Source organism: Macaca mulatta, chromosome 5, assembly GCF_049350105.2.
Source record: "Macaca mulatta isolate MMU2019108-1 chromosome 5, T2T-MMU8v2.0, whole genome shotgun sequence".
In the NCBI taxonomy this organism is placed as follows: domain Eukaryota; kingdom Metazoa; phylum Chordata; class Mammalia; order Primates; family Cercopithecidae; genus Macaca; species Macaca mulatta.
In genome coordinates, this window is record NC_133410.1 from 187,195,760 (window position 1) to 187,267,848 (window position 72,089).

A 72,089-nucleotide genomic window follows, 5' to 3' on the forward strand; every position below is an offset into this window, starting at 1 on the left:
AGTAAATTAACAAATTAAAGAAAGCATTCCAAATATTTTATCTTAACTATTTAGAAATATACTATATTATTGTAAAATATAATCACCCTATTTTGGTAACAAACACTACAATTTTTTTTTTAATCTTGACTGTATTTTTGTATCTATTAACCAAATTTTATTCGTCCCCTCCTTCGCCTACCTTTCTCAGCCTCTGGTTACCACCATTCTATTGACTACTTCCATCATATCAATGTTTTAAGTTTCCACATATAAGTAAGAACATGCAATATTTGACTTTCTGTGACTGGCTTATTTCATGCAGCATAATGTCCTCCAGTTCCAACTATGATGCTGCAAATGACAGGATTTCATTCTTTTTCGTGGCTAAATAATATTCCACTCTGTTTTTACAGCACATTTTCTTTACCCATTCATCCATTGATAGACACTTAGGTTGATTCCATATCTTGAATACTGTGACTAAGGCTGCTAAAGACATGCGAGTGCGGGTATCTGTTCGGTATGCTGATTTCCTTTCTTTTGAATATCCAGCAGTGAGATTGCTGGATCATATGGTCATTCTACTTTTAGTTTTTGAGGAACCTCCATACTGTTTTATAGTTGCTGTACTAATTTGCACTTCTAACAACAATGTATGACTATTACCCTTTCTCCTCATCCTTGCTAGCATCTATTATTTTCAGTGTTTTGATAACAACCATTTTAACTGGGGTGAGATGATTTCTCACTGTGGTTTTGATTTGCATTTCTCTGATTATCAGTGATATTGAGCATTTTCATTTACCTGTTGATCATGTGTATGTCTTCCTCTTTTGAGAACTTTTACCCATTTTTAATTGGATTTTCTGTTGTTATTTGAGTTTCTTATGTAATCTGGTCATGAATTCCTGGTCAGATGAGTAGTTTACAAACATTTTGTTCTATTCTGTAGGTCATTTCTTCACTTTGCTGATTGTTTCTTTTGTGTACAGAAGCTTTTTAGCTTGACATAATCCCACTTGTCAATTTTTTACTTTTGCTGCTAGTGCTTTTGAAGTCTTGCTCAAGAACTCTTTGCCTAGAACAATGTCCTTTTCCCCAATGTTTTCTTCCAATAGTTTCATAGTTTCAGGCCTTACACTAAAGTCCATAATCCATTTTGATTTGATTTTTATATGCAGTGAGGAATAAGAGCCTCGTTTCATTCTTCTGCGTGTGGATATCCAGTGTTCCCAGCACCCAGTGTTAGACTGTCCTTTCCCCAGTCTGTATTCTTGTTGTCTTTATCAAAAGTAAGCTGGCCATAAATCCACAGATTCATTTCTGGTTTTTCTATTCTGTTCTGTTAGTCTATGTTTCTGCTTTTATGCTAGTACTATGCTGATTTTGTAAACTGATATTCTAAAACATTTCTTAGCTCATGGAAGCTGTAACTTCCCCCATCACTTTTTGGTTCAGAGGAAAAGCCACACCACCACCTGTGCCTCCACGCCTGGCTAATTTTTGTATTTTCAGTAGAGACAGGGTTTCACCATGTTGGCCAGGCTGGTCTCGAACTCCTGGATTCAAGCAATCTGCTCACCTTGGCCTCTCAAAGTGCTGGGACCCAAACTGCTGAGCCACCATGCCCTGCCACCCTCTCATGTATTTCTAATGATAACTTGAGAAAACAGTATGTTGAGTTTTTAAAAGTAATCAAATAATGTTAAAGTATAATAATTAAGGGGAACAGGAGCAATAAAATAGTTGCCTTTTTATTTGGAATTAAGTGCCTTCATAATTATTTTAAATTGAAGTTCTTCATCTACCATTTGCTGCAAAAAGGGAAGTATTTGAGTTTAAGCTTACAGATCACATGTGCTCTAATTAGTGTTTATCGTAATAAATCAAACACTAAGACCCTCTGAATTTGGTAATTGAGAAGAATTTCCATGCAGAGAGAAATAGGTAGACTTTAGATCTTTCTTATTCCCTCAGATTTACTTTCCTTCAAAGAATCAGTTATAAATCCAGCACCTTTATATGACATCTATAGCACAACAAGGATCAGACTGGAACATTTTTAAAAATTGTCCCCTTAATGTTAGTTTTCTCCTCTCCCATAAGAGTCATAACCTTCTAGTAAATTTAGGAGAGTAATTTCATTTCAGCTTCACTCCCAAGTTGCTCACTGAGCTGTATATTTCTTCCCTGTCTACTATGTTCCCCCACAAACTTTGGGAGTGTGGGAAAGAGATGAGTGCAAAGAAGATCTCAACTTATTCTATGGCTTCAGCCTTGCATTCATCAAACCATCACCTCAGGAAGTTGGAAAGGTAGCTTATCCCTTTTTTTTTTTTTTTTCTTTGAGATGGGTCTCACTATGTTACCCAGGCTGGTCTTGAACTCAGCCTCAAGCAATCTCCCTGCCTTGGCCTCCCAAAGTGCTGGGACTGCCACCACATCCTGCCAAGGACAGCTTCTTTTTTTGTTGTTTTTTTTTAGATAGCCCAGTGCTTAGATAGATTACAAATCCTTATCCAAAATCTGTGATCCAAAATTCGTTAAAAACCAAGTTTTTTTCTTTTTTTTTTTTTTTTTTGGTACATTGATGAATGATAGAAGTAGATGGGGAAGCTATTTATAGTCTTTATTTATACATGTTTGCATGCATATTCATACACTTCAGTACATAAATATTTATAGAGTTGATTGTGGAGTGCTCCCCTAAACCAAATTGGATATGTTAAACACTATATGGTGTATCAATATATGATGTTCCAAAAATCTGATACATCCTGAATTGCAAAATGAATCTGATCTCAAGGTTTTCTAATCCCAAGGCATCAAGGACACACACACAACTCTTTCTCCCCCAGAAATATCGTACACTGACTACTATTTTTAACATTTTTATTTATATTTTGATAACACTTTTGCTGATCCATTGATTTTTCACACTCTACTGAGAAATGTAAGTAACCAAGTCTGATTTACTCATTTGAGAATAGCATTTGGGGACAACAGTAGGCTATCACATAGTGGCCTTGATATTTAAAGTCCTACAGGAAAAGACAATGCCAGATAGTGAGGAGCAAAAGATGAGGAAGCCTTGTCACTGTGAAATCTACAGAACAATACTAGTTACATAGGGGATCTGAAATTGAGGTTTCTTTTCAGGCTCGCTAGCAACATAAATTGCCACTGTGGTTCTTTACTATATAATGAGTTCAGCTAATAACCATTGGTTCAGATATGTATCTGCATTTCATCCAAAGGCTAACATTAATTTTCAGTGATAGTTCATTGTAAAGTAAAAGAGAGAAGAGTTACATTTTTCTAACCTTCCCATAATTTGTAATTACCACCGAGTGTTTTGAAATTGCTGCTTAAGAACTCATTTAAAAGTCAGGCTCCCACCCAGTTTTATAACTGAGTGGGATGATTGCTGGGCTGGGTTTCTTAACTCTTCCAGTTAGTAAAACACAATGTTTTATTAAAGGTTGTATGGTAAAAAGTAAATCACTACCACCTGTCAACTGAGTGACCTTGGACATGTTATCAAATCACTCTGGTATTTCCATCTCTTATATGTAAAATTAGGATAAACATACCTTTCTTATGAAATGTAAGAAATTAATATAAATATAATTTACATGCAAAATATATTGCACAGAATAGGAGCTTACTCAAACCAGGTAATATTATGATTCTTAATCATTATTTATATTTACTTGTAGCTCATATTTTTTGGTCAAATTAAAATAAAGAAAAAATTAGAGAGGTTCATAAAAACATATTTCATGAAAAAGTTATGTTTAAGTTAATCTTTTTTGTGTCCTAAAGGTTTATTGTCCAGTTTCAATTTTAATGAATATTGTTTAAAACTGAAATTTTTCTTTAGCCTCATTCATCTAGTATTGTAAGATAACAAATTTGGGTTGTTTAAGCTGCTAAATGTGTGTGTATGGTGATTTCTAACAGCATACATAAGCACAAAATACAAAATCTTGACCTGATTTCTAAGCCCCTCAAAATTTTAATATTCTCTTTTAGAGAGAAGAGAATAATTTTCTTTGGCAAGATGTCTTATTATTTTGCATAAGTGTTTATTTACTTAATCAATTCACATGACCCAAATAAATGTTTGCACTTCAAATAGTTAATACATGTTATATCTACTGGTATATTGAACTCAAAAGAAAGGTCTCAATGATATAGAAGTATTAAGTGAATTGCACAGTGTTTAGGCTACCAAATTTTAGTGTCCATACTCTTCTGTAAAATATTTGAAATTTAGATTTTTTAAGCCCTAATAAAAGAAGATCAGATGCTGATGGGAATTGGAGATGAGGTGAGTTTGTCTGGATGGCCTTAGTTCTAGTATAAGATTCGGTAAATTTTTTTAAAAGTGGTAGCAAATATATTTCTCAGAAATAATAAAATTGATTAATTGACTTATGTCTTTTTCAGGTTTATCCTTTCAAAGAATAAATGTATGGTATAATATTAAAATTAGTACAAGAATCTGTGTAATGAAGACTGAATGACCAGGTATCACCTTGGGGAGATATTTTTGTGATGACACAAAATAAGTCATTGAAACAACTGAATAAGAAATTCTCATTTAATTAATACAATTAATTGATATAGATTAAAATATGTGAGTAACTGCTGCTAGAAATGAAATAAAACTGTTGATTATTAAACAATGATGTCAATTATTTATACTTGATTTGTTGCAACTAACAACAACTAAATGTTTATTAATAAAAATGTGTTTTCATGTGGGAATTTATCATATCTTTTTGAGCAAATGCCTGTGAGTGAATTTTAGGCAGGAAATTTATTATTTGTTCCTCATAAAGGCAACTATTAAATGTGCTTCTGTTTTTTTTTTTTTTTTTTTTTTTTTTTTAAATCACTCCGTAGCTCAGACTGGAGTACAGTGGCAAGATCACGGCTTACTGCAGCCTCAACCTCCCAGGCTCAAGCTATCCTTGCACTTCAGCCTCCCAAGTAGTTGGGACTAGACGCACCAATTTTTTGCAGAAATGGGGTTTTGCCATGTTCCCCAGACTTGTCTTTTACTTCTGGACTCAGCCCACCCACCTATGCCTCCCAAAGTGTTGAGATTACAGGCATGAGCCACTGTGTCCAGCCTGTGTTTCCAAAATAAGTTTGTAACTGGCAATTTTGAGAGAACTGTCCACACAAGACCAAGACCACCCTCACTTCTGACATCAGCTTCAAGTTTGGTGACTTCCCAAATCCACTATTGGGTTGAAAAATTTATGAGAACGACTCACAAAACCCCTGAAAGCTGCTGTACCCAGGCTTATGGTTAGGCAACCAGATTAATACCAGTCAAGTGAGGAAGCACACAGGAACAGTCCAGGAAAAGCCCCAAACATAGACCTCCCACCCTCCTTCCCTATTAGAGTCACGGACAACATTCCTTTCCTGGCAGTAATGTGACAACACACATGAGGATAGTGACAACCTTGGAAGCTGACCCAAATCTTGCTGACCAAAGTCTTCATTGAGGCTCAAACACATTGGCACGGTGAACTACCCACAAGACTGGTCTCAGTTTCCTTCCCCTCCAAGGTCCAGCTGATACTGCTTGACAGGATCACATCCTAAATCATATCATTGGTGTGACTTAATAACCCCACCCTAAATCACAGTGTTAGCCTCTTGCTGGTCCAAAGTCCTCAGGCAAACAAAAGTACTCTTATCAGACATGACGTTTCAAGGGCTTAGACATTACCTCCCAGAAGTTGAGGACAAAAAACATCTCATGTGGTCAATATTAAATTATTTGTTACGAATATATACATTAAATTTAAATATCACACTTATATTTGACAGTGTACACATGATAAATTATTAGGTACTAAGAAAACCACTACTCCGGTTAAAAAACAGAACATTGCCAGCACTCTAGACACCCCATTGTCACCCTCTGCAGAGCACCCTTGCTCTTCTCCCCAAAGAAACCGTGGCCTGTATGATTAAAGAAAACACTAAAGCTACATTTGCATATTTGTTTCTTCTGGAAATCCAATCATGTTCCATTAATTATCAACTCAAAAATGTTGAAAAAAGCTACAATTGGTGAAAATAATAGAAATTTTTAAAAGTCAAAATGTATTCTGAAGTTAGCTAAAATGACTCCAAATCATTGTATATTTTAAATAAGGTAGGAGATGTACTTTCTATTTTACATATCAAAATGCTTTCTGATATCATTTTAGATATCTAATTTTCAGAAATCTAATTACTTTAAGATAGTAAGCATTGTTTTTACTAATAAATATGAAATGAAAACACAAGGTCTCACAAAAGAAAATAGTATTTGTAATAATCATCTAAATAATTATTTTTTACACTGAAAATCCAAAGTCTGAGAAGTGTTTCTTCCTTACATCAAGCTTCCAATAACACATTTCTGTAATAAAAATAACACATTTATACTAATTAAGAGTTATTTTTCTTATAAAATATTTCTAAATATGATTTTTTTAGGGTTATCCTTTTCCAGAAATAATTATGTATAAAAATATTTAAATGTTCAGAATCAAATGAAATAAAATAGAGAATTTTAATTGGAAAAATGAAGGAATAAGATCCTTTGTAAGACATCTAGCCAGGAATGAGACATATCAAGGTATACTAACAAGATTAATTATTCAGCAAATATGTTCAACCAAGCCAGCTTTCCAGGAAGAGTTAATCTAATTCCGGGTTCAGCAAAAAAGTGTATGTGGAGAACTCTGAAGGTTCTGAAATGCTACCTTACTTTAAAACTAACAAGTCGACTGTCACAGTTTTGTAGGTGCTGGCAGAAGGAATGAGACTCCGAGGTCAAAGATAAAGAACTTTATTACTTACAGCACAGCAGACAGCAGGAGCTTCGTGTTCACATTGCATTTTCATTGCCCTCAAAGTCCCTTGGAGACAATACAGGGGCAGCCCCACAGATGCTCTACGGGCATTGATTTTGTGTCATTGCTGAGGAAACTTGAATTTAGGAACTTTTTTTTTTTTTTTTTTTTTTTTAAAGAAGGTTGCTAGTCCACCTGTCCTGCCATTGCCCTGGCTATTTCCTACACAATCATCTTCGGAAAGATAATCTGGATCAAAAGAAGTGAAGAAATGTCATGGTAAATTGTCACTCAAAGGTATGGAGCATGGTGATTTTTCAGTTTGAAAACCACAAAATTAGCATGATTCACTATCTTACTTAAAGATAGTAAATTATTTACAAGCCAAGAAAAAAGTTAAGACATTTTGATAATTTCTAAAAACATTATTATAAATAAATGTCTATATTGAAAATATAGACAAAAACTATTCAATTGATAGAAGGTATTGATATAAATTATTTTTGTTAACCAAATATATTTTCACATTATTATGGCTACTGAAAAATAACACATAAGTTTAAATAACTTTGTTATGACATCATTGAATACCTATACTTTTCCTATAACCTATGTCTTTAGTGATACTTCTGGTGATATTTTGCACTTAAGATATATATGCAATTTGCTTTAAAAAAAAAAAAAGCCTTACCAGCTAGCCAGAGTTAATGCATGTATGTATACATACATTCACACACACACACATACACGTATAATCTACAGATTGGGGAAGTGATAAACACATTTTACTTAAGTGCATTTTTTTTTTTAGTTACTGAATAAGGGTAAAACTAGAGAAAACATTTTTTTCATGAAGTATTTTTTAAATAATTTAAATGGTAATATGTTTAAAGTAGAGGCATCTCATTAAATGGTAAGATATTGCTGTGTTATAAATACATAATTTACATTCTAATTAAAACAATCTTCAGTTTTGTCTAAGGGCACTGAGTCACATGTCACTGCCATATTGTTATTATGCTAAATTAGGGGCTGGCAAATTACAACCCACAGCCTGAATCTGGCACCTATTTTTGTGAACTACAAAATGAAGAACATTTTTTATAGTTCTAAGGCTGAAAATAAAAACACTATTTGATGGCATGCCAAAACTATAGGAAATTCAAAAGTCAATGTCCACGTTTTATAGGGACACAGCCGTGGTTTTGTGTTTGTCTCTTTGGGTTTGGGAGATGGGCTTCATTGTTTTTCGTAGTGTCTATAGCTGCTGCGCACTATAGTCAATGGTCATCTTGAATAGCTGTAACAGAAACGTGGCCCTCACAGCCTAAAGAGTTCACAACTTGAATCTTTACAAAAGAAGTTTGCCTATCGTAGCCTTAAAAAATGTTTTAACTACGGACTAAGGGGGGGAAAAAACAACATAAAAATCTGTTCTTGTGTAGTTATATAAAGTGTTACATGGGCTCTGGAGTAAAGATTCTTTAGGAGCAATTTCTCACAGAACTAATCACAGGTAAATTCATGACCAAAGGGAGATGCAAACAATTCTATTCATTAATTCAAAATAATAAATGAAAAGTAACCCGATGGAAATATAGCAACTATGCAAATTTTTCTAAATAAGACATTAAGAAAATTTTAAATAATAATAATAGAATCAGGTTTAGTGCTAGAAATATTAGGCTTCATGGTTTATTGAGACGATAAATGCAAACTCTTGAGTAGAAGGACTAGACTTCAGTCTGAACTTCTCTCAGTAACATATAGCACATATGAAAAGGACAGTGGAAGTGAGAAACACAAAATCTTTAAAAAATGTTTTAAAATCAATACAGCTCATTCCTTCATAAACTACTATATATTGAATTGCCTCTAGAAATTGAATATAAAATATAGCAAGAGGTCCTTTTATAATTTTATATCAAGTGATTCAAGAAATTTTTACATTGCTAGAAAACAGAAACATTTTACAAATTATTCTGTTAGTAAATAAGTTTGGTATAGCAGTAAACATCCTTATCTTCAAGAGAAAAATGGATTATTGAGAGTTTTATCAGTTATGAAATTATAGGTTGAAATAATGTAGAAAAATGAATATCTGGTGTGAGATTTACATGTAGGGAAAATGTGGTTTAATGTGCAACAAGGAGACATTTTTCTTTTTTGAGCTGGCAAATGTATTGGAAATCAACTAGTTCAGCTAACATCACTTTAGAGATAAGAAACTGAAGATTATAAATATCAGTGGCAAGACTGGAATGCAGTCCTTTTGACTTTTATTTTTGCTGCACAAGCTGCCGTGAAATTTCACAACCATTTCGTATTGCTTCTATTTGGTGGAATCCCTTAATTCGTAATACAACAATTTAAATACAGTTATTTCTTATTCAGTATTTTTCCAGCTACTTCAGTTTAAACTTTATTAATGAAAGTTTATCCACTTAGGTAGATAAATATTAAGATAAAATAAATATGTGACCTAATTATTGTATTATCTCTCTCTTTACAAGTAAATAAATGTTTATCCATAGTATTTCCTCTGATTGAATTCTATGGTATCATTTCTCATGTTTAAATTACTCAAGCTTGTGATTGCTATTTTTTAATACATTACATTATATATGGCATAAAATATTCAAAGAAGAACCTAAACTACAAAATTAAAAGGTAGGTAACAGAACATGACTGATTGATGTAGCACAGAGTAAAGTATATTTTCACATATTTATATTTATTTTAAAAATAAAATTTTCAATTAATGAATAGGCTCAGTTTTTTAGTAGACATGGAAAGTCAAAAGGCAAAACCAAATTCTTAACCTCTTGTTCATAATATTAACTTAAAATGAGAAAATAAAAAGACTGAATACTATTTAGTTGAAGACATTAATGTAATGTTATCAGTCATACTGAAAATTACTAAGGGTGAGAAATAACAGAATGATGCCTTGGCCATTGAAGGCTATCTGTTTATCTTATCCTGGGTGAAATTGCATGCATGATTTCATTTGCTATCAAGTTTCAAAACTTTAAATAGCTTTTCAGTGTCAAAATTTCAAAATACTGTGTGTATGATGAGTCATTTGATGCAATATATTTACAAATATATTCTGCAAGGAAGTCATGTTAATCATTCAAAGTTGTTCAGAACTGAATGGGAAAACATAAGGACCAATTTGTTTATATGATGTTCTCATATTCTATATTCTTGATATTTTGAAATATTAGGACTTTAGATTCTATGAAGTCATTAGATTTCCTCAATTGCCTAATTGTTGAGTGTTCTCATCACTGTAGGGTGTGTGTGTGTGTGTGTGTGTGTGTGTGTGTGTGTGTGTGTTGTGTCTGTGTATAAGTGCATGTGTTAAGTCAACTACTAAGTTAAAGCTACTTACACTATCAGCATTCCATTCCTCTTGGTTTAAATTTATTTCACACCAAAAAATAAGAAATGCTATGAAAATTCAGAGTGATAAAATAACTAATCTACCACATACTGCAGTTATGCATTGGCTTTCAAATTTCCTCTTAGACATGACAGTTTTTAACTCAAGGGAGATATAAAATATTGTAATACCATGTAGCAAGGTAAAACATATTCTGTACTTAGCCAAAGCATGCCTTTAATTCAATTAGGAGTATACGTATTCAAAAATAAAATTTGCACATATAATGAAAGGGGCAAGATTGTTGTGGTCTAGGTGAAAACGGACCAATGAAATATGTTTATGAAAATGATAGTCAACTTTTTAAAGAAGGGATTAGTCAGGACTCTTGTCTATCCAAGGTATAGTGTCTGTTTTGTGTTCAAAACCCGTAATTATTTCAAAACTCGGCATTGGAGGAAACCAGGTAATTAGTCTAGTACAGCTGGTGTAAAACACTGCTGGCAGAAACATTGATATCATTAAAAATTTGGCAAACTATTTTATAAGCAATACTCCTGGGAAAATGAAACAAATTAAGCACCTAGGCATTTTTTTTTTTTTAGAAACTAGGAAAGTGTATATAAAGTACCTCTGATTTTGCTGCTATATTTAAAAGGCCTTAGCAATATAAAAACGAATCCAACATTACTTGTTTTGTTCATTTATTAATAAAAATGATCTTACATTTAGTTTGTTCAGAATTGCACTGTTTTATTTATTCAGAATATTTTTTTGAACTTTTTTCCTGAGTTTTTGTTAGTTTTGTTTATATTTTTTACAATCTACCTGCTTATTTTCAAATTTCAATTTTATTTCTTTAAAAATAACTTACTATAAAATATGTCTACTAAAAATGATGTAAAATACATATATAGTTTAAAGAATAACAATTAAATAAATACTTTTGTACATACTAACTTAAAAAAATAGAATGTTAATGAAGATTTAAGGTCCTCTGTGTGCCTTGATTACAACTCCTTCTCTCCACCCTAGAATAACAGTGATCTTGATTTTTGTGATTTATTTTTGGCTTTACTTTCTAGTTTTAGTCTACATATAGATGGCTACAAATACATATTATTTTGTTTTGCCTGTTTTTAATACCAATAGTGCTATTCAATTTTACAATTTTCAGCAAGTCAAAATTTTATCTACATCATATTTTTCTGCCATTTGTAGAATATTGTCTGTAAAATTCCATCTACTTGATATTCCATGTGTGCTGAAAATTGGAGCTGTAGATAATACATTTTTCAGTACTGTAGAGTGTTTAGTTGCAACAATATCCCCATAATCTATTTATTTATTCCTCATATTATTTGTGATTCATTCATTTCTTGATAAAGGGATAATATTTTTGATGGTCCACAAGAAGATATTTGGATTTATTTAATTTTTCTCATTTTTGTTTCTTTCGGCTTATGCTGTTATAATTGTTACAACTTCTTCAAATGAAAGCCTAGCTAATTAATTTTAGATGTTTCTATGTTTAAAATACTTATAAAAATAAATATATACGGCCGGGCGCGGTGGCTCAAGCCTGTAATCCCAGCACTTTGGGAGGCCGAGACAGGCGGATCACAAGGTCAGGAGATCGAGACCATCCTGGCTAACACGGTGAAACCCCGTCTCTACTAAAAAATACAAAAAACTAGCCGGGTGAGGTGGCGGGCGCCTGTAGTCCCAGCTACTCGGGAGGCTGAGGCAGGAGAATGGCGTAAACCCGGGAGGCGGAGCTTGCAGTGAGCTGAGATCCAGCCACTGCACTCCAGCCTGGGCGACAGAGCGAGACTCCGTCTCAAAAAAAATAAATAAATAAAATAAATAAATAAATAAATAAATAAATATATACATACATATATACAAATGCACACACAAACAAATATACATACATGTGTCTGTGTGTGTGTGTTCAATTGCATTTTATCTCCAATTCCCAAATTTCACATTTAGTATTTGTTGTGGTTATTTTTCCAAATATTTTCGAAGTCTCACTATGCTTTATTGAATGATACATAACATATATTTAGTAAGGTTTTAATTTCTCAAATATATTGTTTTTGGGGAGAGTGGGTTGTTTGTTTTTACTGATTTACAACTTATTTTAATATGGTCAGCTGGTGAAAAGGTCATAGCAGACCTTGCACTTTTGTTAAGGCTTAATCAAAGACTTAGCAGTTTGTGGCTATTTTTTAAACTTCTTAATTTATTTTTATTATAGTAAAGTACACATAACATAAAATTTACCATTTTAACAATTCTTAAGAGCACAGTTTGGTGGCGTCAAGTACATTTACATAGATGTGCAACTATTACCATGGTTAATCATTTTATGTTCCTTATCCTCACAACTGTTACCACATTGTAAAATGTATCCCCGAGAGCATCCTGGCTGATTCTGTTCAAATTGTTTAATTTTTGTTATTGTTGTTGTTTTGAGACAGAGTCTCACTGTATCACCCAGGCTGCAGTGCAGTGCTGCAAGCTTGGATTACTGTCACCTCCGCTTCCAGGGTTCAAGTGATTTTCATACCTCAGCCCCGCAAAAATAGCTGTGACTACAGGTGTGTGCCACTACACCTGGTTGATATTTGTGTTTTTTGTACAGATGGGGTTTCTCCATGTTGCCCGGGTTGGTCTGGAGCTCCTGAGTTCAAATGATCCACCTGCCTCAGCCTCCCAAAGTGCTAGAATTACAGGTATGAGTCACCACACCCAGCCCAAATTGTTTAATTCTTATCGATTGTTATATTTAGTTGATCTGTCACTTACTAAAAGAAATGTATTGGCTGGGCGCGGTGGCTCACGCCTGTAATCCCAACACTTTGGGAGGCCGAGGAAGGCAGATCATGAGGTTAGGAGATGGAGAACATCCTGGCTAACACGGTGAAACCCCGTCTCTACTAAAAATACAAAAAAAAAAAAAAAAATTAGCCGGACGTGGTGGCGGGTGCCTGTAGTCCCGGCTACTCGGGAGGCTGAGGCAGGAGAATGGCATCAACCCGGGAGGCAGAGCTTGCAGTGAGCCGAGTTGGCGCCACTGCAGTCCAGCCTGGGTGACAGAGTGAGACTCCATCTCAAAAAAAAAAAAAAAAAGAAATGTATTAAATTTTGCAAAACTTGTTAATCTCTCCATATACTCCTGTTAATTTTTGCTTTATAAAAATCACGACTATATTTATCACAGAAACTGTCCCTGATATTTGTCTGAGGCAGAAGTAGAGGGCTGTATCCTATACCTAAATATTAAAATGTATAAATGTAACTAATAAGCTCTTATACAAAGTATTTTCTATCCTTCTCCCTTGACAGATTATTACATTTTTAATGACCTGGAAAGGCAGAGAAACTTTTAAAGTTCTTGGATTTCATGAAGTTCCTGAAGTTTCTTTCTGGGAAGAGGGCCTATGAGGAGGGTCAGATCAGACCCTGAAATCTGGTCTCTGTCCCCTTTTCTTTCTTTTCACCACCAGCTCCATGTCATTCTGTCTGTTCACTTAGGTAAACAGCACAGCTTTGGCTGCGTTCCACCCCTGCTTCCATTATGGTGAGTCCTCCAGAAGATTGAATTAATCAAGAGGCCACTCGGCCTTGGAATATGACCTAGGGAAGACATACCAGTAGGTGGTTGTGAGTGTGGACATGAACTGCATTTGAGCGCAACCTCTTGGCCCACTGGACTCTTTTCACCTAATAGGGAAATGGTCACTGTAGGGAAGGAGACACAAGTCCTCCAATGTGCATGCCGGAGGCTTGCTTCCCTTCTTCAGTCAGTCTAAGCTATTACCGATTTGGGGTATTTTACAAGTTCAGAAATGCATACCATCTTGATAAGTCAAACATCTGGATTTTATAGTGAAAACTTTATTCCATGTAATAGTTTTGCCTTTATTTATATTGTCTGTCATAGTAAAAGCTATATAAAGATTTATTTAAAATTAAACATTACTCAATATATCTTTTCTCATCCTTCTGTATTCTTATGCTTTAGATGTTTCTTATGCAAATAAGATTGTAGTAGGTATTAGATGTTTTTTGTAATGTAGCTAGAAAATTTTCCCATTTACATTTATTCTGAATATGGATATTTGTAGATTTAAATCTGACAATGTATTATGGAATCATATTTGTCACTAAGCCCTGATTTAAAAAACTTTCTTCTTTCCTATTTGACTTCTCTTGGATTAATGGATTTTTAAATTGTTTTCATTTATCCCTTCTTGTATGCACATTATATAGTTTATATGTATTACTTTTGTGTTCACAGTTTTGGAACACATTAAATAAAGTCTAACGTTATTCAAACTCTTTACCTGCTTGCGGGGGATGGTGGTGTGGTTGACGGGTCAATGGAGGTCTGTTCCTAAGAGGATTATGGCTGCCTCTGCTGTGTCATGCAGGTTGCCAGGGAAGTGGGGGAAAGTCAGCTGTTACAGGCCTCACCCAGCTCCCACGCAACGCAAAAGGCCGGTCTCACTTCCACAGTGACCCCAACAGCACTCAGTTTGTCTCCAAGCAGTAGGTGAGCCGGGCTGAGAACTTGCTCCAGGCTACCAGTCTACTGGCTGAGAAAGAAAGCAGGGCTTCCAGGTTTTGTATCTCCCTGCCTGCCTGCGTCTGCACTCCAGATTCACTCCCTCCCCCGAGTTCTGTCCAAGAAATTTTGCTTTCGGTTGGAATTGGTACAAAGTTCAGCTAAAGGTTTCTTTCTCCCTGTGGTCTTTTCCCAGTTCCTCTGGCAGCCCTGCCCTAGGACCCCTGTAAGACAAAGTCAGAAATGTCTTCCCTAGGGATCCAGAGGGGCTCTTCCCACTGGCTCCTCTACTACTGTATTGAGCTCGGCTCTCTAAATTATCTCAGCTTCAGGTAAGGTCAAATCCTTCTCCTGTGATCTGAACCTTCAGGTTCCGCATTGAAGGTGTGTGTTCAGGGGCAGACGATCCCCCTTTCCCACTTTCACACTTTGGGCACTCGCAGTATTTGGGCTGTCTCTTGGGTCCTGCACGAGCAATCCACTTCCTTCAGAAGGTCTGTGGATTCTCTAGGCTTTCCTGGTAAGCTCCTGCAGCAGTTCTTCAAGCAAAAGTTCTTGACCAACTAATTTTTGAACTCTAATGTGAGCTTGGATCTTTTATAAATGATGAGAATCAGCACTGAACAAACAAAACAACAACACCTGTTATTTTTATATTTACATCCCGCTCTGTCGCCCAGGCTGGAGTGCAGTGGTGCGATCTCGGCTCACTGCAAGCTCTGCCTCCCGGGTTCACGCCATTCTCCTGCCTCAGCCTCCCGAGTAGCTGGTACTACAGGCGCCCGCCACCACGCCCGGTTTTTTATTTTATATATAAAAATAAATATATTTTTATATTTATCCCAAGTAAATAAGTAAATGATATCTTAGGTTATAAGTGTGAAGTAGAAAAGTGTAACGGAAAAAGAGAATAAGGAGTGAGTAGTGGACTACTATTGTACATGTGATGCTCATGGCAGGTTGCACCAGGAAGCTGACATTGAAACAGAGTGCTGAAAGAAGGGAGCCAGCCATAGGGAGAGATGGCGGGAACATTCTGAGAAAAAGCAGGAAGAAAATCTCTCTCGCTATTAGTTTGGTCCAAAAGTAATTGAAATTCTCGCCATTAAAAGTAATATAATTACATTCCTTTAGAAGAAAGAATGGGGGAAACCCAGGGCTTAGGGATAGGGGAGACAGGTCTGTACCAGCTCCAAAGACGTGACCTTAGAACTCTGCCATGAAGAGTCTGCAGCTTTAGCCATCCAGTATGATTGTATACTCTGAGGACAGGTAGCCTGAAGTAGAGGTATGCCCCACCGCAGAAGCTCAGAAACAAATGGCAGAGTTTTAACATGAAACTGTGTATTTCGTTAATAGGCCAGGTACTGTTAGTCCAGTGTCTTCACTATCCTGTTGGTATCTCGTATAACAACTGATGATACAGAATTTTGGTAGCTCTATAAGACTATGTAAGTGGTGGGGGGAGTCAGGCTGCAGTGGCGGACGTAGTGGCTGCTATGCATAATACAGCACGAGGGCAAAGAGCAGTTGAGCACATCAGCTTGAGTTCCTCTGCAGATGCAGACAATGATGAGCCTACACTTGTGGGCAATGGGCAAGGGATTGGCGTCGTCACTGTTCACAAGATCACAAGAGCACCAAGAGAATGAAGCCTCTGTGCTCTGCCTCCAGTCAGTTAAATCTGAGTAGAAGAGGAGGCAGATTTTTTTTTTTTTTTAAAGAAAGATAAGTGTGTGGAATGATCAAATTATAGAAGAAATGGAGTGGACTGCTAAAAGTACCCACCTTTTGCATAGATGTACATAACGATTGATTGCATCACTCAAATGATTACTTCAGGTGAGAATTCTGAAAGTCAAGATCTCAAAATCTGGCATTAAATCATAAATGTAATAATGGCCAAATTTTAGAAGGAAGCGGTAAACAGTCAAAGCATTCAGATCTCTTTGTGAAATAATACATGACCAACACCAAAATGGAAAACTAGACATACTATGTTCGAAGTAATCAGCCCATCTTTTTCTCATTCTAACAGCCAGTATTAGGATGATGGTCACTGAACAGATTTTAAGCGTTAGACACTGGAGGAAATGTTCAACCTGGATGATCACAAGAAGGTCACTTTAATTTTAATTTTTTTAGTGACAGTAGTAATATAATATTTCATTGATCTTGCTTCTAAATTTCTGGACAAAGATGAAGGCATAAAAAATACCAATATCATATTCCAGGGAAATTTGTGTTTCCCTGGAATATGATGTTATGGATTAGTATATGACACTTGCTTTTTCATAGGCTTTCCAGAGTACACAAGGCACAGGAAAAATAAAATGGGTGATGAAACAAGCCTTTGATTTACATGTTAAACTTGCTGCAAGGTACAGGTTATCTCTTAACAACCTAAACTCTCAATTACCCGAGGGGACCAGATTTCAGTTGGCCATCCCAATTTTGGAACTAATAATAGTGAATAGTGTTACACAGCACATTCCATTATAACACCAACGACCATTACTTCATTCTTAATGTGAATCTACTTGTATTGACAACTTTAAAATAAAAATTATCCTTTTAGCAACACAGTCTTTTTTAAACGAATTTTGAATTTAATATTTATTAAGTTTATAATTGTTTCTTCCCGATTTTCTTGGTAGATCATGTCTTCTCTCTTCTGACTCTCCTGATTTTGTTTTGTTTTTCTTGGATGTAGGAGGGATTAATTTGACTCTGTTTCTGTCATATTTGATATTATTTGATTTAACCCATCTCTCTTGACTCATTCAATGCTCAACATATTTCCTTCATTTCTTACACTGTCATTGTACTTTTTTTGGTTACACCAATAATAAAATTCAATTCAGTAGTAAGCAAGTTTTACAGAATGTGGGTGATGATTACCCTGTAGAATATACTAAAGCTCTCTTTATTAACATGCATAAGTTCTGTTTTATGTGAAATTTCATATATTATTATAGGAAAGTGCATTTTGGCATGAATAATGAAAGGATTCATTTATTGCGTTTACTGATTTTTCATGTATTTTATTTTAATCAGTTTGTATAAAAGAACTTTGCAGCCAGGTGTGGTGGCTCATGCCTGTAATCCCAGCATTTTGGAAGGCCGAGGTGGGTGGATCACCTGAGATAAGGAATTGGAGAGCAGCCTGGTCTACATGGTGAAACCTCATCTCTACTAAAAATAGAGAAATTAGCCGGGCATGGTGGCCCCCACCTGTAATCCCAGCTACTTGGGAGGCTGAGGCAGGGGAATCACTTGAAACCGGGAAGTGGAGGTTGCAGTGAACGACAATTGCGTCACTGCACTCCAGCCTGGGCCTCAGAGCAAAACTCCATCTCAAAGAAAATAATAAATAAATAAATAATAAATAAATAAATAAAAGAATTTTGCATTATTAAAGTAACAGCACTACAATTTTTCTAGCCTATTTCTTGAAACGAAAAAAGTCTCAAGTTATAATAGTAAAGCTTACCCCTACAAATATTCGTAACAGATTAATTTTAGTATTATGATAAATTATGAGAAATTATACTTTCTCCATTATTTAAGATAGCAAAGTTCCACTTTTTACAGTTAGCAATATTATGCAGCAACACGCATAAAGCATAATTTTTCCTTTTTTTTTTTTGAGACAGAGTCTCGCTCTGTCGCCCAGGTTGGAGTTCAGAGGCGCGATCTCGGCTCACTGCAAGCTCCGCCTCCCGGGTTCCCGCCATTCTCCTGCCTCAGCCTCCCGAATAGCTGGGACTACAGGCGCCGCCACCACGCCCGGCTAGTTTTTTGTGTTTTTAGTAGAGACGGGTTTTCACCGTGTTAGCCAGGATGGTCTCGATCCCCTGACGTCGTGATCCGCCCGTCTCGGCCTCCCAAAGTGCTGGGATTACAGGCATGAGCCAATGCGCCCAGCCTAAAGCATAATTTTTATATATGTACATTTATAGATACACACATATACATATATATACACACACACATAAACTCATATTTTAAACAATATAGGAAAACATTACTGAATGTTCTGTATTTGTACTGAACATAATTAGAAGATGAAAATCAATACCCCTTTGGCATGCACTTTCATCAAGAACTCTATTAATAAAAATCTATCTTGAAAATTAGCAGACAGTGAAAATAGTTTCTTTAGTCCTAAAAATCTTCATCATAATTACTTTAAAAGTATTTTAATTTAAAAAATCATTTGATTAAAAACTACTAACATGATAACATGATTATCTCAGAATTATACATTTATAAATTAACAAAAAGGAAATGTATGTTCATCAGAAATATGAATAATATGGTTCTTCATGGTAGAACTAAATATGTGTATCTCTATATACGCTGGCAATATAATATAGACTATATTTAATATAATAGACTAGAAAAAATGTGAAGGCAATTAATTTCCTGTTTTGTGATATAATAACTCAAGAAGACACGTATTTAGGTTAAAATAGGGACATTTTTAATTCAGGCAGAAATGAAATACCGCTTTGATTGTGAAATGCTGAACATACAATTTTAAGACGGTGTACAGTATAAACATAGTTGTATTAAAGCAAATAAGAAAGTGAAATGAAGTATTGTTGGCAGAAGGTTTATTCTGGGATAACACACTTCTCACATAGCACACTTTCTTACTCACACACTGTGAAAATCAGTGTGTTAGAAATCTTATATCCAAAAAGGAAAATACTTGGAAGAGTCTGGGAAAGGATTCTGCCTAAATGTATACAGGATGGAATTCTCAAAGTTAATATATGTTCAAGTCAGAGAGAAAAAAACTCAAAGCATAGAATAAGAAGCATATTTGCACCAGAAAACACAGCTGTGTTTATAGTCTGTACACATCTCCGCATTGTTCTTGTTTCATGTTTAATAAAGTATGTTTATTGTTGCAAACATTCTAGTCTTTTCTAACAGGAAACAACCTTATACAGAGTGTCGAATAGAGTGGAGGTAACTGAGATAGAACTGCTGCAAAGAAGAACTTTCTGAACAACAACTCCTTCCCATTGGGATTTCTATTTCCAAATGGTGAAACTTCTGAGCTCTGATTAAAGGAGATAGAAGAAGGTATGCCTTTGGCCAGTGCTCGTCACTTTAGATCTGCATCTGTATCAGGACCACCATATTTGTTTAGTAAGTTACAACTCTGGGCCTCATCTCAGGTCTACTGAAACAGACTCTAACAATGGAATCCAAAAAAATGAACTATTTTAATAAGATCACCAAATGATTATCCCACATACTCTTAAAAATATAAAAGAATAGAAAAATTTTAAAGACAAAAAAAGGCAAAAAATAATTACAAAAGGAATTTTTAAAAACTGAGATTCAATTATTGGAGTCCAACTTTAATTTATACTTTATATAAATTTATAATTTATAAAAAATATAAAATGTCCTACAATCCATCTTGAAAAGCAATTACATTCTTTTTATAAGAAATAATTAAGCAAAATGTGCCACAAGAAGAAGAAGTGCAAGCGTGTACTAGGACAATGATTGTCACAAAATTAAATGTTAGATTTATTTGTGGACATTTTAAAAATGTGTAAGCCCTATCCTCCTCCCAGAGACACTAACCTACTAGGCCTTGGCCTAGGGTATGACCTAGGCTTCCAAACATTTTTTTTGTTCTCTTTTTTCTTTCATACTTTTTTTTTTTTTTTTTTTTTTTTTAGATTTCCAGTTGATTCTTATGAGTCTTTAGGATTCAGGGCAACTGTAGTACACAAGGCAAACACCAGTCAAAAGAAATCTGGTAAACTTGCAAGTTCAAATGAAGCCAAATGAAGTTACAACAGTCTTGAAACCTTATTCACTAAATAACTTAGTATAACTTAGCATAAAAATAGAACTGTTAGAGATTTGATGTTGGAGGTTCAACTGTTAGAGATTAGATGGGCAGAAATAAAATTTGGATGGACTCATAGCATTTTTGATTATTATAGATCCAATAGGTAAAAGGAAATAAAATATATTTTATTTTAAAAATATAATTAATAAGAATAAGAAAGTTTGGCCCAGTTAACTATCCAAATATTAACTGCACAGGATTATGGCTTTAAGCAAGTGGTAAAGCCGAAATGAATCAATAGTTCTATAAGTACAGTATATTCTAGCAAATGAACAGGTAATTGTAAAACTGCCACATGTGATTATGAGAGGACTTTCTTAGTGAAATTCACTAATTTACAATTTAATAGCACAAAATGTATAAAGATATTTTTTGCTTATTTTTATCTTAACGTTTTGTTAAGATATTTTATAAATGATATCATGGCAACTATGGCATATTTTTTAAAAAAAATTTTTTTAATGCTTTATTAGATTCTCGGGAATTTCCTAACTGTAGATTACAATATGTCATATAGACACAAGAAAGAGATAGAAACAGATCTTGGTGCATGCCGTGGAACTGGCATGCTCAGAGAAAAGTAACTGCAATGGATTGAATGTTTCTGTACCACACAAACTTGTAATGTTGAAATTTTAACACACAAAATGATAGTATTAAGAGAGGGAGATTTTGAGGGTGACTAGGTCAGAGGCTTTATGAGTGGCATCACTGCTCTTAGAAGAGAGATCTCAAAGGGCTCATTTTTCCTTTACACCATGTAAGGACACAGTCAGTGGGCACCATCTACGAAACAGAAAGAAAGTGGCCCTTCACCAGACATAGAATATGCCAGTGCCTGGATTTTGGACATCCCATACTCCATAACTGTGAGAAATAAATTTATGTTGTTTTTATGCTGCTAGTTCATGATATTTTGTATAGCAGCCCAAATGGACCAAGGCAGAACATTGTTACCAGGAGTGGTATGTTGCTATAACAAACACCTAAAAATATGGAAGTGGCTTTGGAACTGAGTAGTGAGTAGAGGCTGGAAGAGTTTTGAGTTTTATTCTAGGACAAATATCATCATGAAAGACCAGTTAAGAGTGCTTCTGGTGAAGGTTTAGAAGACGAGGAGAGCTATAGAGAGATCCTCAGTCTTCTTAGACAATACCTAAGTGCACTGAACAGAATGTTGATGGTAATATGGATGGCAAGAGCTATTATGATGATCCAGAAATAAGGAACATGTTATTTGACAAAGGAGGAAAGGCCATCCTTATTACAAAACAGCAAAGAAACTGGTTGAACTGTATTTGTGTTCCAGTGTTTTGTGAAAGATAGAACTTGTGAGAAATAAAATTGATTATCTGGCCGAGGAAATTTCTAAACAAAGTATCAAAAGTTCAGCTTGACTTCTCTTGACTCCCTATAGTAAAATGCATAAAGAGAGATGTGATTTAAAGATGGATTTTTAATCAAAAGAAAACCAGAAATTAAAGATTTGGAAAAGTCACAGTTCAGCTATATTGTAAAGAATAAGAAAGTGTGTTTGGGAGAGAACACCAAGTATATGGCCAAAAAATTGACAATTTAATAAAGAGATTAGTTAGCCATATAAGCAGAAAGTGAGCCCTATTGTCCAAGACAAAGAAAGAATGACCCCAAAGCAAATTCAGAAATCAGCAGTGCTGCTACCCCCATCACAAGCCAAAAGTGCAAAAGCCCCAGTGAGCACAAGACCACCATAGACAGTCCCCACTAGGAAAATGCCCAGCAAAGTCACGGGAGTAGGTTGCCCTGTGACCTCAGACCAACAGTGCCAGCTGCACAGGAGCCCAGCTCAGGAGAGATGAAGGTACCTAACCCAAGCACAGAGCTATCATACAGGTAAGGCCACCATGGAGAATCACTGTGGAGGCAGAGCCTAAGTGTAAAGCCACTGAAGAGACAGAGCCACCCAAAGCCATGGGAGCCAAGCTGCTGCCCCAGGATTCTGGAACATGGGATCATCACCCTAGTGTGTCAGGAAGGTAGCACCTCCACTTCTATGTGTCCAGGATGTGGAACCATAGCCCAGTGGGCCTCGTGGGCAGAACACTGAGCCAAAGAAGTTGATTATTATGCCTTTAGATTTAATTTTGTTTGCTCTGTTGTGTTTTGGACTTATTAGAACCAATTGTGTTGATTTTGTTCTGGTTCTGTCTTTGGAATGGAAACGTATACTTTATTCCACCATGAGTTGGGTGGGATAGAGTATACTTGTATGCCCATCCCACCATGGAGCTTTGGAAGCACAGAATATGCTTAATTTTACTGGCTCATAGCTGGAGAGAAATTTGCCTCACGATGAATTGTACATATCTTGAGTCTCATCCATCTGTAGATGAGAATTTGAACTTAGACTTTTGAGTTGGTGCTGGGGCAAGTTAAGACTTTTGGAACTATTGGGATGAAATGAATGTATTTTACATGTGAGAAGGACATGTATTTGGGAGACCAGAGTCAGAATGCAATGGATACCCCAAAATGTATATGTTAGAATCTTAACCATCAAGGTGATAGTATTAGGAGATGGGGGCCTTTGGGAGGTGATTAGGTTATGAGGGTGGAACCTTTATGAATGGGATTTGTGCTCTTATAAAAGAAGCACCAGAGAGCTTATTCACCCCTTCCAAGATATGAGGACACTCCAAAAGGTACCATCTAGGAACTAGAAAGTGAGTCTTCACCCAACACCAAATCTGCTGGTTATCTTGACATTGGACTTTCCAGATTATCAGTACTGTGAGAAATAAATTTACCTTGTTTATTGGGCTTATCATGTTATGGTATTTTGTTACAGCAGTTCAAACAAACTAAGATTCAACATTATTCAAAAACTTGCTGATGTAATTGGGTAACTCTTTGGAAAAATGTTTAAATGTTTTTGTCCCTTACTGCCTATCAGAATAAATCGTGAGTGCAATTAGTAGTATTTTGATGTAATACAGGAAATACGTGTCCAACAGTATTTTTGAACACATGTTGTACCAGTGATCTGTAAATATGTATTGATTAATCTATATTCCTTTGTTTATTGGATATTCCATATTTGTTATTCAGTTTAAAATATGCTTGGACTTTTTAGATATTATTAAGGGCACAAGATTATTATTTTATTTGAAATATATCCATAGGTATGGTTTTTATTATGTGAATAAAACCACTTTTACTAAGAGAGAGAAAAGAAAAAGAGTCAAAAGCTCAAAAGGAAAGAGACTAAAAAGAAGAGTAGAAGAGACAGCAGTGTCAAGGTATCCTGACATCCTAGTTCATAGGTCCAGTTATTTTTGCAATAGAGGTATATTTCTGTCTTCGAATATTACGAGATAGCAGTGTCAAGTTAATAAATTCTCCTGCTCTGCCTAAATTTGTTGGAATTGAGCTTTTTATTGTAACCAAATATGTGCTACATGATATAAATCCTAACATGGCATTTTAATGCCATGAGGTGCATAAGATGCCTGAACAAGTACTACATTTCCTAAAGCATAATAAGTGAATTCATTCTCTGTATGTTTTCATCAGTTTAAAAATGGTCATTTAAATGTCTTTGCTTAAATATGAGACTTTTATATAATTAAAATTATATTTAACATTTCAAAGACTTGTTTTATTTCTTAAAAAACTACTTCAGATAGAAAATTCATGCCTATGATAGGAATTATAAATGATATCATGCACCTTGTACTTCAAATTGCAGACAGATATTTAAGACAAAACTACTTTTCTGGTAACAATTTTCTTGTTTGCTAGGAGCAAATGGACAACGCTTCAAGTATAAAACAAAATCTATTAATATACCCAGTGATTTCCAGATGAACTTAGATGATTTTCAGTATCTTTAATTAGATAGTAAACAAATAGAAGTCAATAATTATAATTTCACTTCTTAAAACTTCTTTTTCAACAACTACATGATACATAAAGGTATCAGTATTTACTAGTAAGTATTGAGTATTAAAAATCTGACTATGCATTGAAAATACTATATTAAAATCAGTAACCACTGTTGAATTATTTTGGCTGGGGAAAATTTTAGCTAAATTTCTCATGTGTAAGCATTTAAGATAAAACAATATAACTTTGTCCTTGCATTCAAGAATCAGTTGATAATTAAACACTATAAACATTGAGAAACATTTCCTAAAAATAATGGACTAATCTATAATGTTTACTGTGATGTTTTTGGACAAACAAAGACACTAAATAGAATTATTACCTTATATAAGCAAAGAAGTAGTATATATTCTATAAAAATTTGATGTTTAAAAATGAAGTATTAATAATTGATAACATTTTTTATTAAATCAATTTTAACTGATAAATTTTGTAAGATTACATTTGTCACTATCGATTAGCAAAACATTAAAAAAACTTGCTATTGCATGCAAGTTGTTTCATTTTATTTGTACTATATAAAGGAGTAAATGGTACAAAAAAAAAGTTAACCAAAACTGTGATATTTTCAGTGTAATACTCTTAAAAATTTTAGGATAGTAATAGATACTTCTTAGTGAACTTTGGATTCTTCACCATGAACGGCAGAGGTTAAGTCATGATTCCTGACAAGCAGGTTCCAATCATCTTTCAACTGGAGGAGCACCAACTGTGTGTTTATATAGTGTGACTCCCCGTATTATTTCACTGTAGGATTCTCCTTCCTGACCACCACAACTCACCTACACACATAGTTGAAAAACACACTCTTTTAGGCTTGAGGTTAGGTAATTTGAGTAACAAAAGATAGCAGATGCTCTGAAACCAGATTGTCTTATTTAAACTTAAGCTCAACCCATTAGCTACTTCTTAGTAATATGTTTCTTAGAATATTAGTCATCTTGTAACTGAACCCAGGTTTGGCTGCTCAATGCTTGAAATCCAAATAGGAGAGAGAAGGGCTGGTGGGAGGAAAAGCAGGTTAATTCTGAGAGCCAAGCAAATGGAGGTGATGGTGGACTACAGTTGCAAAAAATTTAAATTTAAAATTTTATCATAGAGTTTTTAAAGGGAAACTTGGTATGGAAAACATGAAGGAGTAGTGCAGAGTCCAAGATCTGTGACTCTTTGTTCCAGTGTCTATCTTATGTAATCAGCCATCCACAGGTTTGGTTGGTGTTTTCTTGACTTCTCAGGATAGTGCTGAACTAATTGTTTGCCATTCTCTCAAACAAATGGGCAAGGACTGGACAATCAGAGCTCCATGCCTAGTTTGTTGAAGACTGGCCTCTGGAATGTCTTAAGCAAAACCATAATTGGATAGGCATATATTGCCAGAGGGGAGTGTCTAGAGAGAGAAGGAATGAAAGCGTTAGAGGGAAAGGAGGGGGAAAAATACAGTGTGTGATTAAAATAGATTTTTAAAATCAAGGTCTCTAGTTACAATCAAATAATGTGAATACTTATTCTGCAACCAAGTGACTCTTTTTTATTTATCCATAATAAGTAGGTATGTCTTTTGAAGGACCTTATAATAAAATAACGATTTTCATTAATAAAGGTTTTCTATATTACAAATATAGAAGTGAGGTTGATAATTCCAAGGTCATTTCTGATAATTGTATACATTTAAGTATTTTTTATCATCTAAATCTTCAACTCATGTATCCTTTGGGACATGGATGCAGCTGGAACCCATCATTCTGAGCAAACTATCACAAGGACAGAAAACCAAACACCACATGTTTTCACTCATAGATGGGAATTGAACAATGAGAACACATGGACACAGTGTGGGGAACATCACACACCGGGGCCCGCCAGGGGTTGGGGGAGGGGGGAGGGATAGCATTAGGAGATATACCTAATTTAAATGACTAGTTAACGGGTGAAGCACACCAACATGGCACATGTGTACATATGTAACCAACCTGCACGTTGTGCACATGTACCCTAGAACTTAAAGTAAGATAAAAAAAAGTTTACATTTTTCATGATATAATATGGGAATCCCTTGAATTATGACATTTCAATTGGAAAATGAAATTTGTCAAATTTACATCTGTTATATTTGTTTCTTTTCATATCTACTAATTTAAAAAGCCCAATGTTCTATTAGGTATTTCAGGAGATGGCATACCTACAGATATTTGTCAATTACCATGATATTTATTTCTTGTTATTAATGCATTGTCCTCTGAAATATTATGGAACTGTGTGCAATTATTTTTTTGGTCTTCTTTCCTATATTCATTCTTTCTCTATTGCCTGGAAATGGTTGCTCTCATCCATTTCTTTTTATATTTGTGCTTACCAATCATCTATTAAGATTCAGATCAAATGTAAACTTCTGTAAGTATTTTCCTGACTTTCACTCTTTTTCCCTTGTTACCCCCATGGCTTCATTATTGCCATAATTGGTTAATCATGTTGTATTGTATTAACTACCTATGTTCCTCTGTTTCTCATGAGACTGCAAGTTCTTTGAGGGCAGAAGCTGTGCTATTTATTATTTTTTCCTGGTATCACAGTGATTAGTACATAGTAGGTCCTTAATAAATATTTGTGGAATGAATGAGTGAACAAAGGAACACAAGAAAGTCTCTGCGATTAACTGCTTTGCACCTGGCCAGTGTGACTAATGCTTTCATGAGCTAACTGTTTACATTTCGTTCATAATTTGTAAACACACAGTGTGGGGGAAAGATACAGGCAGACTGAAAATAGTTACAGAAATTGAAACAAAATATAAAACACGTTAAGGGAGGAATGAAAAGTAAAGGGAAATGGCAGGATTTTTTAAAAAGAAAATGTGGCAGGAGTGTATACAGTTTGAAATTATGAGGTCTGATATCTATTTTTTCCTGAGCCTACTTCCTTTCTTTTTCAAATCTGCTGCTGGTAGACTTTCAAATTAAAAAGTGGTACTATCACAAATTTTACAAAAATGTTACCTTGAGTGCAGCAAGTTTTGTGCATGCTGTAGACATGTATGCTAAGACACAGTGAAGATAAACCTGAAAGTTAATGGAAAAATCAATTAAATTTGATTTTTATAAAAGAGTTTTAGAAGTGATTAATAATTACTGTTAAATGAAGAATTAATTCAATTTTTGTCATTTCCTTTAAAAATTGGCCAGGATTTAGCTCATGAATTACTTGTTCTTTAAAAAGAAAATTATAGGTCATGATCAGAAAGTGTAATACACACACATATTTATATATCCACATGTAAGATGTATTATACTTATATTTTATACACACAATAACACAAGTAAGCAGATAATAATTATTTCAAACCATTTTATAAAACACCGACTTTATGATATATATATTTTTCATTATTCAATGTCAAAATAGAAAATTTGCCCTCTTTACCTTGACAACTTGTTACATCTGTCATCTTTCTTTAGGGTTTATATGTATCCTCTTTATTAATCATGTCTCATTTCTATTTAATGACCAAATTCAGTGGTCAAAGTAATTAAATCTACCTTAGGAACAACTTACCATTTCTATGTGGTTCTAAAGTCTTTTGCTAAAGTAGCAGAAAACTTCCTTCTAAAATGGCATAACAGTGAAAAAAGATATCATATTGAATAGAAAAATCAGGGAGAATAATATCCTAAAGGTAAGGATCTTACATGGCAAGTGCCCTTTCTCAGCCTCAACCATTTATTCTGAAAATGGCCTATCAAAAAAGCTTAGAGGAGCAGTTTAATTACTGTTCCTTTGACATAAGTAATACATTTTCAGTAGCAGATCCATGCATTTATTTAAGGCCAGATGGTGTACAACAAAACTGTTCTCTAAGGTTTTTCTGTCTACCATTTTTCCCCACTTGGCCTCTACAGCCACGTTTTAATAACAATGTCTTTTTTGGGAAATATTTTAAAATATAAGCCTTAAATCATGGTCCTCTATAGAAATAATGCAACCCAGCAAGACAATTAAGAGAAGAGCACGACTTACTTTTAAACACTGAATAAGTTTAAATGTTTTAGTATATCTGTATATTATGCTTATAGATATATATTTATACTTTATTAGTACTTTCTACACTGAATCTATGCCAATATGGATACTTACTTCCGCCAGCTTATACCTCTGTATCTTCATGTCCAGACCTTCATTTATGTCGTGAATGAAGAAATCAATAATCGCCTGCCGTTAGTGGATGGCACAAGGGCAAAGTCCTTTTTGTTTCGTTCATAGTGGTTAGTGCCATCCCTGAAACATAATAGAGGAGTCTCATAATAATATTTAAATAAATAGACTATACCTTTTAAATTCTGTATCCTGATAAGAATCAAAACACATTTCTTTTTTAATTGTCAATTTTGGTTTTAAATAAATATTAGGTACAGAAATCTCTCTCTTCATATATATATATATATATATATATATATATCCATATTTCCTGAATTTAGTAGTCCTTATCCCACTATAAGAAGCAAGTTATATAATGGTTTTGCAGAATTAAAATCACTTTAAGAGTTGTCAATGCATTATTAATGTTAATATAATTAATGTATAATATTAATATATTGTTTTGAAGTTTATTCTATAAACATACAGACCATATATATGTATATGATACACATACACAAACATATACCCTTTTTGAGAAATGAAAGAAATTTTGCAAACTTTCCCATCTAATTTGCAAATGTTTTGGTGAATCTGGCCTATGTAGCTTTATCTTTAAAATTAATTTTTATTCTTAATATGTTCTTATATACAGCTATAAGCAAAATATTTTAATGACCTCATTCTAGGTAACATGTGTCACTTAAAAGTGTTAACTATCAATCTTTTTCATCCAGTTTATAAGGGTTGTCTAAATAGTAAAATTTCAGGGTCAACTGAAACTAAGAACTCAAACTTAAACTGAAGACTCCAATAATTAAGAATGGTTCAGAGAATATTATGTTCAAATAAACAAACAAAAATACCCCCATTTTTATTAATCTGCATAATCCCTCTTTGGTTTAATAGGATTTAAACTAGCTCTATATATATGAGCCTCTCTGAATTTTGAAAGGCTTAAAGCTTTCTTCCAAGCAAGCAAAGTGGATTAAAACCAACCTTTGTGTTTTACAATTTGCATTTAACTGACCTATACTGTAAGTCTAACTAAAGCACTTAAGTGTTTTCTTCTCCTAGAGCTGGCATCTCTCTAGGATAAGATCATGAGATTCTATGTCCTTTGATGTATTTCAGCTTTTGCAAGCACAATAACATGAACGAATTCCTTGCCAGATATCCTCTTCTCTCCCAACCCACACATGCCCCCAAAGCATTCTCAGCTTTCATACAGAGCTCTCTATTTTTGTGGCAAATGTTCTCATTTAAGGAGGAAAATAGATTTTCTGAGAAAATCCTCAAGGGGGAACAAAAGATCTTCTTAAGGAGCTGTCAATGGGATGTCAATGAGGTGTTAAAATAGGTCAAGGCCATGCTGAATTTTTCCTTCTTTTTCAATAATTTCTCTAAATTTCCAGTAGTCAATGTTAACAAAATGAAAAACCACCTTTTCTTTCATATGGTCGGCTTTGATGAATCTCATTGGCATTCTCAAGACTACTGACCTATAGGTCTTTTGAAACAGAACCAAGATTTCTATGTATAGTTCTTTGATTTCTAAAAACAAAACACAATATCATGCATTAATTATATTATGTAACTGCTGTAATTTTTATCACTAATGTAAAAATCTCAAATATATAGGTACATATAAATATAAAAACAAAGGAATGCATAGCATATACTTTCATGTCTGTTTTGGAAGGCTATCACCTTAGGTGAACTAAGTTGCATAGTTAAATGTGGATGACCAAGAGGCAGCCAAATTTAAATGTCTTTCAAAGAAAAAGGAGGTAAAAAAGAAAGGAAGGAAGGCAAGCAGGCAAGCTGAATGTATTATCAATAATGAAGAGAGTGCTGTATGGCACACTTGTAAGGCACTGTTTGTCTGAGCAAAGTGGGCAGTTGATATTTGTAAGTATGAAATTCAAAGATTTCAAATATATTAACTGGAGTGCTGCTTTATGGATTGGCTGACTTTCAGAAGCATGAGGATGACTCTCCAAAGCCTGGCTACTGATGCCAAATTGTCACAGATCATTTACAACCGTTTTAAATAAGTACAATTATTTTAAATAATTCTTGTACGTGTTACTTACTACAGCTGAAGAAAAATCAGTCCTTTCCTGGTACGTCAGAAACTTTTCATTCTCAGTCAACCCTCTTTGTCTCTCCCAGCCAAAGCTCCAGGAAATATCATCAGGTATTGTCTAGAGCTCTGTTGTGGATTAGACCAGAAGACAAACGCATCATTTCTGAAATTCTGATATTCAGTTTGTGTATTAATTAGCATAGTTTTATACTGCTTTTTTTCTTTGAATCATATACAGAACCATTTAGTGATGATAGTTGTACAAAAGGCCTTATGTAACATATCAAATGGATATGAGCTAAGTAAGAATAATTTAAACTATTACAAGGTTTTTCAGTCTTGCTGAAGAAATCAAGTGACAATGATTCCCTAAGTCCGTATTTTCTTTCATCTACATAGGTTTTTTTTGTTGTTGTTGTTGTTGTTGTTTTTAATGAGATAAACTTTAGACAAGTTACCTTCCCATTAGTACAGATCTGGATTTTCCATATTAATAGTGGTATTCATTCAGGTACTTAAGTCCAGAAATAATACAGACTTCCTACTGGTTGGCCAAAAACATAAAAAATAAGAAAAAAACCAGAAGTTATTATTTCATCCATAACTAATTGAAGTAAGAAATTAAGTGGTTCCCCAGGACATAAGCTATACTATTTATTATGTTAGATATTTATTATGTTAGGTCAAGTAAGGAATACAGTTTTTTATTACCACCTTGTGTCGTTCACTGCTATGGATAAGATGGCCATCCTCAGGAGTCTGCTGTAAAAATTATTATACTACCAGAAAAGGATATTATTTTTCCCATCTCTGCAAGAAGACAGTTCTCTGAGAAAGTTAGGAAGTCATAGACTTGTAATGGTATAGCTTTTTATGCCACAGAAAATAATCCTTCCACCTGGATTGGCATTAAAAATGAAGTGATTCTCACATTAAAAAAAAAGGAACTAAGAAATGCACAAAAGATGTTACTATTTTTAGTAGATTTCTAGGTATATTGTCTCTGGGAGTTTTCATGAAAAACAGTCACTATTACAACCTAAGAATACTTATTTATCCTATTCCATTGCAAATGTAACTTTCTTTGTGTTCAAAAGGGTACCATTATAGATAAGGTTGCTTATCTATAAGGATATCTGATAGAGTATATTTCTCCAGCAATGTCCAAAATCAGTATTTCTTTGATGTCTTTTCCAGAATACCAGACCACCTGATATAGGTTATACAGGGGATGATTTGATGGTTGAAAGGAAGGACTCCATGATAGGACTGATGTGAATTAGTGCTTTAAAATATTTAGCTAACCAACTTGCAGAAGACTGAAAACAAGTACAGAGGGATTTATTTTTATTTGCATGGGACAGTCAGTGACCTTGACAGGGGGTAATCTACGACTTCTCGTGAAGAAAGAATGAAAGGATATGAAAGTGAATTATAGTATGCTGGGTCATCAGAGATTAAGGATGTATGACAGTTTAGATAAATTTAGCTTTAACACTCCATTTGTTCTTCTCACTTTTCCCAAGATTTGTAGATGGTTTGGACACTGTGTATCTGAGTAAGAGACATAACTTTACATCATAACTATCATAGTAAAATGTATGTTGAAATGTACTAGCTAGGGAAAAATGTAATATGACAGTTTTAGCCACTGTGAGTACAGGAGCTTGTTAACAGGAGAATACTTTTAACTAGAAATTAAACGTGTTGTTGGTGAATTATTGTACCCACAGAGGGAGGCTATTATTTGGTAATGTTTAAAGAGTCGCTCTGGGTGTGGTTCCAATTTATGTTTATTATTTACAGTATTTCTAGGATTGTGTTCATTGTAGGTGAAGTTTGAATTGGCATGTCTACTGCCCTTCTTGAAAATGTTTCTATCTGGTTTTGTTTGATACTTTTACCATTTCATCACCACTGAATTCTCATAGAAAATTTCGGCAAAAAGTGTAGAGATTTTCTTGTTTTCCTAGGCAAGTGTCCTGGCTTCTCGAGGCCTATTCTTATGTATCATACAAATCATTATTTCTGAAATTTCTTTCCAGAATCATTGGGCAAACTGTCCGTCAATAATGCTATTACTAAGCCTCTCTACAGGTAACATCTTTCTGATATTAGAAAGATTTTTCCTTATAAGCATTTTATCACAGTGGACTCCTTGTTATGTAAAGACATCATTCGTAAAATTTTGTCATTTACCAAGGAAAGCACCAGCATTAAGATTATAATGAAATTACACTTAGGAAGCAGAATTTTGTCAGGAAGACATTGCAGTTTTGATATGAATGCTCACATGACAAATAGGATAAAGGTCACTGTAATTGGCCAAAAGTTTGTAATTGTGAAGCATGTCTTGACTTCCATTACAAAATAGTATCTGAAGTGGCCATGTGATCAATGAACTCTATGACCCTAAAACACGAGCTATACAAGGTAATATTCCTTAATAATTTGACAAAACAAAGATGACCTCAATGTTTGTTGAGGTACCCAAGGCAAAGTATGATTAATTGACTTTTCACAAAATGGGTATTACTCTAAAGTATCTACAACCATCAGTCTTGGGGGTTGCATTCAACTGGAGATTCATTGGCCTTCCTTTTCTGTGTGTTCCATTTGAAGCTTATCTTTATGCAATTAAATGACTTCAAGTTATCAAGATAACATAAAATATCTGAGATAATAATATCTACAATTAGATAAATAGAAAGCAAGGGAAGTAAAACACACTTGGCATGAGAATGTATCAAATAGTCCATCTCCAAAACAAAACATTGAGTTAACCCATGGAAAATAAATAAGCACAGAAAATTGTTGAGATCAATTCACCTAGCAGTGAATAAAGAAGATGGTTGTAGTTTGAGCACAAGGGTTTAAGTTAGTGTGCCTGTTTCTCTGAGTATCCCATGGAATGACTGTAATAAAAAGAAAAAATCTAGGCTGAGTGCGATGGCACACACCCATCATCCCAGCAGTCTGGGAGGCTAAGACGGGCGGATCACAAGGTCAGGAGATTGAGACTGGCCTGGCCAACATGGTGAAACCCCGTCTCTACTAAAAATTACAAAAATTAGCTGAGTGTGGTTGTGAGTGCCTGTAATCCCAGCTACTCAGGAGGCTGAGGCAGGAGAACTGCTTGAACCTAAAAGGCAGAGGTTGCAGTGAGCTGAGATTGTGCCACTGCTCTCCAGCCTGGGCAACAAAGCAAGACTCTGTCTCAGAAAAAAAAAAAATCTATATTACTGAAAGCTAAATTTGTTGAAGAATAACATCACAACTCAAAATTTGAGACAAAATGCTGAAATTTTTTTATTGCTATGCAAAGGAAAGAAGACCTTGTAAGGCACACGGCCTGAGCAAAGCATAGAGAAGATCTCAAATAGAGATTTGAGAAATGTGTTCCTTATCTGTGCTTCCTCACCCAATAGCTCACAGGATAATGACCTCAGAAATCTATTTGTTATTCTGCATATGCCCCTTTTCCTTGCCTCTCACTCTCAGAGAATGACTTTCATAAATACTTCATTGAAAAAATAGAAACAATCCAACAGGAATTTTCTTATTTTTCTACCATAATAAATACAACATGCACTCATCTGCTCAATATTTCCTGTTTCTTTTTCTGTTCCAATTATTATGTTTAAAAGTTAAAACTTGACTTTTGACAAAAGTTATAAAGTTACTTTTTCATAGAATCTTTTCTATTTTATTTTATTTTATTTTATTTTATTTTATTTTATTTTTTGAGACAGAGTCTTACTCTGTCACCCAGGCTGGAGTGTAGTGGTATTATCTCGGCTCACTGCAACCTCTACCTTCCAGGTTCAAGAGATTCTCCCGCCTCAGCCTCTTGAGCAGCTGTGATTACAGCTACCCACCACCATGACTAGCTAATTTTTGTATTTTTAGTAGACACAGGGTTTCTCCATGTTGGCCGGGCTGGTCTCGAACTCCTGACCGCAGGTGATCTGCCTGATTTGGCCTCCCAGCGTGCTGGAATTACAGGCATGAGCCACCACACCTGATGGGTCTTATCTTTTCTAAGTCGCTGAAGGTTTGTACTGCTGTAGGTGCCATCTCTCCCATTCTTAATCATCAAATTGTTTCTCTCTAGATGCTCTTCCATCAACAGACGAACATGTTCTGGCATTTTGCACACGTGTGCAGAACTACTCATTACCACTCCAAATCTCTGATTTCATTTGTAGGAAAAAATTTGGAAAGAGTTTATATTTGTTATATTTGTTTTCTTCTCCCTATAATGATTGGTACTCATTATAGATTTTGTCTATTGATTTTATTCCTGTATTTTGTCATACACAAGTTCTCTTTTCAAGTTTACCAGTGAACTCCATGTTGTATAACACAATAGATACATACAATCTTATTATATTTCTTCAGGTGTTTGAAACAGATGAACACCCAATGAAATAAGCATTTTATTTTTCATTTTCTATATTCTACCACCAACCTAATAAAAGCCTCCAATAATTAGTCTTATCTGCTAATATGTTTCCAGTGCTTACAATAGAATGTGGATTAAAATAGTTGTGTAACAAATAATATTTTGTGATTAAGTGAGTTTAAAAAAGACAAGAATATCCACTCAAAGTCATTAAAATAGCAGCATTTATTAAGATAGCTAGTTGTTCACATTACTGGCATAGAAACACAGTAGCTTTCCTATATGCAGAAGTTAATTCTTAAAATAAAAATAGGACAACTTGTCCACTTATAGCATTCAAAAAATTATATAAAAATAATATTAACAAAATATATACATTGAATATACTATAGAAATGACACTTTAAACTCAACAGAGACGTAAAAGAAGTAAAAAAATAAAAAGGAAGGTACCAACATGCTGTTATCTATGCAAAGACATACTCTTCAAATAGATTTATCTTATTTAAATTAAATTACATATTTAAAGCTATCTCAGTATAAATCATGACAATATTATTTTTTAGAACTAGAAATAAACCATCAAAGTTTCACCACACACACATTAAACAGGCAAGAAATTACAGCAAAAGCAAAATAACTATGTCTAACTATTATTTTAATACATTCTAAAGATAAAGTGATATAAATCATCACCATTTTGTTTAGGAAGGATGGGTCAATAGAGCACAGAAGGAAGTTTTTAGATAGGCTAAAATATATGGATGAATTTGTTGCATAATGTTATTCAGATTTCATGTTATGAAAGAAAATGAAATTATTTAATAAATAAAGTAAGGACAGCCAAATCTTATTGAGATTTGCAAAGATATAATAAATCACAGCCTTAATTAAAACATCCAAATATTTTCTAAGTGACTCAAAGGTATTAATTTTAATGTTATACTACAATGATACTCTAAAAAATTTATGATACTAAAAATAATGCAAGATAGTACAAAGATTCCTTAAAATGTTACTTTTCAAGATGTTTGTGCCAAGACAGTCCTTCAAGTCATGCAATAAACATTGAAAGAACCATGATAATGCTATGAAATACTTTTTGAAATATTAATAATACATTCATACCCATAAAACTATTATAAATAATTTTTTTAAAAAAATTAGAACATGTAGAGGAGAACACACTTTAAAAACACCTATGAGGAAACAGTCTTCAGAAATAAAAGTACACATGATCAATAATGTTAATTTTCTTCATATTGAAATAAATGTGTCAAAAAGCAATTATTTACCTAATAAGTTTTTAAAAGCATGTCATATATTGACACATATTTTTGCTAAAGTAATTGATAAAAGAAAATCTCATTGAATCTTTTGAGAAATATATTTAGCAAAAATGTTTGTAGAGAAAGTCAAACTGTATAAAATTTAAATTGATAATTAAACTTCTGTTTTAAATGTGGCAGAGTTGCCCTTTCTTTGAAATTATTTTAAAATAAAGGCAATCAGAAAAGAAATAGAAACACAAATTTATTTACCCATGGAACTAGAGGACATAATTCTAACAGGAGTGAATGTCAAAGAGATATGTCGGATCATCTGAATACAATACACTGTGGCTGTAAGCATCAGAAAGCCTGAAAAAGTACAGCTTTCTTACATAAGCAGCATAGCCAGAGGCGTAAGGCTAATTGTGTGTTTCATCTTGTTTTTGCCTTTGCAACAGGAGAGTAGTGCATAACTTCAAAAGTTCCCACTACTCCTCTGTTTCCAAAGAGAAAGAGAAATGAACATGGTTTTAAGAGTCAGGCATGAAAGATATAATTGCAGGAAAAGGTCTGTATGTGATGTTTAAAGCGAAGAAATACTTTGCATTGTAAACAAAACAAAAGCTGCCAATCTAAGTTTATTAAATTCAAGTAAAGGCTTAGTAAAGACTGCATTCACACACAATTTTTTCTCTTGGGAAGTGCATGTATTCGCTTGGATTAGCCTCTCCAAAACATTATACAGTTTGGTAAAAAACTCAAACCAGTCAAGTACGTATAATTATTATTATTAACAATAATAATAATGGCAGTTTCAGTCCTGGAATTTAGATGACTGGAAAGAGCATCATTTGCTCCCTTATAATAAAATTGCTGGACAAACTACAAATAAATGACATTTTCTGAAACATTCAGAGAATGGAGAATATAGAGCAATCATCTTCAAAAATAGAGAGTGACATGCCTGAACAGAGAGAAACGGTAGCAAACATTTTCTTACCTTGGATAGACACCACCGAACACCATATACTGCAATGAAAGATTCAGTTAGAAATGGTTAACAGATTTGTAAAGGTGGAGATTTGGCTGACAAAAAAGGGTAAAACTTCTGAGATCCGTAAGAGGGACTACATCCTCTCCCAGGCTTTTCCTCCAGGAACCGTATAAATTGCTCACAGGGAAGGTTGGAAAACATCTTGAGGTTCCTTCAAGTGATGCTGGAGGAGAATTGTCACCACGATCAAAATTCTATACCAATTCAACATTCCTAAGGAACAAAAGACTTTACACGTGAAAGTTATCAAAACCTGGAGCCTGAGGAACATGGTGGAAAATCACTGAAGCTGGAGAAAAGAAATGTCGACCACCACCAACAATGCCAGGCAGGGCGTCTTCTCCATCTCATCTAAGCAACAAAAGGCCTTAACCTACTTGGGGAAAGGAGTCACAACAGTAGCATAGAGAGAGGAACAGTAAATAAACAAACACATAAAAATAGACATACATTTCTATATCTGGGGAGAGGTTAACCTGAGCCTTACATATGGAGAAGGGGCAAGAAGCCTCCTGAAAGCTACAGCGTTGAGACCGTGGCAAATCGGAATCTAAGATGACGCTGATTCGGCACATCCACCTACATCCTGTTCACCCAACCCCATCACCACACTACCAAGTCCGGTAAAAATGACAGCTGAATGTTTATTTGCTGAGAGATATATTATATAACTCTGGGGGAGCAAAGGAAGGCCTAAGAACAAGTAGGGAGAGAAACACAGTTATTATCTAAAAAATTTGAACCACCTGATGCAAAAAGGGTAGACCAAAAGCAATAGAACCCAAAACGAGGGCACTTTCTATTTTAACACAAGACTACACGCTGAATGCCCAGCAGAAGGCAATGAAAAGAAATCAGTAATCTAATGTCTAAGACTGCTTGAATTGGATTTTCAGTTATTTACTTCTGAATGTGTGCTTACTGATATCCTGAAACCACACCAACTTTAGTGTGAAGATCAAGATGTTGCCCACCAATACCCAGACACCTGGATCCTGCTTTTCCTTCATTTCAAAGTTCTGCTACTTTGTGCTAAATTAGATTCATGTGTTCACAAAGAATCTCTTCAAATTACTTTCCAGAGTTGTTTCATTGTCTAATGAGATAAAATATAAATACATTTGTCTCTCCCAAATCTAGTTTCAGCTGTTCATGTATATGAGAGATGGTCATGTAACTAAAATATTTCCATAGTTTCTAACAGTACATTAGGTTTTTTTTTCTTTTTTATATGTTTTCATCATTTGAATAAGTACTTGGAACATAAGAAGGACTAAAATGAGTCCCTTAGTTATAGTTAAGAACCAGAAATTGGAACGGGGTGCACTTACTTGTGCCTGTAATTCCAGCTACTCAGGAGGCTGGCATGGGAGGATGGCTTGAGCGCAGGAGTTTGAGGCTTCAGTGAGCTATGATCTTGCCAGAAGTCCAGAATAATATTCTGCTAAAAATTTACAGTGCTCGTTAAAAAAAGATCTGTTTCTTATTTCTTCTCTCTGCATGGTTAAGTGAAAACCATACCTGAACAGGCTTTCAGGTAAGATACAAACTGTAGCTATCCTAAGTCAGTGATCCTTTATTGATGCTTTCTTTTACACTTGATTATACTTCAGTTTCTTTTTTTATATTTGGTATAGTTATTCAGTCTAGTTATCCTAGACTTTTAATGATTCTCATTTCAGATGTTTCCTTTGAGTATTAAAAATTATGTAATAGTCTTTTTTCCCCTATTCTTGATCTTCTCTTCCAGTGGTGTTAGCAGAGTTCACTCAAGGTCTGTTTTAACATGAAAAGATGAATTTCATCCCAAACCCTGCTGATTGCTGCCATCTTAGCTGGGCTAATACTTGGGTTTCTGGAATTGACTTCTGTAGCTATAAAACATTAAGTAAGGCTTCAGATCTCATTCTCTTTCCTGCCTTTGATATCAATTCTCACCTACAAGATTGAATTCTTTTCTCTTTACTTTGGAAAGTATACCTATTTCTGAAGGTAGTTTTTTTCCTGCAGTTTAATCCCATCTATATGATATTTTGATGGTTTTCTTGAGAATTTATTCATATGGATAAAATGTAACTTTCTAGTTTTTCTGATACGCTGTTTTTCCTAGTTTTAATATTTTATTGATCTAAGGAGACCTAGAAAATTGAGCAATGTTCATTTATTATTATTCATCCAAATTATCAATTCCTTTGTATTTTAAGAAAACTACTTTATAGTAATTATTTGTCTCTTTTCCTTTATTATGTACATACCAAGACTTGCTAATATTTGTTAATTCACATATTAGCTGCAAAGGATTTCTTAATGGATTTCTGGCTAAGTTGAAGGAGGTTCTAGGATTACTAAAATTGCATGAAAATTATTACATGGTAAGAGTGTGTAAGAAATGGCTTATTTCATTCAACATAGATAATAGTCACATACAATCAAATGTATAAATTTTGATTTTTAGTGTTCAGTATTTGGTTTTCATTTTTAAATTTACAATATTGACAATTACAGGCACCCACTCAATTCTAGCTAAAAAAATCTTTCTGTCACCATCGAAAGTTCCCTTGCATTTCTTTTCAGTCGATACTGATCTCACCCCCAATGGAAACTGCTTTCTGATTTCTATCACTATAGATTAGTTTCATATTTTTATAAAATGTATATAAATTTAATCATACAAAAGAGACATTTGATATCTTTTTTAACATAATATTTTAAAGATTCATCAGTGTCATCACATGGGCAAATGAATTACTTCTTTTTTTTTTTTTTTTTTTGAGGTGGAGTCTCGTTCTGTCGCCCAGGCTGGAATGAGTGGCGGGATCTCAGCTCACTGCAAGCTCCGCCTCCTGGGTTCACGCCATTCTCCTGCCTCAGCCTCCCGAGTAGCTGGGACTACAGGCGCCGCCACCACGCCCGGCCAATTTTTTGTATTTTTTAGTAGAGACGGGGTTTCACCGTGTTAGCCAGGATGGTCCCCATCTCCTGACCTCGTGATCCGCCCGCCTCGGCCTCCCAAAGTGCTGGGATTACAGGCTTGAGCCACTGCTCCCGGCGAATTATTTCTGTATAATCAACGTAAATTCCATGAAATAGTGTACGGGAACACTGCATTATTCCTTTGAGTCTTATTTTTAAGGATTTACAACATTACGTTGACACATTCTCCAGTTAATGGACATTGGGTTTTTTCATTACTGATTATGTTCAATAAAGCTACCATTAATATTTTTCACACTCTTGTTGGCATATATTTTCATTTCTCTTGAGTAAACACACAGATGGGTCATGGAGTCACAGGACAGATTTTTTAAGTTTTTAAGAAATTACAAAAGAGTTCTTCAATTTGGTCGTATGGTTTTGTTTTCTGATCAACAATGTATTTTCGGTTGCTCCACTTCCTAACTTACATTTGGTATTTTCTGTATTTTGATGCTATTCATTATAATGAATGAAGAATAAGATCTCATTATCTTAATTTGCTCTTCCTGATGAATGATAACATTATGTATTTCATTTGTAAAGCATTTATTAAGATTTCCATATTTCAGGTCATTTCAATTTATTTCAGCGAGTGCATGGGCACTCTTGACATTTTGTGCCAAATAATTATTTTGGTGGAGGGGGGAATTTCCTAGGCATTGTGGAGTGTTTAGAGAATTCTTCATCTCTACTCAGTAGATGCCAGTATCACCCCAGTTGTGAACCGAAAATGTCTGCAGCCAATGCTAAATGTCCTATGTGGGAAAAAGTCACCCTTGATTGAGAAGCAAGGCCATTATTTTCTTCAGGGCTGCAAATTTTAATAATAATTAAATTGTCATACATTGCATTATTTCTGGGATGTCTAGCATAGGTATGAATATTAATCAGCAATAAAAAGAACTCATAACAATCCTCCAACTAGGATAACAGCCCTTATACTGTATAGACTGAGTGATAATGTAGATCTTAAAATATAAGATATTCTGTTGGCAATATCCCAGTGCTCCATTGTGAGTAAAGTACTTCCTACAGCTTTACTCTTCTATAGACCCACCAACAATAATACAAATGTACTAAAAAACTAATACTATAGCAAAGGTCCTTTTGATTACTATAATAGTGTGCACTAAGCAAACTGTAATATATTAAAGATGTCCATGTATTCTTTTGTTAAAAAAAAGGAGCTAACCAATATGTTCTCATCTTAGTGAGTTTGGCCTGCTATAACAAATTACCACGGACTGAGGGGCTTAAAGACCCAACATTTATGTCTCACTGTTCTGGTGGCTGAAAGTCCGAGGCCTCATTGCCAGTATGATCAGGTTCTAGTGGGGGCCTTCTTCCTGGTTTGCAAATAGCCAGTTTCACCTTGTAACCTCACATGGCAGAAAGAGAGTGAGCGAGCTCTCTGTGGTGTGGTCCCTTTAGTGAGGGCACTAATTCCTTTTATGAGGGCGGAGCCTAATTACCTCCTAAGACACCACCTCCTAATACCTTCAGATTGAAAGTTAAGATTTCAACATATGAATCTGGGGATGGACACTAACATTCAGTCCACAAAAGTTCCTGAAGATTTTCTATGCTAATAAAATAGAATAGTCATATATGAATAGAAAATATGCCACTAATTTATAATTAATACTTGAGTAATTATTATTTTAAAAATTAACTTTGAAAATGTGAAACATAATAGAATAAATCACAAAATTCAGTCTATCCTGATAGGGTTATTTAAAATCAACTAACCTTTTGATATTAATATCTTAAATTCCTGAATTAATTCCTAAAAAGTTTTATTTGAGGATAGTGGCTAATAGGAACTTCATTAAATAAATTTTTCAAGCAAATTTTATTTCAGTAGATAATATTTTTAAACTCCCTTGTAAAATATGTTAGAAATCAATACAAATTATCAATACAAAATTTCTCTTAAATATATAGATATACATATTAGATGTGTATTCTTTTCCATCCTAATGGCTGCACCATAGTAAAAACTCACATCACTTTATCAGTAAAGCTATCAATAGCAAATATATTTTTGGTTCACATGAACCCTAAATTTGACATCTAAATGTTGGTACTGATATAAAAATTTAACAATAAAGTTAGAGGTTATAAATCATGTAATTTCTGGCATATCAAATATTAAATACATCTATTCTCTATATTTTTGGCAAACATTGGTTTTTTTCTTTGATTCATTCAACTTTGGGAAGCTGTCCATCATATAATTTAATTACCAGCCAGTTCTTATTGTCAAACAAATCAGCCAAAATTGTATTCTGTCACAAAAAGCCCAACTTTATTAACTGATCTAAATAAGTATGCCCATAAATACAATCTCATTCTGAATTATAATCCAAAGATGATGAGAAAGATAAATAGATAAATAAAGCAATAATCTTCAGTATTCCTTAAAGAAACTTTGGTCTGCTGCCCTGAGGTATGCTTTCTGGACATTTATTACTTTCAATCACCAGTGGTATTTTATCCTGGGTCAATGCTCCATATTAATATTTGGGAATGGTAACTGGCATGTATCTATTTTATAAAGTGGGCCAAATGCTTTAAAAAAAATAAAAGATGAAAAGAAGGAACAAATCACAGACTTGGTTTTTAGAGAAATCACTATTAAGAAAGAGTAAACCAGGTAGTTCAGGATCTGGAGAATTATTTTCTTAAAATCTTGTATTCCCTCTTACTAACTGTAAGCACATCCGGTTTTTAGAATACTACACTAGATCACTGCAATAGTGATGATGACTGCAATGGTAACTGTATATATCAACCTGGGTGGGCTACAGTGCCCAGATGTGAGCTCAAACATTATTCTGGATGTTTCTCTGAGGATGTTTTTTGATGAGATTAACATTTAAATCTGTTGCCCTTAAGTAAGGCACATTACCCTCTATTTTGTGAGTGGGCCTCATCCAATAAGCTGAAGGTCTGATTAGAACAAAAAATTGACTTTCCATTCCCTCAGTAAGGTAAGAGGGAATTCCTCCTACCTTACTGCCATCAAATCTGAATTTAAAAATTGATTCTCCTAACTTATTTAGTCTCAGAAACACCCTGCAAATTTTCAACTTTCCAGCCTCCATAATCTTGTGAGACAATTCCTTAATATACATACGTGTATATATGTGTGTATATGTATGTATATATGTATATACATACACATACAAACATATCTTATTTGTTCTGTTTCCCTGGAGAACCCTGATATGTAAGGACCATGGCCTTTTCTTTTCCCTTTAAAATAAATTTTCTACAAGAACTGGAGTTACAATTTTAACTGTAAAACTAAAATTTATCACTTCCCAGGTTAAATCCTATTATATAATAATCCTTTATGCTAATTTTTAACAGATTCTCCCTTAATTACAACATCTTATAGTTATCTTACACTATTCATTGTCTGAATTATCACTCTTCTGCAATGCAACGTATGATATATTATCACTTATCTTTGATGATCTGCATTGACACTATTAGATTGTAAATTGCTTGCAATCACTATGAAAATATTTACTTACTTTAGTGGAAGAAGCAATATTTTAAACTAAAATTCACTTGTCCCCAATATCATAAATTTTACTAAAAACTATTTTGTGCAAGCTCCACCCATTTTTCTTCTATATATTATGGATTGAAGTGTAACTAACTCTCATGCAACTATATATTTCATTTTCTTCAGTGTAAAAAGGGGAAATTTATATTATTTCAGATACTGTTTTATGTATATTACAATAAGTGTAAAATTCTATATTATCACCTACTCCATTTATTGAAAAATGATATAAAACATTTGAGGTACTCAACTGTTGTTACATCGAGTGTTCTCTCTATGTTAATTAGATGCTGTTGTTTTATGTGGTTGGTTCACATATTGGTTGGTTATTTGGTTGGTTCACACATTCTGTATATGGTCATTGTTCTTTCTAGTAGTTTTATCAACTGCTACAAAGGAGATGTTGAATTCTCCAACTCTAATTGAGTCCATCATTTTTGCTTCATGCATTTGGAGACTTTGATGTCTGGCGCATACAAACTTAGAATTTTTAGTTCTAGTCCTCCTGGTGGAAAGGATCCTTTTATCATTATGCAATATCCCTGTTTGTTTTTAGTCAAGTTTTTACTCTGAAGTCTATTTATCTGAAATTAATAATAATTTAGCCACTACTAGGGTTTTTTGTATTAATGTTTCTATAATAAATATCTTTTTCCATCTTTTTACTTTCACTCTACCTATGTCACCAAATTTGAAGTGATTTTCTTCTAAAAAGTATATGATGAGTCTACATGTTTAAAATCCAATCCACCAATCTCTGCCTTTTGGTTAGTGCATTTAGACAATTTATATTTCTATTTATTGGTATTGTTGATATGTTAGAACTGAAGTCTGATCATTTGTTTATTTATTTTTTGTTTTCTCTAGCTCTTGTTCCTCTATTTTTTCTTTTATTGCCTCCTGTGAGTACTTTGAACACTTTTGGAATTCCATCTTGACTTATTTCTACTGGGCTTGAGTGAATATTATTGTGTGATGTACTTTGTGGTTTTTCCGAGCATGACAATATACATATATGACAATATTTTTGCTAGTATCAATGTTTTTGACTTAAAGGGAAGTGTGAAAACCTTAATTTCATATAATATGTCCTTTTGATTTTCCAGCTTTTAAGTATCATTGTCTTGACTGCAAGATAGTATTATAATTTTTGTTTCAATCTTCAACTCTAATTTATAAAATCCATAAGAAAAAGGTAATTCATTGTATGTACTGATATTTCTGCTTTTTTCCATGGTTCTTTTTTCAACCTGACACTCCAGGTTTCCCTATTTTTATAATTTCCTTTCAGTTTGAACTACTTTCTTTAACCTGTCTGTAGTACAGGTCTTTTGGCTATAAATTGTTTTGGCTTTCCTTTGAAGTGTGTATCTGCTTTCTCTTCATTCCTGAAGAACAGTTTCACCAGATATAACATTTTTAGTTGATAATTCTTTTTTCAGCACTTGAAAAATGTGTCACTTCCTTCGGGCCTCCATACATTCAGATGAGAAGTCTTCTATCATTTGAATTGGTGTTTACCTATAATTAGTGCATTGTTTCTCTCTAGCAGCTTTCACGATTTTCCTCAAGTCTTTAGTTTTTAAAAATTTAGTTATGATATGTCTTGGTGTGAATTTCTTTAGGTTTATCCTCGTTTGTGTTGACTCAGCTTACCACTAAATTTTAGAAATTTTTGGCCATTTGGCTAGGAACAGTCATTTAGCTCCATGTTTATTTACCTATCTTTCTAAAACCTGATTAAAAATAATTAAATCTTTAGTTACTGTCCCACAGTTACCTGAGGCACTATTTCCTCCTCCTCTTCTTCTTCTTTTCTTCCTCCTCTTCTTCTTCTTTTCTTCCTCCTCCTCCTCCTCCTTCTTCTAAAATTTTATTTTTTCTTTGTTCAGATTTGGTAAATTCTCTTTATTTGTTCTCAAGGCCACCAATTCTTTCCTCTACATCTCCATTCTATTATTAAGCCTATCCCACAAGTTTTTAGTTTGGTTATTGCATTTTTCAGTTCTATATTTCCATTTGGTTCTTTTTTGATAATTTCTATGGCTTGACTAACATTTTCTACTTTTTATTTGTTTCAAGAGGATTTTTAATTACTGTTGAAAGAGTTTTATAATAGCTGCTGCTTTTCAGTGTTGTCATAAATTTTCACATTTTCTTACATAACTTGTGATTTACTTTGTTCTTGCAATGATAGCTTATTTCACTTGTATGTAGTATATTTTGGCTGTTAATTTGGAAAATATTAGGTTCTACAAAAGTACTTTATTTTAGCAGACAGTCATCTTGTTTTGCTTTAGCATGCAGATCCTGGACTATCGGGAAGAGGGTGGCCTGTGGGTCTAATGACAAATTAATTTTTGAGCCTTTGTGGTGTTATTTTTGTCTGTGCAGTTTACCTGATACTACTGGGGTTCCTACTGGTCCCCACTAATTGCTGCCTTAGATAGTCAAAGGTGATTTGCCAGGAGAGATAGACTGGTTCCTCTAGGTATGGGAAGCAAGTCTCTGGGCCACAAGAATAAAACGTTCCCCAGTCTAGGTGACTTGTTGTGGCAGGATTCCTCTTGCTGCCAGTTTAAGCGGTATCTGTGAGTGAAGAAGGGAGTTCCATGACTGGTGGAGAAGAGCATTTCTCAGGCCGGGCACTGTTTGGAGCTGGATGCCCACTTTTTATGGATGAGGGACTGCTGCTTAGACTGGGGTTTCTTGTGGAATCTCCTTTGCCGGTGCCACTTTGCTGCCCAAGTGTGTCTCCACAGGTTAGAAAAGGCTCAGACCCAAAAGGATGAAGCGGCTTCCTGGGTCACAGCGCTTGCTCTGACAACATCCTCTAGCAGGTGGCTCTAGCAGGTTGCTCTGACAACATCCTCTAGCAGGTGGCCCTCAGCTACCTGGTATTTCTCAGTGGGGAGGAGGATTCTCAGTACCAAGGGAACCAACAGGCTTTTCAGGTGTTTTTTGTGGCAAGGTACGCCTTGCAGATATCCATAGTCACCCAATATCTCTGGCTAGAAAAGAATGTCTCAAACTATGAGTGGAAAGAGTTTTAACCTGATACTCTGGCCACATATTGCTAGCAGTCCCAGATTGAACTCCTTTGCCCAGCTGCTGTGGGTGAGACTCCTATTCAATCCAGGGTAGAAATAAGCCTTTCGGGGCTGCCTTCTCTTGCTACTTTGGGAGTCAAGAAACTTGAGATATAGGTTGCTTTCTGCTCGTGGTTGAACGATCTTACGATGTCCTGCCACTTTCTTCTTTTCCCAATTCTGAGGTTCCTACACAGTGAACTTCCTCCCTCCTCCTTTCACCATTCTCCCGTGGTCATGTCTCACATTATTTCTTGTGTTTAGAATTGTACTGAGTGGGAAGAAGCAGGGAGAAAAAGGTCTACAACATCTTGCACTGACCAGAATTTAGATACAAAGGAACAATGGTTTGTCTTAGAAATTCTAAATTCTTTATTTTCTTTTTTTGAGGTGGAGTCTCACACTTGTTGCCCAGGCTGATGTGCAATTGCACAATCTTGGCTCACTGCAATCTCCACCTCCCAGGTGCACACAATTCTCCTGCTTCAGTCTCCCAAGTAGCTAGGATTACAGGCACTCACCACCATACCTGACTCATTTTTTATGTGTATTTTTAGTAGAGATGGGGTTTCACCATATTGGTCAGGCTGGTCTCGAACTCCTGACCTCAGGTGATCCGCCCACCTCGGCCTCCCAAAGTGCTAAATTCTTATTATTTTAAAAAGTTTAAAAAATAACTTTCTTTGTTTCCAACTGGAACTTAAAGCTTAATTTTGTTTTATTATAACCACTGTTTATTACAAACGCTGTTAGAGTTCTTAAAGTTAGTTTACCTAAACTATTTTTCCTTTTAAAGCTAATTGCTATGCTTTGGAGAAAAATATATGGCAGGGCCTGAGCTAAACTGAATATTTCTTTCCCTTTCTTTTCTACCAACAAAAGAAATGCATTAGCACATTACTCTGGTTCAGAAGAAATATGAACTAAGGGTAACTAATTTGTTTGGTCTCTAGCTAACTAGAAGAATAAAATATCTTTTTTATACCCTTGAAGATGAGTAGCTTCAATTAATTGCTATATAGGGATAGATCACTAAAATGGTTCTTTAAATTTGTTTCCTTAAATTCTATTAATAAGTAGAATATATGCAATGAAAATAAAAACATCTCATGTGATGTTTTCTGAAAACCTGAACTAATTTATATCAATTTTAGTAGCATACTTTTAATTATAATTTAGTTACATATTTGTTCTCATTGTAAGAAAGAAAACAGAAATCTACTGTGCAGGGGACTTTTTCCTCTTTATTCAAAATGTTTTTACTTCTTATTCTTCTGATTCCCGAATTAAAAGTAAAAAAAAAAAAAAAAGTTATTTTTTCTCTATTTTTTAACATAAACATTTTTGCAAGTTACACCCATAGTTTTCCCCTCAATAATTATGGCTAAACACTTAACCAAGTTCTTGTTTAAACCTAAAAAAGAACTTTGGTTTGCATTTCAGTTTGCACTTAAAAAACTTAAATTTTTAAAGGAAATTGGATATGATCTGATTCTGTGTTTGTAGATATTCATTGAGTTTTTATTGGTGGCATAATTTATTATTTTAGCTTCTAGAGCGGCCCTAGAAATAGTGTGGATGACCTGGAGAAAAGAGACATTAAATATGTTGGGTGTATTTTATGACACTACTGGATATAAAAGCAGGTGGTTTGCTAATATGTCTGTGAATATACTATGTCTGTTTAGCTTATATAAACTAATATAATAGTGCAATAAGGAAAAAAAAAAAAACCAGTAGAACTAGAATACCTCAATTAAAAGTTGCCTATATAATTTTGAATATATTTCCTCATGATTTTGATCCAGTTTGACCGTAGACACACATAGATTGATGTTAAAATGACAAAATATTAATTTTACAAGATTGATTTAACTAGAAGAATGTAAGTTGCAATGTAAGTTCATTCGTATATTCTCACAATTGTTGAGTTCTCTAAAATGTTGATTTACCTCAGCAATTTTAAAAACGCATGCTCGAGACTGAGGCAGGAGAATGGCATGAACCCAGGAGGCAGAGCTTGCAGAGAGCCGAGATGGTGCCACTGCACTCCAGTCTGGGTGACAGAGCGAGCCTCCATCTCAAAAAAACAAAACAAAACAAAACAAAACCAAAAAACGCATGCTTACTGGTGAATGTTCAGATTAAGAAATATGTTCCATGGATTTTTTGAAGTACAAATTGTTCCATCGAGGTTACCCTATACCTGATGGTATTAGGATTAAGATATTTATGCTTTAGATTTGAATTTGAAATTCGATGAAAGTATTGACTAATTACGAAAGGAAAGAATAATATCTTATTATCAAGATGTTATTTTTAACCAGGAAACTCTGGCAGCAGCCTCACCTTACAGACAACTTTATCTAGTAGTTTACAAGGGACCCACAGTATACTGTCCTGAAAGAATAAACACTAAGGTGCTTGCTATAAAAAATAAAAGTTATGACGCATAATTACATTCTTTTGGTAAGGTTATGAATTGAGTATTACATAAAAGCAATCATGTTTATGAAGAAGGTAAATAATTTTAATACCATAGCTGCATTCTCTATCTTATTAGGGAGCAAAACCTAGCCTGGATAGAATAAAACAGTAAGTCAAGAAGAATGTTTTATAAGGTATGTTAAAAGAGAAACTTTAGAAAAATTTAGCAGAGTTTTTTGAGAAAAAGAACAATTAATGAATCAGTCAGCACTCGGAACCAGAAGACGTTCAGATGGCTCTGCCCAGCGTGTAAGCAGTGAGCCTTGGAAGCAAAGTAGAGAAACCGCCTTATACGCTACAGCAAGGCATCCATCTTAATTGTGCATGGTGTGATTAGTTGGCTGCCTGTGATTGGCTGAAGCATGACTGTTGTTGATGGACTGAAAACTGGATATTCTGGGGAAAACCCCAGCAACATGTATTCCCAAATTAGGTTTTGGTTTGTTAATGTGCTAAGTCAAATTGCTGTTTGTTAATTAGTAACCCTAAGTAAGGAGACAGCCTCAGGCTAAAGACCTCTTGCATATTTTATTTAACAGCTACTGTGTGCCAGACAGGTAATCTCACTTAAACCTCCTACAAAACTTGCCAAATAAGTTAAACAGATCAGAATAAGAAAATACAAAGGCTCAGTGAATTTCATTAAGTTGCTCAACGTTACACAACTCCTTTTTTCATAGAAACATAAAATAAGTCAATTTAATCAACAATTAAGGCATAATTTTGTACCTAATGTCTGTGTGCTCTGCTAAAACAAAAACTATTCCTGGCCACTTTGTATTCTCCAGAATCTTTCCTTGTATTTGCTTTTGATAAATATTTGTTGTATAAATAGATCAATGTTTTAGGAGGATGGATTGATGGATCAAAAGAAAATAGGAATACATGATTAAAAATTTTAACACAGTTGACTGGGCACAGTGGTTCACGCCTGTAATCCCAGCACTTTGGGAGGCCAAGGTGGGAGGATCACGAGGTCAGGAGACTGAGACCATCCTGACTAACACGGTGAAACCCCGTCTCTACTAAAAATACATAAAAATTAGCCGGGCGTGGTGGCGGGGCCTGTAGTCCCAGCTACTCCGGAGGCTGAGGCAGGAGAAAGGCGTGAACCTGGGAGGCGGAGCTTGCAGTGAGCCGAGATCGCGCCACTGCACTCCAGCCTGGGCGACAGAGCAAGACTCTGTCTCAAAAAATAAATAAATAAATAAATAAATACAATAAATAAGCACATAAATAAATAAATAAATAAAATTACACAGTTTAATAGGATGTGGGTTTTTTTTTTCCTCCCAAATCCAGGCATCATAAAGGTTTCCTCTATTTTCTATTTTAATTTCTTCCACATATCAACGTATTTTCTTCCTGGGTTAGGCTCCTGCGTTTGCTGTACCAAACAATCAGAAACTTAATGGCTTAAAACAACAGGAATATTTATTCTCTCACAGTTCTGGAGGGCAGAAATCTGAAATCAAGGTATTGCAAGGCAGTCCTCCCTCTGGAAGCTCTAGGGGAGACCCTGGTTCTTGCTGCCTCTAACTTCTGGGGGCTGCCAGCATTCTCTGTCTCTGCTTAGCTTGTGGATGCATCCTCCAATGCTTAGCTTGTGGATGCATCATTCCAATATCTGCCTCCATCTTTAGATAGGCTCTGCCCTGTGAGTTTGTGTGTCAAAGTTCTCTATTCTTTTATCTTATGAGTGTCTTATAAAGGCACTAGTGACTGGATTGATGGACTGTTCAGATAATCCAGTGTAATCTCCCTAGGTCAAGATCCTTAACTCAATCACACCTGCAAAGACACTTTCTCCTAATTAATTAACACTTTCAGGTTGCAAGTAGTAAGACTTGATATCTTTGGATAGCCATTATCCAGCCTACACCTCCTCCTATGAATCATTATATATATTGAGGATGTTCCATTTGCAGATATGGAAGAAGTTAAGTCTACAAAAAATATAAACTGAAGTTGCTAAATATATTTCTTCCCTTGGATCATGCAGAAAATTAAACTTGTGGAAAAATTCATTTTAATTCAAAAAAGTTAAAGAAGAGACTTTTGGAAATTGTGGAGGTGTTTTTATTTATACTGAATTCTGTATGAAATGTCATATTATCCCATACTCCATTCATTGGGAAATAGTTAAAATTTTTTGCATGTATTAGTAATTATTCCACATGACTTCCCTTAAACTTACACCTTACTTAAATGTCTCATCTCTATTTCTCAATTCTGAAGTAATTTTCATTTCAGACTTGATATTTAATAACCTTACACTAAAGAAAGAGCATAGAAAGAAAATTGACTAAAGCAAATGACTGGCCTATTTATTGGCTGAATAAATCAAAATAGATAGAGAAATTAGAAACTCCAAAATTATATCTTACCTTAAAAATAGAGTAATAACTCTCAAAGAGAATTGTGATTGTTCTTTGTGAAATAAAAGAGATAATAGATTGAGAAACAAAGAACCTTACTGGCCTACAGAAAGGAATATACAAAATTGATGAAAATAATGTCTTTGAGATTGTCATGAAATTAACTGCATTGTAAATAACACTTTAATACCCATTATTGATAAATTGCTGTTCTGAGACTTCTGAGACAGCAGCCACCTGGGTGTCTTGGACAGCTTACTCTGTGTGAAGGTAACTGGCATGGAAGGACTTCACATCGCTGAGACTACCATACTGTGAAGAAGTTCAAGGTACCATGAAGAGATGCAAAGAAGCATTCAGATAACCACAGCTCCACTCACTATTCAACTGTGGCTTCATGAGTACCCTAGGTGAAAACCATGCAGCAGAGCCCAGTTAATCCCTAGAATTATAAGAGGTTATACTAAGTCATCACATAATTAGAACATTTTCAAGATAAAAATTATGACTCAGTTATAATTTACTTACTCATAATTTAAGTAAATGACCCAAGGTCATATAAATAAGTGATAAATTTGGGATTCAAACCCAGTTTATTCATCTTAATGCGTTTTCATACCCATCCTCTTATACGATTTCCTTACATTGTTTACTCTGATTGTTGTTTTTCTCTTCCACTGCAGGCAACCTACTGAGGCCTTTTCACCTCATGAACTGGTTTTTCCATATATATAGTTTTCCATCTCCTTCTTCCTTCTCCTCCTTCTTCATCATTAGAATCTTCATCATCACAACAGTGACAACTTACATTTAGTAAGTCTGAAGTAAATGCCAGGCACCTAGCCTGAGACATGTAAAAAGAATTTGGTATCTTTCATTAAATATCTTCCCAACCCATCCCACACATGAGGGTCAAACTGTCATCTCTAGATTCTGTGTTTATTAAACCACACTTTACTTAAACATTTCCTTTTCTTTTGGGATAGAGACCATATTCTCTATGGCATTTTTATTCTAGAAGGCAGTGTGGAAAATAAGCATGGATACTGAGGTAAATTTAGCTGCTAATAATTGCTATGAAAAAAATAATAAATTAAGCAATGTACAGGTTGAGCAACCTAATCCCGAAATGCAAAATGCTGCAAAATCCAAAATGCTCTAAAATCTAAAACATTTCGAGTGCTAACCTGAGGTCATAAGTGGATAATTCCACGCCAGACTTCATGTGATAGATCACAGTCAAAACACAGTCAAACTTTGTTTCATGCACACAGCTATTAAAAATATGGTATAAAATTACCTTCAGGCTAAATGTACAAGGTGTATATGAAACATAAATGAATTTAAGTTTAGACTAGGCTCCCATCCTTAGGATATCTTATGTATATGCAAATATTCCAAAACCCAAGCAACTCCAAAATCCAAAACGCTTCTGATTCTGAGCATTTTTGATAAGGAATTCTCAACCTGTAGTAGACACCATGGGCACAGTGAGGCAGGAGATTACTCAGCATATAGTGTCAGCTAGGACTGTCTGAGAAGATGACAGTTAGCTTGCAATTTGAAAGATGGAGGCTGGGAGTGATGGCTCACACCTGCAATTTCAACACTTTGGGAGGCCGAGGCAGGAGGATTCCTTGAGGTCTGGAGTTCAAGACCAGCCTGGCCAACATGGTGAAACTGTCTGTACTAAAAATACAAAAGTTAGCTGGGCATAGTGTTGCATGCCTGTAATCCCAGCTTCTTGGGAGACTGAGGCACAAGAATTGCTTGAACCTAGGAAGCGGAGGTTGCAGTGAGCCGAGATCGTGCCACTGCGCTCCAGTCTGGGGACAGAGTAATTCAAGAGACTAAAATCATGGGGGTTTTTTTGGTTTTTTTTTTTTTTTTTTTTTTTTGCTTGGAATATAATGATCAAGGAGGAAGCAGCATTAAAAAAAATTATAGAGATTTTTCGGGGCTGTGTAATATTAAACACTTCAGTAATAGGAAATTTGACTTTTATAACTAGTATATTTTAAAAAACAATGAAGTTGTTGAATAAAGGGGTTAACATGGTATGATTTACAACTACTATTCATCAGGGCAGATGCAGAAGCAGGGAGAACATGAAGCGACCCTTGTAGAACTGAATTAAGAGCTGGTTGCAACTTGGAATAGATGATGGCAATAAAGATGAAGATGAATGCCGGAATCAATAGGATATCCTGACAGGTTGGATCTGAGGAATGAGGAAAAAGAGAAGAATGAGGAAAGTCTATGAACATTTGCAGCAAGGAGCTATAGAAGGCAGGATCCTCTTACAGTGTTTATCCTGAGAGACTGAAAAAAGCATTTTTGAAGAGCTCTGTTTTATTTAGTTTAAGAGGCCTATTAAAATCCAATATATGAATGTAGTTGTTTAGGCAATAAATATATGGTCTGAACAAGAGAGGATTGCTTGGAAAACACCAGCAGGTAGAGTGATAGGACTGAATGGAATCATTTTGTGAGAAAGATAGAGAAGAGGATGCAGGGATGATTTCTGTTGGATGTGCAAGGTGAGAGTTTAGAGTATGAACTAGGAGCAGGTGATAGAGAAGGGAAGAAAAGTGATGTAAGCAACCTAGACTGTATGCTTTCTCAGAATCAAGTAATAGGATCTCCGAATTTTCCAAGTTCTGCATGTGTGCATATATGCGTTTGTGTAGGTGTGCGTTTATGACATTTAAAGCATGCTGAGGGCCAAGAAATGTTCATTACTTTTCAAGAAAAATTGAAGTCTAACTCTCTTTTAAGTTATTTTTCTCTTGGGTAATTCATTGTGACTTTCTGTGATGCTTATGGATGCTCTTGCTTCTGTGGAAGGCCCTGAACTGAATTCCTCGTCTTCTCTCTTTTTCACAACTGGTGGACAGTCAAGGACAGGCCTGAGGCTCATCAGCTGTAAGTACTACACGTTCTGCCAGAGAGTGCTACTTGACCTGCCCATCCTTAGAGCCACAGTAATAGCCATGCAGAGTAACAATCCGCATGTGCTGTGCAAACATCGCTGAAAACAACTCTGAAATACAGTTTCACTCAGTTCATGTTTCCACAAGAAACTTGAGATGACAAAATGAAAATCTTTTTTTTTTTTATTAAAATAGATAAATCCTTCAACTGGAAGAAAGCAAAACAGAAAGAATTACTTCTTCCAAGTGTAGATCTATAGAATTTTTTTTCATTTCTTTTTTTCTTTGTGAAGTGGAAGATGCAACAAGGGGCTGATGAACAATCCCCGACCTGTCAACTGGCCCATCAATCTGTAGTTACTTAAAACACAGAAGCCAACAGTTTGTGACATAATGCTGTTAAGTCGGAATGAGGGATTTGTTTAATTCAATTTTAAATGATTTTTTGGCCTCATAGTCATAAAACATAATAAGTACAGGTAACTAATATTAATCAAACAGAATCAAACAGAAGCTATACATTTTACTGTTAATAAACAAGTTATGATCCCTCTCCAATAAATAAAGAATGTCAGTTTGAAGGGACGTGCCATGGTTGACTGATTAAAGTGACAACCTGCACTCAACCAGCTGACCATTTTTAGTGAAATAATTCAGAGTGACAGCCAGATTTTTAGATCTGGTCCTGTTTGCGTGTCAAGTCACTTGCCAACACCTCTGAGTCACTCACAGATTTCCAAGCAATTGTGTTGAAACAACCCCCTTTTTCATTCTTAATTCTACACATTCCTTTTAAAAATTAATTTCTTTCTAACTCAGTCTATTCACGGTTCAGGACTCGCCACACTCCTACTCTCACTGGGCAGGTAGGCAAAGTCTCTACATTGATGAAGTGCTGATCCCTCGACCCTCATCATAGTCAGGCTAACATTGGCTTCAGTTGACATGAAGTGTTGGGGAGAGAAGTGAGAGATTTAACTACTTTAACCTCAGTATTGACTTCACTGCTTACAACTATTTACTGCCTATATATTAATATATCCTTTAATATGTCCCCATGTACTGCATGTGTGTGTTCTGTTTCTGTAATTAGATTATAAACCCACTGGGGACAAAGCCATTTCATGCATTTTTTTAAGCCCTAGTATATATTAATACAGTGACGTGCAAATGGTTGACAATAAAAATATTAGCTAATGGTAAAAAAAGAATTACAACCAGATATTTATAAGCCTCTCTTTTACCAGCTTAGGTAAAAATTACATTGAATTAATTCTTATGTGCCATTAACTCCTTCCAAAGGTCTTGAAGCTATAAAATAATGCGTGTTTATTGAATATAATTATACAACATATCTTAAGCACCAATACATCCATTTTTTTGTGAACCATAGTGAGTGGGGTATATCCATCTTACAATGTGATTAATTATCATATTCCTTTGTATTTTGATTTGAGTGTTTGTTATATTTTTTTCTATTTGCAGCTGTATTTGTTTTACTTTTCCTCTTAATTTTTAAATTACTTGAGAAAGAGTGAAAATCTTTTGTAAACTTTCATAGCAATTAAAGTATTCGTCTGCAGTGATAGTACTCAATGCATGTAATTGATCATTTTATTAATTGCCTGTCTCTGTAAACTTTGGTCAGAGCAAATTTGTTTCACAAGAGTATGGTGTATAGCAGCCAAGACATGTAAACTGTTTCCTAGAGGAATAACTTGCAGGTCCATGGATTTTTTTATATATTTTTATGATGTTGAGTAACTGTCCCATAACATTAAGTTTCTGTGTTTACCTGAACACTTAGAAGAATATAAAAGCTTCTTAGCCTTAAACAAAATATTTCTGGAAAAAAAATCATTTCATTATGCTTATAAAATGAATGAGAAATACAACAAGTATGATTCTGGCAAATCTCAGCAACATTTCTCAGAAAAAAGAAGTGATAGTCTCACTGTTGTCCCTAACTAGGGAAGCACTTTTATCCCTATTACTCATAAAGTGATAACACTTTATTCTTATATTATTCTCTTTGCAAAAGAATGTAAGTGTTGACAAAAAGAGTCAAACTCTGTAAAATATTTTAAGAGATTTATTCTGAGTCAAATATGAATGACCATGGCCTGTGACACAGTCCTTGGGAGGTCCTGAGAACATGTGCCCAAGGTGGTTGGGGTACAGCTTAGTTTTATATATTTTAAGAATGCGTGAGACATCAATCATATACATTTAAGGAATACATTGGTTTGGTTCAGAAAAGAGGGACAACTCAAAGCGGGGACTTCCAGGCTATAGGTAAATTTAAACATTTTCTGGTTGACAATTGGTTGACTTTGTCTAAAGATCTGGGATGGATAGAAAGGAATATTCAGGTTAAAGATAAAGGATTGTGGAGACCACGTTTTATTGTACAGAGGAAGCTCCCAGATAGCTAAGAGAACAGAGAGACAGCAGGTTGTGAATTGTTTCTTATGGGACTTAAGAGGGTGCCTGGCTCTTAGTTGATTATCTCCTAGATTTGGGAAGGAAGGAAGGAAGGAAGGAAGGAAGGAAGGAAGGAAGAAAGGAAGGAAGGAAAACAAAGGGGGAAGGGGATTCTCTATAGAATGTGGCTATTTCCCACAAGAGACTTGGCAGGGCAATTTCAAGGTATGGCAAGGAAATATATCTCGGGGTAAAGCATTTTGATTTTCTTCTTTGTTATGCCAGAGTCAGATTGGAAAGTAAGTTACAATATACAGGGCTAAATAAATCCCATCTGATTAGAATTTAAGGTTTGTAGGGCATGACTCCCCAGACCCCTTACAAAAGAATTTGGATAAGATAAAAATCAGAGCTTAATCCTCATAAGAGTAACAAAATAAACACACACATGCGCACACAAAGAAACAGAACAAAACTTACATGAATTAGCTTTCATTTTTTTTAATATGGGAATTTAAATGTGACAGTCAGAACATTTTAGTCATATTAAAAGTTAGTGCACCAGATTTCAAGTGTAGATACCATCTAACTAGACAAATATTCTCCTGGACCATTGTGGCTCCAGTTCTAACATTTAACTGTTTTCCTCATAACCAAAGGATTCCCGTATACTGTAGCAGATTATAAGGCAGTAAAATGCATTACCCGTCTCTTATTCCTTCTTAATATGGTGCATGTTTAACAAACAGAGAGTCGTAGGTTATATATTTTATATAATATTATGGGAGATAATATTATCAAGATAATGCTTGATCCTTAACATAAGACCTTTCTTCTCCATCTCCAATCCAACATTTGCATTTCAGGAGTGTCCTTATCTTTTGTTGTCTGGTGTTCTGCAGTAGTCTATTAACAGCTATTAAGTGTTTATAATCACAATCACCTCAGTTTTCTCCTTCACCTACTGCCAAAATGATCTTTGTAAACCGAAGCTCATTCTCCTCCTTTAGTGCCCACCACTGGAAACTCTGTAAGTGTCCCTAGGTTGCTTTCTTTGATTTCACACTTAACACAGATATTTATTTAGTTGTACAATTTAGACTGTTGTGCATATTTCTATTATTTTATTTATAGTAACAATTTAAATTTTAGACCAGAATGTTCCGACATATTAATATGTCCATTTTCTGAAGATTAATGCAAGTTTCCGAATCAAATATTCAACTGTAAAACCAAATAGAAAATACGAAGACGGCAATGTTATCAGTTTCTAATGTGCTTGGGTTATTTTCATGTGCATGATAATTTCAAGAACCCCGTGTAACCTGATTAGCAATGACAATAACTTCACTCCAAAATTCTGGAGAAGTTTACAGATATTGCAAAAATGTGTACTCATTTGCCAATTGTTTAATGCATCAAACGTAACAACCACATATTTTTAAAATATTTATTTGGTAAGTAAGTAAGCATTATCTAGGAAATCCGTATCATGGTGAAAAGAATTCACTGTGACCTTCCAGACAACTCATAGGCAAGTTTACAAGGTATCAAAAAACAGCATTATTTTATGTTATCAGTTTATTCAATTCACTTATTACCTAATCATTGAGGAAATGACTTGCTGGCTTACTACCTGTCACCTAGTGAGTTGACACCTGTAATCATATAGAAACAGTAACCAGACTGCAATGATTATTTGTAGTTTATTTATATTTGGATTCATTTTCATTTAAGTATTGCTATTGATAGGTTAGAGATGAAACAGCTTGAGTGAATTTTTTTTTTATGACTTAATAAAAGAAGCTCAGTGCTCTTAACTCGGGGTCAGTGGGATTTTGAGACACCAGAACAAGTGGCTAAAGAAAACTAGAGACTCATTTGATAAGTATCAATTAATTTAGCTAGCCATTTTTTGTTGTTGTTGTCACAGAAAATATAATCAAGCAGCACATAGGTCTGTGTATTCTCAATTATCATTCAATCACTCCATAATCGTTATTTGTAACTCTATGGAATGGTGACATTTGGGAGGAACAAGTGTGAGCCTCTGAAGAAAGGCTACTAAGGAAAAGAGAAACAGCCATGGCCATGTTTAAGCTCAATGTAAGTACATTTATGTGTCACCTTGGGCCAGGATATGCCCCAGTATTTGATCGAATATTATTCCATGTGTAACTATCAAGGGCTTCTGGATGAGATAAGCATTTGAATCAGTAGATTCAGCAAATGGCCCTCCCCAGTGTGGGTGGGCCTCATCCAATCAGTTTAAGGCCTGGATGGAACAGTCTAAGGAAGACAATTTCTTCTCTCTGTCTATCTTCATGCTGAGACATTGATTTGTTTTCCTGCCTTCAGACTCAAGTGGAAATACTGGATCCTCCTGGTTCTCAAGGCTGTTAACTTCTCAGACTGGAACGATGTCATTGGTTTTCTTAGTTCTGAAGCAATCAGATGGGGACTGGAACTATGCCACTGCCACTCCTGGACCTCCAGCTCGCTGAGTACAGATTCATCACTGCTTGAGTCAATGCCTTGCAAGAAATAAATAAATCCATCTTATTGGTTCCGTTTCTCTGGAGAACTTTAATACATTCTGTATTCTAATATAAGTTGAATTCAACAAAATATGACTAAAATGCATTTAAGTGAGTAAAATTAAAAATGTATAATTTGACTTTTACTCATTTTTTACATTTATATTTTTATCAAGTATTTAGTAATATTAATTAATTATTTATTGTGAGTACTGTGTGCTAATAATTGTTCAAAGTACATGAGATGGAATAGTAGTGAACCAAACAAAGATCCCAGCTGTCATGGAGCTAAGTCAAATAGTAAATAGCAAAAAAATATACAAGCAAGTGATTTGTATATTGGAAGGTGATAAATCATTTTGTGAAAAAGAAAAATATAGGTAAGTTGAAGGGGTCAGGAGTGCTGAGGGCAGGTGCATTTAGACATTTCACACAGTGGTAGAACGGTCTTCACTAAGAAGATGACTTCCCTGCAAACCTTAAAGGAGTGTGAAGTTTCATTACACAAATACCTTGGGGAATAATATACCAGATAGATAGAAAAGCCAATTCGAAGGTTCTAAGGTGAAACATGCGTGGAATATTCAAGGAAGAACGAGGAGGCCAATGCATCTTGGGCCTGAATGATCTCAGTTGGAGGTGAAATAGGATAAAGCCAGAGCAGTAACAGGGGAAGTGAGCTCATGGGCCTTGCTGACCAGTGTTAAGAAATAAGCTTTTGCACAGAGTGGAATAGGAAGTTATTCCCAAGGCTTGAACGCAGAGGAACGATGTATTTAGTGATTGTTTTAAAAAGAGCACTCTGGCTGCTGTCTTGCAAATAGGCTGGAGGAAGGAAAGGGTAGAAGCAGTTAGCACAGCTGGAGGTAATGGCAGTAATCCAAGCAACAGATGAGGACAAAGCAGAGGAGGCTGATTGCAGTAGATGTGGTGAGAAATGCTTGGATTCCAGGTATTACACAAGATATTTCCCTGCACGTAGAAGATGGGCTGTAAGAAGGGACAAGAAACATTCTGCCAGATTGTTAGCTTGAGCAACAGGAATGTGGATTGTCATCAATGAGTATAAGTAAAATAGTGGGTAGAATAAATTGGGAAGAACGGGAGTGAAGTTAGGGGATGGTTTGTTTTTATCTATTAGACAACCAAGATGAAGTAGTCAAGAATGCTGTTGGATATGAGTTTAGAATTTGGGAATAAGATGTGCTTGAAGTTAAATATGTGAGAGTTATCCCATAGATGGTATCAAATGCCTCAAAACTTAAACAGATTTTCAACGGAATCAGTGAAGAAGACACTGAGAAAACAGGATGTGGACCTCATCTTTGGGAATAAAAGGAGAAATCACGAAAGAAAAGTGGAAAACAACAACTAGAGAAACACAAGGAAGCTCAAGCAAATGGGAACTTACTGGAGACAGAACCTGAGTAAAGAAAGTCTGAGGAGAAGAGTGAGACATTGTTAGATGTTGCTAGTAGGCCAAGCAGGAGGAGGAGCAATAAAAGACCACTGAATTCAGCAATGTGGGGATCACGGGCAACTTTTATGAAGCAAGTTAGAGGAACAGTGGGATTGAACCTTAATGAATTATGTTTAAGTGCCATGTATACATTCCCATCATCTCTTTTAACTTATGACAATTACACCTAAAGATTTTATAAGTTGAATTAAATTTAAGAGTATCTTGTTTCTTGCCTGGGCTTCTTGACTTTTAGTTATATAAAAATAACCAATATAGATGTATCCTATTTCCAATGTATTTGGGAATATTTCTTAAATAAAATAAAAGAAAATGGAGAACTGTTTTCTAGCTGTAGAGTTTGTGTTTGCATTATGTAATAAAGAGTACAAGCACTATCTTCTGTTAAAGATCTCCCTATGAATCTATGGGATACCTAAATCTCTGACATTAATTCCATTCTCCGACATGTTCCAAGATGATATGACTACGCTTCAGCAAGTTCTTACTGAATTGAGTGGCGATCGATACATTACGTTCAATAATCTCCACTATTACCTCAATCTGATTACTTTATTTAGGTGGCTAGTGGGAGCTGTGTGACAAGACAGAGACAGACATAAGCAACCTGAGAGTGGAAAAGAGCAGAGCACTCCTAAATATGGCCATGGATGTTTAGAGCATCGAATGTGTTACAAAAACAAAAACAATCATAATTTGATTTAAATGTAGTAATTATTACTATCATACATACTTATGTATAAAACTAGCTAAATCTAATTCCTTGATATCATATAATGTGCCATCCCAATATACAAACTACAAATACTAAGTGGTAGTTCTGCTCCTCAGCAGTCCCCGCAAACTTTTTGTCTTTTTGGCACCAGGGATCAGTTTCCTGGAAGACAATTTTTCCATGGATGGGGGTGGGAGTGGGGGGTGTGGTGAGGGGAGGGTATGGTTTCCTGATGAAACTGTTCCACCTCAGATCATCAGGCATTAGTTAGATTCTCATAAGGAGCACACAACCTAGGTCCCTCACATGCACAGTTCGCAACAGGGTTCGTGCTCCTATGAGAATGTACTGCCCCAGCTGAGGTGACAGGAGACAGAGCTCAGTAATGCTAGTTAGCCCACTGCTCACCTTTGCTGTGCAGCTGGTTCCTAACAGGCCATGGACTGGTACTGGTTAGTGGCTTGGGGGTTGGAGACCCCTCCTATACCTTAAATACATGAAAGGATCATCATTTTTAACATCCTTCAATACCGCATGACGCAATTCCTAAATGTCAAAACAATCAAACTACTGTTTAGGATGACAATCATATTTTTGTGATATAAATACCAAGAAGCAGATTTAAGCACTGATATAACAACTCAAATCAATTTGAACAGGTAAAAATCATTTAAACAGATAGTTTAAATTCTATTTAATTCAGCAAATATAAATTATGCTCATTAGAAAGTTCAGAACTAATTGATTTTTTTTTTACAAGTTCATAAAACAAAATTGAACCTGTTCAACTCACCATCTCAAGACCATGTTTGTGCAAAATAAAGTACCCCATTTTAATTCTACCTAATTACATGTTTTGCAGTTTCATAAATACGTTTTTTCAACAATGCTTCTAAAACATTACTTTCTTGGGAATATAGGTGTACTTTTAAATATCATAAAATTTTGGGGCTTGCTATAGTTTATTTCATATTAAAATAATATATTTTCTATATTAATTGTTCTAAGATGACTTTATTCAAATATATTAAACAAAAGAACTTCTAAAGATGTAAATTTAATGTTTTCTAAGTATTTTATTAGACACTAAATTAAAATCATGACTTTAAGTTTCTCTCTGAAAAGCCCCATCTTTCTTTCTTTGCTTCACTGAATACCCTACAGCTTCCCAAAGGGAAAAATAAATAAAGGCTCTAATAATGAGTAGTTTCCCAAGGCACATCTTGTCTTAATTTGGAATACTTTTAATGAAGGCAAGAATAATCAGTCTCCACTGTGTTTATCAAATCTTTGGAACTTTGCAGTACATTTTTTTTTCCTTTTAAACATATAAGTGATTGAACAGGCTTCCTGTTCAAATTGGTAAAGTTTCTTTTAACTATTTGAATGATGTGTTTTGACACAGAGTCTCCAACGTCTTAATTTAAAGGCAAGTTTATCATCAATAATGGATATGATTATGATGAGCGAAGGTTTACTGATTTCCTTCTTTGCTTGTCACCCAGGGCTCTGTGAGCGGTTTCCTGTTTCTATCTCACTTGTCTCTATCACACTTGTCTTCTCCCCCCATGTCTAATTCTGTAAAAGGGTTGAACACAAAATTAGGTGTATATGAAGTTTTGGTTAATTTTATTTGTTGTTATTCATTACAATGTGGTTTATTTCATTTACAAGGTTGTTCAGGAAGAGGGCAGCAAACTGGACAAATCTTTGAGTTATACACCTATTTAAACAAATACAAGAGTATTCTAGGCTATTCTTAAAACCAACCTGAGATAAGTCGAACCCTTAAATCCAACTGCAGTGAAATGGAAACTATAATGAAGAATAGATGTCTAGTAAAGTAAGGAAATAAAACAAATAAAATCATTCCCAGATTTTCTCAACTGGTCTGTCTTAAAATACTTGGAACACAGCCTTTTTCCTCTGTGTGTTACATGACCGCTTTTTGATAAATTAGGTTAATTTAAAACATAATTACTTAATCATCAAATAACACATCTAGAAAAAATGTTGAAAATCATCCATCCAATTATTTCATCTTCATATTTAAAATACTCAAAGCTTATTATTTAACAAAGTTCCTGAAGAAGAGTGCTTGAAAAAGAAATTTATGTTTAAAAAAATTGAAATTCATTTGTGTTACCTCTGTATGCATGTATGACATCATTCTCTATAAAAGTCATAATCAAATTATTGAAGATAATTAAATGGTCATCTTGAAAGAGATGTTTGCTTATCATTCTTGATCTATGCTCATTTATTTTTACAATTTACACAGGTACTGAAGTGGAGATGAGTGTGGTCTAATAAGGATTGTTTTTTATCTTCTTAAGTTAGATTCACTCTGCTGTTACCTGTTATTAGTAAATGGTTTCCCCCAAAACAATGACAAAAAGCATCTGTAATGACATTGGAAAATAATTAACCTTATATGGGAAATATAATTTATTTAATAATTGTTAATTTAATAATGTTAATTGTATGTCATTAATTTATACTAGACATTTTATATAAATTATCAAATGTAATTTGCAAGTTTCCACATGATAAAGCTTAATTAACATCACATTTTTAAAATGAATCTGAAGATTAATTTATTAAAATAAAATCTGCAACATTATTTATAAAAAATACTGGAACTGAAATATAAATTCACGGCAAACTGAGTTCAAAATTTTATGAGTGTTTTCGCTATGTTGTCACATCTCTATTAAAGCACGTGTAACGGCAAGACATGGATAATGTCAGTAATTAGACACTGCAGTGGCTCAGTCTGAATAAATAATCTGCATTCACAAGGGCTACACCGTGCAATAGTAACCAGTATCCACATGTGGCTATTGAATGCGGTTAGTTGAATTGGGACGTGCTGTAAGTGGTGTAAAATACATGCTCATTGCAAAGTATTGTTTCATAAAAATAAAACAAAATATAATTAATATTTCAGATTGGATACATAGTAAAATAATATTATATTTAGGTATATAGAGTTAAATAATATGTATTATTAAAATTAGTTTTCTCTTTTTTGTAACTTAGTTTTGAAACTAGTTTCAAAATTTAATTTATTTAAATTTAAAGAAATTCTTAAATTTAAGAAGATACATTTAATTTAAAATTACACATAGGACTCATATATGTGTGGTTCACATTCTATTTCTGTTGGACTGTGCTGTTCGACAGCACTTTTGTTTGTAATAAATGACATTATTAATGATAACAATGCTGAATGAAAAATCATAATGGAGAATACAAAAAGTACACACATTTGAGAAAAATACCTATCAACCTTTTAAGTTTCTTATACATGATAAGATCTCTTGAGGTTTCTATTTCATTTTCCCTGGGACCTGGGGGAACCACACTCATTATATGTGTCACATGCAGTGACAGGTGTAGTTACAGCTGCAAAAAGATCTCCTTTTATATCTCAATTTCCATGTTCTGAGAATGAAGAATATTTCACCTTTCATCTGGAAATTTGCCATTATACAGCCTCAGGCCAAAAGCTTTATGTTTTTAAAAAAACTTCTTAAAAATTGTCATGAGTGGCAAAGGTATGCTTTTTTTCCTTTGCCAAACATTCTGAATAAAATTACTTTATTAAGTAAATTAAAATTATGAATATATAAAATATTCAATAAGGACAATACATTTTTTACAATGACAAGAGTTATATTTCTATCCCAGATGTGATTTACATCATCGATCAGTAGTATCTCAATAATTCAAAATGAGAAGAGGAAAGCATGCCATGAATTCACATTAGAAATCTTAAACAGTTAATCATGCGCTCTTTTTACTTAAGATGATAAAGATCACACTTTGACTTAGCTTATTATTTTTGCATTTCTGTCCACAATTGACTAGTTGTTATGAGAAGCCAGGCTTAGAAATTTTGCTTCGGGGCAAGCAGTTGTGGAAATTATTCTGCCCTCTTATCTCTTTGAAGCACGTCTAAGTAAAGTCTAGAAATCCTATGTTTTTTTCTTGCATAATGGGAAGTTCCTAATTATAAGTGCTGGCTTGAGAAACCCACAAAAATCTCTCTTTGTTCATTTGAAATAGCTACAAGGTTTTAGGGATCTTTGTTGTTCAATATCTACTGTGATTATGAAAGTTACACGAGGGAATAGACAAAGTCTCAGAAGTCTTAGCAGTATTTTATCTTATAGCGACTGGGGTGTCACATATAGACAAAGGTGTAAGGTTTCATCAGCTAGTTTAAGAATTACTAAGGATTACGAGCTTAACCACAGAGAGGATTTATACAGGTATTCATATAACGTGTGTATTGAGTTGTTTATTATGCGCTTTACTCATGCTAAGTACTGGGAGATACAAAGGTGAAAAACTAACAGTCACAATTTTTATTTCTGGAAGGATAGTAGCTTGTAAGATTTTCTCAATCAAAATTAATAAATCATGGATAAAATCCAGCTAAAAACTTTGTAATCCACAAATGAATTAACAAAATGTAAATGACATGCAATAACTAAATCAAAGAGAAAAACATAATCCTGGGGGTAAGAGAGCACCAAGGCTGATATTAACCCTGAGGGCTTCTGTTCTTTAGTAAGAATAAATTCTATGGTCACACTTTTCTTTTTCCATTTTAGCACAATGACTGCAGAATATACTTGAAAAGCAACATGTTGACATAATTAAAATGGCATTTTTCATTAAGAACAACTTTATATCTAGCAGTGTCTATTAATATAGTAATCAGCCAAGTGTAGTGTTTCTCTAAATATCCCTTTCCATTTTATGTGTTTAAAAATACCCAGCAGCATGAAAATAGCAAGTCCTGAATTTTACCTCCAGAAGGATGTTTCAGCCCTCAGACACATAATATGGAATAAAGAGTCTTAGATGATATGAGTCACTCATGTCAATCAATTTTAGTGATATGGTTTAAACATGCACCACCCCCCCCCCACCCAGTTCATGCACTGGAAAGTTAATCTCCAATGTAACAGTATTGAGATGTGGGACCTTAAAGAGGGGATTAGATCATGAGGATTTTGTCCTCATGGATGAATTAATGCCGTTATCCTGGGAGTAGGTTTCCTTTAAGAATATGAGTTTGGCCCCCTTCCGTTTCTTCTTTGCCCCTATGATGCCTTGCACCATGCTATGATGCAGCAATAAGGTGGTCAACAGATGCCAGCCCCTTGCTCTATGACTTCTCAAACTCCAGAGCTGTGAGAAATAATATCTATTGTTTATAAATTACCCAGCGTGGGGTATTCCATTATAGCATCACAAGTGGACTAAGACACTTAGATAGATGATGCCACTCAAAATACATAAAAATTATATTTGGAAACTCTTGAATTCATATGAGTGAGCATTGTTAAGGGAATAAGGGAGGTCATAACATACAGAAACTAGTAACAGCCAGACACTGTTAACACCCCGAGAGCTCATGTAGTAAGTAAGGAAATAACATGGCTTTTGCACATAGAAAGGGGGACACAGAGTGGGACCTTAGTCTTGGTGTGATGCTATCAACAGAGGTGCAGTGGCTCATGCCTATAATCCCAGCGCTTTGGGAGGCTGAGGTGGGTGAATCACCTGAGGTCGAGAGTTCAAGACCAGCCTGGCCAACACAGTGAAAGCCCATCTCTCCTGAAAAACAAAACAAAACAAAACAAAAATTAGCTGGGAATGGTGGTGCACACCTGTATGCCAGCTACTCAGGAGGCTGAGGCAGGAGAATCGCTTGAACCTAGGAGGTGGAGGTTGCAGTGAGCCAAGATAGCACCATTGCACTCCGCCTGGGCAACAGAGCAAGGCTTTATCTAAAAAAAAATAACAAAACCAAAAACCAAAAACAAACACATAGACCACCAAACAGAAATACTGTGCTATACTGAGTGAAGTGATGCCTTGTTTTCTTCTATGTAGAAACCAAATATTAAAATAAGAAGCCCAAGTAAACCAATGTTCTAGCCCGACAGAACAACGACTTTCTCATTGTCTATGCTTCTCATATTAGATAAGAAATTTGTGGTATTCCATCAGTAGAAATTTATGCTGAAATGTATTAAAAATTTACAAGGGCACAGTAGGTATAATGAGGTTATTAAAATGAGTAAAATGTGGTCCCTTTTCTCAAGGATTTTATTTGAGGGGAAATAACACATATTCAATAATGTCAGACACAATGTAAGTATTGAAAGAGATTTAATCACACTATTGGTAAAAGCATATAAAAAGATAATTTATTTCTGAATGGAAGTATCCAGAGAGGCATCAGAAAAAGCTAGTTTTTGAGTAGAGAATGAAAGTCAGAATCAGGGGAATGGCTTATTCTATGGAGAGGGAGTAGCATGTGAAAAATAATCTCGGAATAAAACAAGTCAGTCAGGAGAGGTTCAGGTATTTTAATACCTAAATCAGAATATGGGGTGCTTTTCCCCCTACCAGAAGATAAAACCAGAAATGGAAGTTGTGACCATATTTTAATGGACCTGAGCATTATATTTAGAAGTTTGCTGGGAATAATGACATTCTTTAAAGGTCTATAGTATAGCAGTGATATCAGAATAATTAAATAATTTATTATCACTTCTAATTCTTACATGATTTTAAAATTATTTTAAACTACAGATTATATTCTAACGAAAAGTGAGAAAGTATATGATATGGTTTGGAACTGTGTTCCCAAGAAATTTCATGTCAAATTATAGTCCCCAGTGTTGGAGGTAGGGCCTGCTGGGAGGCGGTTGGATCATGGATCATGAGTGGCTTCCAACCATCCTCTTGGTACTGCCCACACAACAGTGAGTGAGTTCTTGTGAGACCTGTTCATTTATAAGTGTGTAGCACCCCTCCACCTCCACTTTTTGCTCCAACCCCTAGCATGTGAGATGCCTGGCTCCCTCTTTGGTTTCTACCACAATTGGAAGCTCCTTGAGGCCTCCCCAGAAGCAGATGCCATGCTGCTTCCTTCATAGCCAATTCAACCTCTTTTCTTGTAAATTACCCAGTCTCAGGTATTTCTTTATAACCATGCAAGAATGACCTAATAAATACAGTATAAAATAAAATAATCTAGAAATGCTTGAGTAGGAAAACATTAGGCACAAAAATATGATTTAATTATTTGTAATATAAATGCATGTCATAATGCTTGCACCAAAAATAGTATGTGCCAGTAACATATTTGTTATTGAAAACTTCATTACTAGATGTTGAAATGCTTTTGAAACAATGGTATTTTTCCATGATATGAAAACACCCCCACAGGTGCCTTGTAGACCAAAATGTATCTGAGACAAACCTCAATCAATTTAGAAAGTTTATTTTTTCAAGGTTAGGGACATCCCATGACACAGTCTCAGGAGGTCCTGATGACATGTGACCAAGGTGGTTGGGGTACAGCTTGCTTTTGTACAGTTTAGGGAGCAATCAATACATGTAAGATTTACATTAGTTTAGTTTGAAAGGGTGGGATAACTCAAAGTGGGGGGCGGGGGTCTTCCAGGTCATAGGTAGATTTAAACATACTCTGATCGGCAATGGGTTGAAACAGTTATTATCAGTAGCAAAGAATATCTGGGTTAAGATAAGGGATCGTGGAGATCAAGGTTTTCTCACGCAGATGAAGCCTCTAAGCAGCCAGCTACAGAGAGAGCAGATTGTAAATGTTTCTTAACAGATTTAAGGTCTGAGTTGATGTTAGGTTGGAGGGGTATAAGGAGGCATGGCTGACCCCCACTTCCTATCTTGGCCTGAAACAGTCTTTGAAGTTAAATTTTAAAGTGCCCTGGCCAAGGAGGGAGTCCGTTCAGATGGTAGTGGTGTGGCCTTTGAGTTTTATTTTTTATTTAAAGCCTTAAAAGATGTAGCAAAATTAAAGTTTGGCGCCATAATTTGTAAACTAAAAAAAAAGCAAATAACAGGTATGTCATTAAAGTAGTGATATTCCCAAAAGGAAAACAAGAGACATACTTAATTTCAAATATTCATAAAACCAATACTAACGTATGCAATACCTAGGTTAAAAAATTAACTGAATTAATACTTCAAGCTGTTGCTTCTCAGATTTTTATTGTGCATAAGGAGTTTTTTTTAAGGTACAGATTCATATTCAGGAATCTGGAGCAAAGCCTGAGATTCTCCCAGGTGCTTCTGCACGGGGTGCTGCTGATGTTAGTCAAAAGACTACTCATGGATGTCAAGTCCCCAGACAACCTCCTTCACCCTTTTTATTACCGTCCTTTCTCACTAGAATTAACTATAATGCTCAATTTTCTTTTGAAGAGGTCCTCGATTTTCCTTACATCTTAATACCTAAATGTGTATCTCAAAACTTTATATGGGCATATGTATTACATTTTATCTACCAGTTTCAAAACATGCAGGTGGAAAATTAGTTTTTTTTATTACTTAATATTTTAGAGGTTTACTTATAGCTGATTATAACTGGTCCATTTATTATCTTGCTGTATATTATTCCATTATATGATTATACTGCTATAATTTATCTGTTTGTCTTTTGCCAGCATATATAAAACCAACAATAGTAATATTTCTGTTATGAAAATTCTTATGTGTATGTCCAGAAGCTTGTGTGCAAGAGTTTCTTTGGCGTATATAAGGGGAGGAAAAGGACTGGACCACAATATGATATGGAACCTGACTCAATTTTTGATGTTTCGGTGCTGATGGCTTTTAAGCCTCATCTCTTTCTGTTCCTTTCTGAGCAAGCTAATAAGAAGACACTGGTACTTTCTCCTTTGGCGCTTCTGGGAAGTCCAACCCTTGACCCTGGCCCCACCTCCTAAACCCCACAAAATTCCCAAATCAGTTTTCTTTCTGTGTGCACTCAAGTTATTTTTGGATCAGCTTGGAAAGTCTGTCTTGTGTCTCCCAAAATGTCTCATTATATAAATAATAAAACTTTGTCTATTTTCTTGGGTATGTGTATGGGTGACATTATCAGTCTTAACATCTGAACCATATTTTGGATCCAGCTTCAATCCTCAAGGTGGCCATAACACATAGGGTAAGTAGGAAATTTCAAGTTTACCAAGTAGTGTCAAATTATTTTCTAAAAAGTTTGTGACAATTTGTAATCCAATCAGCAGAGGATGAGAAGTCTCATTTCTTCACAAACTTTCCAACACCTGATACTGTTAAATTTTTAATATAAGTGCGCCCAGTGATTACAAATTGGATCTCATCGAGTTTTTATTTTTAATTTCCTTAACTAATAATGAGATTGAAACAATATTTTTGTGTTTCTTCACCACAGGAATTTGTTAGTATTCTTTATTCTCTGAAAATATCTATAAATACTTTGCCTTTTTTCTTTTAAATCTATTACCTTGTAGGAATTTTAACTATATTATAAATATAAATCTATAATAATTTAAGAATTAATATCACGTGATTATTTTTATCCTATTTAGTATCTATACCTTCTATCAATTTATAGCATTTTTAAATTTTTAAATTTAAAAATTTTTTTAAAGACAGGTTTTCACTCTTGCCTAGGCTGGAATGCAGTAGCACAATCATAGCTCATTGTAGCTTTGAACTCCTGGGCTCAGGTGATCCTCCAGCCTCAGCTTCTCAAAGTACTAGAAAAACAGACATGAGCCACCATATGCCACCCTTACGGAATCTTTTAGTGAACAGAATTTCTAATTTTAATATGGTAAATTTATCAATGTTGTCAGCTTTTTGCATCTTGTTTTTGTTTCTTTTCTCTCTTCAAAAAGTTTAACATTTCAATATTACATTTATATATTTAAGTGTAAAAACTGAAATAATATACCACTTACTAATATGAATATGATGTAAAGATGAAAAAATTGAACGCCTTTCCTTTTTTTCCTCATGGATGAAGCATTTTTTTCCTAGAAATATGTATTTAGTAGCCTATCCTTTCCTCACTCACATGCAATA